The 72,089-nt window shown below is 38.9% G+C and overlaps 3 protein-coding genes across 3 annotated transcripts; all 3 read right to left on the reverse strand.

The window, feature by feature from the left end:
- Window positions 1-22,226: 22,226 nt before the first annotated feature.
- Window positions 22,227-22,958, reverse strand: LOC110888469. Its single transcript, XM_022135997.1, has one exon. It carries the CDS (start codon window positions 22,956-22,958, stop codon window positions 22,227-22,229), a length of 732 nt encoding a protein of 243 aa, XP_021991689.1.
- A 132-nt stretch (window positions 22,959-23,090) lies between these two features.
- LOC110888476 lies at window positions 23,091-34,815 on the reverse strand. The gene is made up of 4 exons (XM_022136005.1): window positions 34,263-34,815; window positions 34,145-34,217; window positions 24,423-25,012; window positions 23,091-24,241 (listed from the first exon to the last, which is right to left on the reverse strand). The coding sequence occupies exons 1-4, from the start codon at window positions 34,813-34,815 to the stop codon at window positions 23,091-23,093; spliced, it is 2,367 nt and encodes a 788-aa protein (XP_021991697.1).
- Window positions 34,816-60,195: 25,380 nt separating this feature from the next.
- LOC110888486 lies at window positions 60,196-61,548 on the reverse strand. The gene has a single exon (XM_022136013.1). The coding sequence runs from the start codon at window positions 61,546-61,548 to the stop codon at window positions 60,196-60,198; it is 1,353 nt and encodes a 450-aa protein (XP_021991705.1).
- Between the last annotated feature and the right edge of the window lie 10,541 nt (window positions 61,549-72,089).

Raw genomic sequence — 72,089 nt, forward strand, 5'->3', positions numbered from 1 at the left:
GTACTAGAACCGTGATTTTATTGATAAAGATGACGTGTATAATATAAAAATCACGTAGAGAGACTTTCTCTCTCTAGACTTTCTCTCTCTAGACTTGAATCACCAAAATCACCAAATGGAGCCAAAAGTCTTAAATGAGAACCCTAATGGTTCTATTTATAGGCCAAGGTTATAATGAGAAGTCTCATTATGTACACAATTGTCACCTTGCCTTTACTATCTAAATATAACAATAAAAGCTTGATTTCTTCGGTTTCTCGCTACGGCTCGGATTGACGAAGGCGATAGACATTAATGCACTAACAAGTTTGTTCTATGGCGACCTTTTCTTCAACAAAGTGGTCAATCTCTTCACTTGTATCGGGTGGTTCATCTTCATCTTCAATTATGGGGTCATTATTGCCAAAAGGATATTTCATTGAGCGCTAGATGCTCCTTTTGAATGCCCCTAATTGAAGAGGTAAATTGTTGTACTTCCGGTTTTTCAAAGCTTCGTGGGTTTTTACAAAAGGTCGTCCCAACACTAGAGGAGCGTCATCGAGGATGACAAAGTCAGTTGGGATTACCATTTGATTTGTTTGAACCAAAACATCCTCAACTACACCAATTGATTTTATTACTTTCCGATTGGATAGAAAAATGGGTATTTGAAGTGGAGTAAAATCACTAATACTTAATTTTTCGAAAATATAATTAGGCATTATGTTAACACAAAGATCTTTATCAATTGTAACATTACTAATAAAGGAATTTTGAAAAAAAACATGGAACCGGTGTAATGTTGATTTCAAATGGGTCTTCTTTTATTAGCGAAGTTTGATTGTTGGTTAACTTAATACTTACCGTTTCGTCAATTTTAGTGTTAGTGTTTAACTCTTTTAAAAACTTAGCATGAGTGGGTACTAAACAATGACTTTCGAAAGAAGGTGACAAGAGATTAATTTCTTCAAAATTAGATTCTTCTTGAATTTTAACGTTGTCGGACTCACCTTTTTCGTTGTTTAACTCATGTGTCGGTTTTTCACTTATTTTTTCTTCCATTTTTACCTCTTCAACTATCTCTTCTTTATTACAAGTTAATTCTTCTCTTGCGCGGGACTCCTCTTCCCTTGCACGAGATTCTTTTATGTATCGCTCGATAGTTTTAAGGTGTTCTAATATCCCGTCGGTTACGTCGGCGATAGAGTAAGGATCGGGATCCTCAAAGCTTGAATCCGGATGTTCGATCCTTGGTTCCTTATAGTACTCATATGAAGTTGATGGTTCATACCATTGTTCTTCTTTGTAAGTATATGATGGATAAGGGTCGTAATTTTGTTCTTCATAATACCCATATGAGATGGGTTGTTCACGCCTTGATTCCTCATAATAAGCATATGAAGGTGGTGGCTCATATCTTGGTTCCTCAAAGTATGAGTATGAAGGCTCATACCTTGGTTCATCAAAATATGAGTATGAGGGAGAAGGTTCATACCTTTGGTCTTCATAGGATGTGTATGAAGTTGGTGGCTCGTACCTAGGCTCCTCATAGTAGGTGTATGAAGTGGATGGTTGAAATAAGTTACAGTATTGAACTGAGTGCGGGTTACCACAATTAGTACAATAGTCTTCCCTATAATCATCCTCCTCATAGGTATAGTTGTAGCCTCCTGAGTATTGATCCATAAGAATCCCTCAGCAGACCACAACAGAGTCTCGTGACCAGAAAACAAAAATAAAAATGGAAACAGAGGCTGGACACGACCCCGTGTTCAGTGGACACGGCCCGTGTTCAGGGTCTGTATCTGGGCGTTTGAATTAAAGTTACTGGTTTTGTGCAGCACGGGGGCGTGTTCAGTGAGCACGACCCCGTGTTCAGACTATGTATGTGGGTGTTTTATGAAAAATATGCAGCACGGCCCCGTGTTCAACCTACTGTAAATGCAAAACTATCTAAAATGCAGAAAAATGTGCACGAAAAAAAAGTTTTAAAAAACTGATTAGGCCGTCGATTTTAAGCTTTCTTAAAATCCTTGTGTCCCCGGCAACGGCGCCAAAAACTTGATGTGCGTGTAGTGTAATATATTTTTTTATGTATATTTTAAGCCCTTTTACACTTTTTAGCCAAGTTTTAAATTTATAAAACACGATATTTACTAACACTAAACACACATATGGGCAAGTGCACCCATCGTGAGCGTAGTATAGTGTTGGTAAGATACCGAGGTCGTCCAAGGACACAAGAGCTTTTATTACCGGTTTATCCTCAACGTCTAATCAAATCAAAAAGTTAGAAAAATGTTTTTTTTAAACCAGAAAAATAAAACTAACTAAAATGCTGAAAAATAAAATAAAAGTAAAAACAGATAGACAAGATGAATCACTTGGATCCGACTCGCCTTTAGTGTAACCTTTGATTATTTCCGCACTTTTGCACTTTTTAAGAGATTATCTTAGTTATTGTAGTAGGCCCCTCTTTTGAAGGTGACGTTACCCTCAACCCAGTAGTTTGAGTCAGCAAGGATACAATCCTAAAGGATTGGATTATTGAAAGATAATTAATTAAGTTATTAATGCATAATGTGGTAGGCCCCTCTTTTGAAGGTGACGTTACCCTGGGCTAAGTAGTCTGAGTCAGCAGGGATACAGTCCTAAGTAGCCGGGTTAAAGTTTTAATAGTAGTTTATATATGAGGGGATCAAAGAGTTTGGACCCCCGCCATCCAATACCGGTGGGTATTGAAGGAGGTCCTACTAAATTTGACCCAGGTCCTTTGTAGGATCTATACACTGAACAATGGCAAGACTCTTACCAAACCATTCCCTTAACCCCTGACCAGGTAGCCAACATATCTCCATATAGACCGTGGAGATATGAATGGTGAAAATCATTTATTTTATATAGACAGTAAAATAATGCCAAGACACCACGGACAAATGATAAGGAAGAATCACCTTCAACATATAAAACTAGTTATTAAAGTCACTAATACATAACCAAACAAAAAGTGCAAAAAGATTAAAAATAAAAAGTATTACACTAAATGCTTGTCTTCACCAAGTGATGTAAGAGACTTAGGCAAACATGGCCTTTGATTGTCAAGAACTCTTACGATCAATCTTGGATCCCGAGACGACTCACACACTCTATGATGGATGATGGTGGTGGATGATGGTGTTGTGATGGTGGTGGGTGGTGGGTGAAGTGTGAGAGAGGTGGTGTGCCAAGGGATGGTTTGCAAATGAGCCAAGCACCCCTATTTACAGCCTGAACAGCAGCTCGGGCACGGCCCCGCGTCCATCGGGCACGGCCCCGTGTCCATCCTCCTTCTCTTTCTTCATTAATTGCAGTTTGTCTGCATTAGTTGACCACGCCCCCGTGTCCGCTGAGCACGACCCCGTGTGCAGAAACGTATCTGTACTATCAAGATTTCCCTAGATTCTGCGAATCTTAGAGTTGACCACGGCCCCGTGTCCGCTAAGCACGACCCTGTGGTGGGTGATAGAAGCTTCTACAACTTTGTCTTTTCTACTAACACTTGGGCACGCCCCCGTGCTCACTGAGCACGGGGCGTGTTCAGCCTTATGTTCTCTTTGTTTTGCTTGGGAAGATGCTATCGGGGGGGGGGGGGGGGTCGGGCATGCCACGTTTGTTCCTTTTCTTGTATTTATGTTAGATTTAGCTGCCTTTTTGCTTCTTTTGTTCATTTAAGCTCATTTAATCCTGAAAATACAAAAGGAAGACAAAAACACACTTTTTCTAACATTAGTACTAAAAAAGGGTTAGTTTTATGCCACAATTGATGTAATTTATATGTTGCATTTTGTGCACATCAATGATCATACCTAAACTATCGCACTTAAGTTGTTGCCCCGTTTGCCAATGTCTATCATCATTGACGGTTGCCGAGGACCATTAGTTCACCCCCGTCCACTCAAGGCACAGTGTGAGGTTAGTGAGACCTAAATAGCGCTATTTAATTAATATCTCGTTCGCCTGGCCCCGACGACTAATTGGTATAGTAATGTAGGGACTTTGTGATAGAATTCCGTTTAGTAGGCTAGTTCATGAAATATAAATAGTATTTAACTGAGCGTCCCGCCAAAGGGGAAAAATGTTGTCCGTATCCCACACAAGGAGATAATGTAGTCCGTATCCCACACAAGGGGAAAAATGTTGATTGTTTCATTCCCAATCACCGGGAATACATGCTTTAGTAAAGTGTGTGAACTCACCTTGGTTTGCTCGGAATATAGTTTTTCTTGTTAAAACGACTTTGGTCAATCATATCCTATTATGGTTACCGAACTAAGTGAGATTCGTATGCAAGTATTCACGTATTTATGCACGTAATTCTAGCAAGTAAGACACATCATCATGACATACATATAACAGCCCAACAAATGAATCATCATACAACCAGTCTATAGTGTACATCCTAATTTATTTTTTGGCCCAATACCAGTGTGCGGTCTGAATGTTATGCACTCAAATAAATACGAGTGTGCGGCCTAACAGAGAGTGTGCTTTCCATTGTTCAATATAGTTAATAGGTCAGTTCATTAGAGGTGTGCAACCCACTACGTTATAAGGCCCAAATATAGTGTGCGGCATCAAGGCAGTGTGCAGTCATGCTGAAATTCGTTGTATGGTGCGCATTGTGACAACCCGAGTTTTCAAGGTTCTTACTTGACACATTACTCGTTTCGTGATTTGTTTTTGTAATTCCTTGCACTATTACTTGCTCATGTCTGGCATATGTGGATGTGATTATTTTAAATATTGAATTGTGAACTATGTGTTGTGTGTTAGTTAATAAATAAAATTTGAATATGTGATAGAAATTATTAACCTTCACCACCCACACACACACATGACGAAGCTTGAAAGATTCACCACAACAACCACTCGAGGAAGGTTAACCTTCCTCGAAACTGAAGACACCCGAAGCCAAACCTTCGTCACACACATCACCGGACGAAGCTTAACCTTCGTCACACGCACCTTCGTGGGCACGGGCTTTGGCCCACGACTGTTCCGGCCCAACTCCTTTCTTTATAGTAAAACTAAAACTGATTGTTATAAGTTACGTATAATTTGCACAAACCCTAGAGTCTTACTCCTTTCTTCTGTGCGACGGCGACATCAAGTTCCTCAAACCCTCAATAGCGTTAACCCGTTATTCCGTCTATCTGGATTAGTTCACACACTGTTGCTGAATTACATGTTTGTATTTGTTAGAATCTGAGTTGGTGATATTCTATAAATTGAGATTTCATGTTCTTAGATATAGAAAAGGATCTTGTAGTGTTGCTTTGATTTCACGATGCCATGATTGAATGTTTTGATCGTTGATGTCTAATGAATTCTGTATAGGATTGGTTAGGTAGTTTTGATGATTTGTGTGTTGAGATTTAATCCTTTGATTTGTATGATATTTGTAAACGATAATCTGATAATCGGTTATGAGATGACTGAATGATAAACCTGTTAAAAGTTAGGATTGACGTTCTGTTGACAACATGTTTGTTGCGGCTAGGTTATGATGTTATTGATCATCTGTTAGCTGGTGATTAGGGTTCTGTGTTTCGTAACTGTTGAGGAAGGTTAAGGTTCCTCGTGAGGAAGGTTAAGGTTCCTTGTGAGGAAGGTTAAGGTTCCCCGTGAGGAAGGTTAAGGTTCCTCGTGAGGGTAGGAAAGTTAACTCTGTTATAACTCTGTTGGTATGATAAACTCTGTTAGTATGTTAACTCTGTTAGTATGTTAACTCTGTTAAGTCTGTTAACTAATAACCCATGTTAAGAATAGACTGAAAACTCAACTATGTGAAACACGAATTATATCAACATGAGATAACTGTTATGTGTTACTTGATAATGATTGCCTAAGCACACTTTGTGACATAGATTTGCATGTGGATAGTTACGAACTTAAACTGATTGTATCTATACGTGTACACTATAGGCTTTGACTGAATAAATTGAACGTGTAGTTAAGCATACCGAGCAAACTGAGGTGAGTTCACACTTTCACAAGGCATGGGATTCCCAAGGGTTGGGAATGGGTAAAGGATTTAAACTAACACCGCGTGACATCCTAGTTTGGAACACGTACACACCCTCTTAGTTGAAGGGTGACAACATGTGATAAGGATTTAATTGGAAACTGCGTGATCTCCTGGTTTGGAACACGTACACACCCTCTTTACTGAAGGTTGACAACCTGGATTCTAGATCAAAACTCTATCACCCAAGTCCCTCATTTTTGTATCGACTTAATCGCCAAGGCCGATGGCGAGCGGGTCATTAGTTAATAGCGCTATTAGGTTTGACAAACCTCACACTGTGTCGTTCGAACGGGCGTGTACTAATGGATCATGGCAAACTGTCAATGATGATAGACATTGACGTAGGGCACAACTATTGTTCGTCAGTTGTCGATATGGTAACGGTCTAGTGGTTAACATGGGGAAGCCCCCACCAACTATGGATATGTTTGGGAAACAAGGTAAACTGATTAACTTACAACTTACAAATGAACTCCTGGTTTTGAAATAACTTAACAATGAACACCAACTGTGAACTCGCTCAACTTTGTTGTTGATTCGTTGTTACATGCCTTGCAGGCCTCTAGGTGCATATTGTTGGAACTTGCTATCTAGGAAGCTGGAGTGGTCATGGGTCGAGATACATGGACACACAACACAAGACAAATGGCTTTTACATGTGGCTTATAAATACTTAGCGAATGAATTATGCTTCCGCTGTATACTGTGATTTATTTGTAACGTTGTAACGCTTAATATCAATAAATGGAGGTTTTACTTAATTATATTGTGCGAAGTTCAATATGATTGGTGGCTTGGATCCTGGTATGTCACACGCCCCACGGTAATTCCGCATGTGGTATTTTGGGGGTGTGACAAATTGGTATCAGAGCCATTGGTTATAGTGAACTTGGTTTTAAAAAAAAGAAGGGAAAACGCAGGTTTGTCTCTCGTATACTCGTTGTACTGCATAACTAGTGAACACTTACATATGATATTGCATGTGATTGCACGTATAGCACAACAGTATGAATTCATGTATTACTTGCACGTATTACGCGACTGATAGGGTGGTATTTCCCTAAACCTTCTTGGCTTACGCTTCGTGATGCTCTTTGTTTGCTATTCGAGTTGAGGAACCATTTGACATGAGTTAAGAGGAGCTGAGATGAGCATGCAAATCACAATATTTTGTGGGTGCACACATAATAATACTCTGGGGTGCATGTGAGTCCCAGTGAGGCTTAACAAGTGAAAAAGGGGGTCCGTTCCGTCATATGATCGATGAGAAACATAAAAAACCTATAGGGGTCATAGCAGTAATTGTCCCCTACTTAAACTCAAACGTGAACTTTTCATTTATCTTTGGATCCTTTAGAAGCTCGATGCTATCGAGTGTTACCTGGACACCCATCTGGACTTAGTGAACCGTGTAGAATGTTAGGTGCTTATACGAACATCCATGTGTTGGATGTCGCAGCATCGAATGATTGATCGATATCTTTCTCACCTTTCTTCGCTTGCTGGAACTTAATGTATTGACACCTTAGATTCCGAAGTATGGTCACTTCTGCAACACTCCAGCAGCGTACTGCGTATTAGTTGAACCGCTTGCAACATCGATGGGTAGGAGGTTGAGCGTAGTACCTTACCGAGCCCAGTACTTTGACAACCCTGATTACCAGCAATGAGCACTAGCGAATTGGCTTCAATCGAATCCTTAACCCTTGTCAGCGACCCATGGGAGTCAACTCTTACGAATTAATCGAGGCATAAGTGATGATAATTGACCTTAGTGTGGTATGCGTAACTGCGCGCGCAGTGAGTGGCGCTTTAGAATGTGGCTCAAAATGTGAAAAGTTGGACTATGATGGTGAAGAATTGTAGGTCTTCGTTTTGAGCAACGACACTGAGGGCAGCAGTCACAACGACAACAAGGTATTCATAACCCTAGCCTACAGTAAGGATATAAAGGTGCCTACAACATGGATTGACCGTGGTCAAGTTAAGAGGACAATGACCAAAGGAACAACGACAGTACTTGGGGGTTGTTTGAGCAGATTACTAGGGGGTTCCGGTTCCCACCAGAATGGGATGCTTAGTATCCCCGACAAGGGCAGACTGCTGCCGACGCACCACCGGGGTATATCACCCTTTTTGAAGATTTCTTTCTTCAGGGCAACTTCCGGTTGCCAACGACGGAGTTTATGGCCCATATACTTCATTACTATGGGTTTCATATATCCCAGATGAGTCCACCCGGCTTGGTGAGGGTGCGACACTTCGAGTTTCTGTGTCGATCACATGGGATAGAGCCCACAGTCGAGAAATTCAGGGTGTTCTATCAACTGATCAGGAACATGGGGTTCTACTCTTTTGGCAACCGGGGGTCTGCCAAGAAGATTCTTCTGAACCCTCCAAAGAGTTTCCATGACTGGAAACAAAAGTTCTTCTTCATCAGAGAAGAAGTTATTCTGATCGCGATGATTTTCCGTGAGTCGGATACTATTGAGAAGGAGGAATTGCCGATTCCTAAGGGGGCTGATTGGTACCTGAAGCTAACTGCCACACCAAATCGAATCTTTGGTGAAAATGTCCTCATTGCAGCGCAGATGAGTGACTAGTGGCCGGAGGATAGCAACGGGGTGCCTGTTTTGAAATTTCAAGATAGAGGTTTGTTTTTTCCTTGACTATTCTTCTTTTGAGATTCGTTTGCGCTTAATTGTTGAATTTGATTGTGGAGGCGCACCTGTATCAAGCTGCTTTCCCCACCTTTGGTGGATCTATAGGCGTGCGCCCGCTAGAATACGGAGAGCCGTACTGGTACGAGCGGATCAAGGGCCACTTCCTTTATCCTCCTGCTGGAGCCTTTGCCAATCCTCCTACTGCAACCGAAGGTGCGCATCTACCCAACCCCAGGCCCTTACATGCTGTGACTTCCGCTGGGAAAGATATTGTTTATCTTTCCAGCGAGGAGTCTGTAGGGTTGTCACATGGGGAGCTAAGTTCCTGGTCTAACATCTTTGCAGGTGTGTTGTGCGACCTTGGCATCGATCCGGAGGAGAAGAAAAAAAAGACAAGCAAGAAGAAGAAGAAAAAGGTGATCACCGTTGATCCTGAACCAACCAGCATGAAGGGTGGGAGTAGCCGCGCGACTACTGGTGCTTCTGAGAAAGGTACTCTTCGATTCCGGCAGAGTAACTTAGAAAATTACGTAATTACAAGTGACTCACTTGAGGGCTTGTCCCGTATAGGCAAGAAGAGAACCAGCGCTGCTGGTTCAAAGAGCTCCGGGAGCGCGGGGTCAAGGAACCCTGATGCTGGCGCTACTCCCTCCTCTATCGCGCTGGATGAAGAGGAGGAAGAGGAAGAACAAGAGGAAGAGCCCGCTCTCAAGCTAGTGAGTCGGAAGAGAAGCAGAGAGGAAGTTGCTGCTGAGATTAAGGCGGCGCAGAAAGTTGGGGGAGTCCCTGTGATAGGGAAGCAAAGCAAGCTGCGTTCTCTTTATAATTCTCTCTAGGTTAGTATTGTTAAGTTACTACTTGTCTTTACTTTAGTGACGCCTCTTTTTAACACTTAGTTTCTGTAGAGGCCTAGAAAAAGGTCCCTGAGAAGACTAAGGGTTTTGAGATTAAGGATCCAAAGGAGCTGGCGCCAAAGAAGACAAAGTTTATCATCAAGCATCCCCAGACAACCGAGGGGACAATTGAGAAGGTGGTTGAGAAGGAGATAGAAAAAGAAAAGGAGAAGGAGAAAGAGAAAAAGAAGGCGTTTGAGAAGCCTGTGGTTGATAAATCGAAAGAGACCGAGATCGCTGCCCATACCGCGCAGGAGAAAAGGCAGGGTCCGGAGGTCGTTCGCATCACGGGGCTTGACCAGCCCCTTCATGAAAAAGAGAAAGAAGCTACTCGGGAGAAGGGACCCGAGGTTGTTATGCCAACCGAGCCTGCGCAGGTTGATGCCCCCACCAACACTGTGCAAGTGACTTCTGCTGCTGGGGGGTCAGCTGCTGCTGCGCATAAAGAGACTACTACTACCGCAGGTGGCGCGGGTGCTGGTGTTAACGTTCGGTCGAGCGCTTTCGCGGCTGGACAAGCTGGTGCGGGGAGCCAAAGCTCGATGCCTCATCCTCCGATAGGTTCTAAGGATACCTTAGGGGATATCTATTACAAGACTTATACTAAGGAAGCTCACGGTGATGCTCCCCACCAACCTCCATGGGGATTAAAGCAAAAAGACACGTTCATGGAGTTTGCTCCTTGTCGTGATCGGTACTTAAATTTCTTCCCTCCTGGTGAAGTGAACAGGCAGGGAGCGCGAACCCACAATGGGTTCTACCATGCCTACGTTGCTGGAGAAGCCAATACCCGCGCCGCTAATCACCAAATTGTGCGCGAATGGCGTACAATGCTTAAAGAGCGGGGTGATTGTCACACCCTGTCTTTTGCGGAAGCGTATGATGTGTGACTGGTTTAATATCATTGCATTCAATCGTAATAAACAACTACATGATCAAAAACGACGTTCATCCATTCATAAAATTTATGTATTACAAACATTGTTTATTCAAATTTTTAAAACACAACCTTCGACTAGATTACAAACCAACAAAAATGGATGACATCTAAACATCTAGATACGACACCAACGTCGAAGATCCATCCTGTTACCTGAAATACATGTAATTTTGGAAAACATCAACAAAAAGTTGAGCGAGTTCATGCGTCTAGTTTGTGTACTGTAATCCTTGTAAATCTTTGAGAGACTCTTTTGTAAACAGGTATGAAAAACGTGTATGAAAATGAATGTTTTACAAGAACTTTAAGGCATGTGAGGACATGGGGAGTACTTGTTATGACTGCTTGTCAGAATACTCGTTCTGATTCCTTGTCGGAGTACTCGTTCTGACTGTGTCGATTTCCCTCGACTGTGTCGATTTCCCTCGACTTTGTCGATTAACCTCGATTGTGTCGATTTCCCTCGACTGTGTCAATTAACCTCGACTGTGTCGGTTAACCTCGTCTGGGACTCCAAAGCACTACTAGGTACTAGTTTTGACCATGAGTGGGGTTCGGCCGTACCCGTTAGATCTAACCCTCGTTCCTAAATTAATGAATGTTTTTAATGGCTTGGTACTAGTTTTCACCAAGACTTTATGGCATTTTTAGTATTTAGTCTATGCTCACATGATCTAGTATTTCATAAGCATTTCATACCGTTTAAGTATTTGTACATGTATTTCACCCACGAGAGTTATAAAACCAAAAACAGTTAAAGAAAAGAGGGAGCATGAACTCACTGTTTTGCGTCTTCAATTCTCGTAACTCAAATCTCGTCAGCAAATACGACTACCTACAATGTGCTAGGGTCTATAAGACGAGCGGGTCGTGCCTTGTCTTAGTATTCATGTTTTGAGTTACGTTTTCTTTATGTCTTTACATCTTCCAGAGTTATAATAATTTTCAAGTATTTGTTTTAGCGTTTCTTTGCCAAGGATGGGAGTATTTCATACATGTATTCTCGTATTCTTGTATTTGTAGTTTCCAAAATAATATATTTCCACTTAGAGATTATACATAGACTTGTTTTGTCCAAAAATAATGTATCGTCAAGAAAATATATATTTTTCTTCAAAAATCATACATTTTCTGAAATATTCTAAGAAAATATATTTTTACTTCCAAAAGTAATATATTTTCTTTTTGTCGAAAATATGATATACTTTGTAATAATAACGAAAATCATATTTTCACCTCTTTCGTTTCCAAAATAATATTTACCAAAAATATATTTGTAATGGTATTTTCTGGAATATTTTATACGTTACGTTATTGCGTTCAGTTTCACAATATCAAGTGTGTAACTTATATATTTCATTCCATGTAATTTTTGGTATTATTTTGGTGTTATAAGTTCTTGATATTTGTAAGTTATATTATTTTCCCTAAAATAATATAACTATTTCACATAAACACACACCATGTCTTTAGTGTAAATATATCCTAAATACACATTTACCCATTTTTATTTGTAAAAACCAACCTCCAATGCTTGTATTTTTGTTACAAAAATCTATGGCAAAGTTTATATGGAAAATCATAGTTAAAAATACACTTGTAAACACTTGTTTAGAAAATATTTTCTAAGTGTTGGTATTTTTAGAAAATTATGCCATAGTTTCCCCTGAAAATGGAGGTTTCCATGCTTTCAAGCATATCATTTTCTTTTGTAAAATCATCACCAATCATCAACAAATCATTCAACACTTACCATATGTCAAAAATATGAAATTTACACTATGTCATGAACTTGAAAATTTACAAAAATTTGTAGTAACTTACTAGTATGTTTAGTAAACTTAGTTACCCTTTAAAGTGTGGTTGTTTATTTGAAAACATCATTTTTGAAGAATTTAGATCTTTACAACTTGTAAAATATTTTTCTAAAAATATTTCTTCTTGCATTTTTCTTGTTAAATACATGTTTATACACTTGATTAACCACTAAAAATGTGATTGGTTTCTTTAAGAAACAAGTTTATGTAAATCTTGTAATTTAACTTAGTTTCTTTAGAAAACTAGTTTTGTAATCACCCATTTACAAGATTCATAACATGTTTCATACTTCATCATACACAAAAATAAGTTTATTTTCAAGTTCATGTTTAATATAAAGGATGATCATTACAAATTTCTCAAGATCTATCCTTTCACTTGCTAGATCATGTGTTTAATCATCATCTAGCAAGCTTCATATGGTGATTTACACCATAAACACAAGAAATCAACAAACAAGCTCAATACATATACTAGAACAACTTGATCTTCATGTTTTTAAGCTTTATGTTCAAGTTCACCTTTATGTTTTCTTGAGTTTCTTGAGTTTAACATTTTACATAACACTTTAACCACTAGAATCATGAGTAAAAATAGGATCAAAGAAGCTTACTACTAGCACTAAGGCTAGGGAAGAACAAGATGAAGATGAAGTGGTTAAAAGCACTCGGTAGAGGTCCTTCAAGATCCGTTGCTTGCAACCTTCCTAAATAGGCTCGAGACACCTTGGAACAAGCTTGGAAATGTTGTAGGATGAATGAAAGTGAGAGGGTGTATGGATGGTGGTGTGGCCGTGAGCTTTAATGGGGGAGGAAGAAAGGTTTTTGGTGTGTTGAAAGTGATGAATATGTTAAGAACTTGTGGTCTTTTATAGAATTCTTCCAACATTTTTTTATACAAAGATTATGTCTCATATCTTCACAACATATCTTATTAAATATTCAAATAAAATCCATGGAATTGGCCCCACTTGTAACTGTAAGTTGAGGGGGGGGGGTTCTAGTTGTGATGGAATGGCAAGTTAGTTATGTTGGTTAGTTTCTAAGGGAAATAATTAGTGTGTTATGTGTTGTGGTGTTTTAGAGTGTGTTATGATGTTTGGTGACCATAACTAGCTTTGTAACATTAAAACAATGCTTCTAGTAATATTTTAGTGTTCCGGGTAATGTCCGGTTGTTCGGTTCGTTACTGTTTCGTTACAGTGCTAAGTTGCGCAGTTTAGTGTGCTTTATGTAGTCTTTTATGACAGTTTCGATTCCCGACACTTAGGAAAGTATTCTGGACCATTATATCATAATTCTGCATTATATTTTGGAGTTTAAATGCTGAAAATAGCTGAATTTTGGTTATTTTCTGCAGAATTCAGCACTTTTAGTGTGTCTTAGGCACTTTCCGGCACTTTGTCTATCACTTAGGCATGCAGTTTTGTGGTCCTTACTTCCCTACTCACTATACTAGTGTAATACATCGTCTCTGGCTCATACTGGGCCTCAAAATATTGTCTGTCTATGTACTGAACGTCGTCGGTATTTTTTTTTTGTTTGTCTAATAATGGTGCCAATTATGTTCTGTGCATTATTAGCATTATATCGTGTTGCATGTAGCAACGAATATGAAATGCCATTGTATGTATATAACAGTAATCAAATTTTCATTTATCTCGTAAACTAGATTATGCACAATTATTTAAGCACAGATTACTGTTCAGTTAGTGTACAGAATGTACGGAAAAGTGACGGTTGTCACAGTCTCCCACCGTTAAAAGAATTTCGTCCCGAAATTCAAGCGATGCCATTGGTCGCAGGGGAGTTGTGAATCAAATATGATCACTTATGTTTAAAATTTGTCTTCATATGCCCATGTACTCTGGGTCATGTTATAAATTCTATTGTACTCTAGTAAATCAATCATGTCTTTTCTGTATCTTGTGGACTCTTGGTCCGTAACCTTAACAGGTTTCATAGTATTGTGGACTCTTGGTCCGAAACCTTAACAGGTTTCATAGTATTGTGGACTCTTGGTCCGAAACCTAATAGGTTTTATAGTAATTTTGTCGTTTTATTGACGTGAACCTTATTTGTGGGAACAACGACTGTTCCTTGAGTCAGACTCCTCTAAAGACTAGGCATATGAATGTGTCGCGATCACTGCTGATCTTTTTCTGGAAGTTTCATCTTGTGAGCAATGATTCTGATCCCTACACCGGGGATTCAACCTTTTCGTTTTCCAAATTCACACCATGCCTTCTCTAGGCGAGGCTCTCATTAAAGCCATACTTCTCGTTTCAAATTCCTACGATTTCCGCCGCTCATCGGCGCAATCTTTCTGTATTGTGCGGGCTGCCTTGATATGCTCACACATCTAAACGGTTTGCCTCTAGTTCTTCCTGAACCAACTCGGGCCAGTAGATTGTTTATTCCCGGTCTCTGATCAACATGACGGGGATCAATTTATTATGTTCCGTCTAAAGCTTCACGCGGAGCGGTTTAAATGGCGGTGTGATAAATACTGTTGTAGGAAAACTCTACTAAGGGCAAGTGAGTGTTCCAACTTTTCATCCAAGTTTATCACACAATTACATATCATGTCCATACAGTTTGCATCGTTCAGTAGCTTAGTCCCTCTATGTTAATATTTAAGTTCTTATGATCAACGGTGTGCTGCAACCCTTGCGATCAGTAAAGATTGTGCAGCGTTTTCTTTCAGGTGATGACGTCAAATTTGTGGCGTGCAATACTGTATCTAGCTCAAGGTTTCTTCTTATGATTCCTTAATCAATGTGCCGCGTATGCAATGTTGTGGTCTCGCTGCATCGACGTACAATCGAGGCTTTGTCGAAAAGCGTCATATAATTGCAACTCTAGCTCCTTAGCTCTTGGTTACAGGGTTGGCATGAATCTCGTTCTTTTCCACCATGTATCTTAAAGGTCTCACTTTGCGAATTCGAAATCCGCTTTTCTCATCATAGCACATAACTGTTCTTTTCTTTAAGAGTTGCAAGGTAAATTTGCAGTTGTTGCTCACGACCTTCCTTGGTTGTTGGCCATATAAGAATGTAGTCAATAAGTATAATCATGATTTATCTAGGTATGGCTCACACGTGCGATTCATCAGGTCCATGAATATTGTCGATGCATGTGTTAAGCCAAATGGTACGACAAGGAACTCGTAATGCTCGAAGCGAGTCCTAAAGGTCGTTTTAGGGATATTTCCTTCTTGTATTCACAGTTGAGGACACCTTGTCCGCAAGTCGATATTCGAGTAGTAACTAGAACCTTACGATTTGTCTGTTCCTGTCATCAATCCTTGGCAAAGGATCCTGATTCTCAATTCTCTTGGATTTTATGTAAAATGGAACTGTCAACTTTCTCTATGGGTCCTTAACTAAGGATGTCATGTCTCTAATTTCCTTTGTCTAGCAGCTCTTGTCGTCATGCCGGAGGCTCATGCTTCGCGGACGAAGCTAGTTGGTAAGGTGTCATCTTGTCACTGGTGCCGCTTTTGGCACGGGGCTCATCTTAATCCTCTCTTGTCACTGCGGATGGGCGTTCCTGGCAAGTCTTCAGAAAAGGCTTCTGGAACTACTTCCATCCCGGGGATGTTCTCAGGCTCTATACTTGGACATCTAATCCATGCTAACTATCATATTTTGACTTCTCAAGTCAACGGTAACAGAAGGTTCCGACCTTCTGAGTCCCTAAATTTAATCCTTAATTGCTTCGTCTGCCTAAACCAGCCTTCTCTATGCCCATTTCTAAAGAGTACGGGACGTATATTTTACTTGAAACTTAGCCAAACAATTTCTTCAGTTTTAAGTATGCAAGGTTAAAGTTGATGCCAGTATTAATTAAAAGTAGATGCATAGGGTTGGTTAATAGGGAACGTACCCGTAACCGCATCTGAATCCTGGCGTGCTTCACGAGCTCGATCGTGAAAGCGCTTCCTTGCTTGTTTCTTCCTAGGGCAATCTTTCCTGTAGTGCCCTGCTTCACCACACCTGTAGCAACCTGGTACTTTCTTATCTTTTCCTTCTGGGTCCTTCGCCCAACAGGCGTCCTTGCTGTGTCCTTCTTTTCCACACTTCCCGTACTTAGGCCTCAGACACCGACCTTCATGGTGAAAATTGCATTCCCCGCACCTCGGTTTAGTCCCCGAGTAAATTTTACCACCGGCCTTATTAGTGGCTCCATCAGTTTTCCTGCCATGTGGCGGTTTCACTTTCTTTCTTTTGTCTGTTTTCGAGCTTCCATAGCCGGCTTGTGTGCCCACCTTTAGGTTCAAAGACTTCCTTTTCTTATTGCTTGATGACTCCACACGAGTCTCTTTCTTGTTATCCTCAGATTCCGAAAATTTTCCCGCACGTAGAGCTTCTTCAGTAAGCGTAACGCTTAAATCGATAGCCTCTGCGATGGTTGGAGGCCTTGAGGTAGTAACCAAGCTCCTAATTTGAGGTGCAAGTCCCCAAATGAATCGTTCAATCCTCTTGAATTCCGGTTTGACTAAGTAGGGGACGACCCTAGACAAGTCGTGAAATCGCTGGACATATTCAGGAATCTTCGGTCCATCCATTTTCAAATTCCAGAACTACACCTCAACCTTCTGGATTTCAGCCCTAGAACAGTATTTCTTTTCCATCATTTCCTTGAGATCGTCCCAGCTCAGTGCATAAGCAGCATCTGCACCAAGGGTTTGAACCTGAAGGTTCCACCAGGAGAGTGCGCCATCCAAAAACAACCCTGAGATATAGGTAACACTTTGTCGGGGCGAACAATTACTCATTGTTAGAATGGAGTCAGTCTTTTCTGACCAACGAACAAATGCTATGGTACCTCATGTGCCATCAAAATTCAGTGGCTTGAGGTCTAGGAATTGTTTATAGGTGCAGCCAGTTGAAGGATTATTTCCGGAAATGCCACCGCTGTGTTCGGAGCGGAGGGCTTCATGTCATGCAATTGCCTGTGAGATTCGTTCTTGAAGTTCGGCTTCCATTCTTGGTAACGTACTGGTGTTCGTGTCTCGTCTGGGCGGCACTCTCTTCTGTCAAAAGGTATGAAGTAGGTTAGACAATATTCTATAATTGTCTATGAGGTACATAGCACCATAAGCCCTCATGTAATCACCCAATTTCACATGTATATATAATCAATGTATGAGCGAGGAAAAAATTACTAAGCCTTCACATAGGCCTGTCAACTTGGCTTATTGTTTGTAATATAATGAACTCGAGGTTACATCGCCTCGGTCATTTAGGTTTCAGTTATTTCCTGCTATATTAGCTGTATTGATGTGTATATTTTCCCAGTGATGGGGTCATTCGTGTAGGGGTGATAGAGAGTGTAACATCACTGAATCTTTTCGAATGCTATCCATCTTCACTTGCTTAAATGTCTTTTCTCAAACGTCTCGTACATGAAGTAGGCAAGACAGGTTTCCTACTTTATAAAGTGCTAAGGCACTTGTCTAGGTATTGTTCTACCATATGAAGTTGTGAACACCTATAGATTATTTTTGGAGGGATGGTGATCTTCAACTTGACCCGCAGAGTCCACCAGGATTTCCATGCACTACAAGTCGTTATTACGTGGGCCCCCGTAATTATAAATTGTCTTGCACAGTTACCCCAGTTTTCTCTCGTCCAAACAGATGATCAATCAAGGAGGGGACACTACTGTCCTTATACCTCTTGTCATGGGAAGGACCATTGCGGTGGTCCACGCGCCAACACTCGTTGTCGTTACGCGCGAATAGGCACGATGATTAGATGAAGTAGGAATAAAGAAGATTCCCAGTAGTTGGAGGGGCACCTTCGAGATGAATGCTTCATCTTCCTTTCCTGGTCAAGTGTGTCATCAATCTTGTTTCACATAAGCCGCAGGGATCTCATCCAGTTGATTAAGAATTCGTTCAAGGTTGCCGCCTCTGCCTCGTCATCATCGTCGTAGTCAGGCACCTTCATGATCGAGAGAGAAGACCAGCCATTTCCTACGGAAGCAAGCTCAGAATCTTGTTTGGTAATCACTTCCAGCCATGAGCTTTGCAAAGGACACGAGGTCGATAGCTTCATCGTGCGAGTCACGTACAGTAATAGGAGTCGGAGTCGAAAGTATCTTATTCACGTCAATAATTATTCCGTACACTTATTCGTATGTATGTATTGATAAACAAATATATTACTTAGCATAAACAGGCATTTTGATGATATCACGTATAACTCTCGTTTGGGGGGGGGTTATTTTTCTAGTTGTCGATTTACGACAGAAACACTACTTGGTACTCGTTCTCACCAAGAGTGTATTTTTGTAGGATCGTGAATCGACCTGACGAGTCTATCAGAAGAGTGCTCAGACAGAATCAGAGGCGGAATTCATTGATTCTATCTTTGTTCAGCTTGATTTCACTAATTTGTCTCTGTTTATTGCACTTGATAACAGTTTACAAGCTCTGGAGACAATTTGGCAGGGCTTCGCCGTACCAAACAAGACCACAACACTAACTGCTTGGTTTCGCTTATGTGTACCCTTTATATAGGGTGAAGGTTTTGCTTCAATGTACATGTCATACAAGCGAAACCTCCAAGTGACATTCAAGCAACCTCTACCTATGTCACTATAAACGAAACCTCTATACTAAACACCTACAATCTCCTGTTTTCCCGTACAATGAGCCCTAATCTAACACTCTAAGACTAAGACTTGATTCAAGACAAAATCAACAGATGTAGTGCACCAACAGACTCCCCCTCAGATGTTGATGGAGTCGTTCATCAAGTCTTTGGCAACTTCATATCTGTACTTCTTCAGTCTTGATCAGTCTCTGGGCTTTTCTCTCTCTGTCTAAAACTCAAACAAAGATGTAGTCGACAGACAACTGCACCAACAGACTCCCCCTTGAATGTTGACGGAATCTTTAGTGAGAGTCTTCAACATGTCAGCTCTTCAATCTTGATTGGTCTTCTTCAGGAACTCTTCCTGGAATCATGTCTTCTTCAGGAACTTCTTCATGGAATCATGTACCTGGATCTTTCTCTGGCTCTAACTCTTGTCAGACTCCCCCTAACATCGAGCTGGGATCGCTGTCTGGAATTTGTTATCACCATTGAAATCAACTCCTGGCTTTATCAGTATAAACTTCTTCTCAGGTTCTGATGTATCTCCTGGCTTTCCGTAGCAACAGGATCAGAAACCTGCACAACTCAAACACTCTATCTCAAACAAACACAATTGTGATTCAACCTAATGAATCAACTAATCATTCGAGAATTTTTCATATTTAAACTTTATCAACTTTTAAACTTTCCAAAATCTGATCAAACCAATTTAACCAAACCTTTGTTCATCCTGTTTAGCTTTTGAGATCTTGTATATCAGCTCTTCAACATCAGTTGTCGAAAATCTTTTTGGACTTTTCAAAAATGAAACATAAATGCAATGACAACAATTAAATGCAGAAATGAAAAATATAGAAACATATTTTTGTGAGTTCGTGCAAGAGGATCATATCAGCTGCTGACTAAACACTAGCACCGTTAAGCTGTTAATTCATTTTAAGCTTTTTAAACAATTCGCATAGATTGCTGATATTCTGATCCACTTAAATTCTCACAAAACTTTCAACCTGTTCGGGATACTGAATTAGTGTTTTAAAACTTAAACATCTACATGTGTCCCACCTCAGTATATACTCCCGTATCCAGACCCCAGTATTCAGTCTTACAGGTGAGTATACCACAGCTGATATCTATTAAGGGGTTATGTGCGAGGGCCGTGAGAGCTCAGGTCGATACTTCCGTATATGCAGAGAGATGACGGCTTCGACTTTTGGTGGGTCCCCTTTAGAGGATCTTTTGTTACAACAGCAAAGATTATCAATTTTATTGTTTAATCAAATTGCTGAGGGCGAGCTTGTATTTCAAAGCTTTTTGCAGAAAGTATTATCTGGGGACTAGGTCAGTACTTCCATACAGCAAAAGTCCCGGGATAATACCCCAGATATCATTGAGCATAAAGACTTAGTATTTCAGAATACGAGTCCCTTCAAACAGGATTTCAGGGGTTACCTATATATCCTGGAGATGTTCCCCACCTAGACGCAAGTTAAATTTATGTTTATATCCCAAACTGATCTACTAATTCTGTGAAAACCTATCGACACATCTTTAGCGAGACTGCCTAATTGCATTTATACATTACAAATCTTTAGCGTACTGTGCCAGTCTAGCTGATGTACTATCATTTCCCCTTATTCGCACTAAAACTCATTTTTTTAATTTTTTCAATGTTTTTGACATTTTCAAATTTTCTAATTTTTTTTTAAATTTTACTCCCCCTAAAATCAAAATATATTTCAATTTTGATTTTCTGGGAAAATTTAAAACAAACTGTACAAAGTTTGACAACATGATATCGAATCGCATCAATTCTCCATCCACCTGGCGTAAACAATCAAAACTCCCCCTCACAACAAACTATTTTCCCATTGTGATTTCAAAACACTCAAGTTTGTTTTAATCAGAATGGTTTTTCCGGAAAATAAGTTTTGTTGATTTTATCACTTGTAAAATTTGGGGATCAAATCATGTAGTTAACTCAAGTTCAATTTAATGACCTTGATTAACCACTTGTAGGATTGATCTGATTCAAAATCTGAACCACTTGTATCAATCACAAACATACAACTCAAACCTGTTTTTCAACCAATTACCATCTGTTGGTTGAATCTCAAGGTGCCGATTCCTACTCCACGCTTACAAACCTGGGAGTTCCGGCAAGTCAGGTTTTTCATTTAAACAGATTCACCCAAGCCTGACGATCCTTGGGTGATTTTGAATTCTTGTTCAACAATGGTGGAAAATTTGCATCATCCATTGTTAAACCTGAATTCTCCTTTTTTACCTCAACACCAGGTTCCTCTGATTTTTACAAACCAGAATCATTGCCTGCACAAGGCTTGTCTGACTTAGATCTGTCAGATTCATCGTCTAAAGGTGGCTTGTCTGACTTTGACACGTCAGATTCATCGTCGACCTTTTTCTTCTTCTTTTCTTCTTTCTTTTCTTCTTTCGTCCTCAGATTTGTATCTGATGAATTCGTCTTGTTTGACTTTGCAATCAAAGAAGTCGATTCATCAGAACTCTTATTCTTACCAACGGATGAACCCGAGGACAAAATCTTCCCGAGATACTCTCTCGCCTTATTTCTCTTTTTCCTCAGTCTGTCTTTCTGCCCCTGTGAAAGTTTAACTTTCTTTTCTTGAATTGTCTGTTCTTGAACTTTAGGTTTTAGAACCTTCTGTTCATGGGGCTAGACTTTGACTGGAATCTTTGCCAATTTCTGAGACTTAGCCCTCAATCTATCATTCGATCTCCTTGGGCAATCTCTGGCAATGTGACCTTTAGTTTGACAGTTAAAGCATCTCCTCGTCCCATAACTCCAACCTTGGCAGTTAACAGCAATGTGTCCTTGATAATCGCATCGGTAACACACTCTGTTATCGTACCATGTACCATCTTCACACCAAATGCTCAGATCATAGAATTGTTTGGCTTGGTGATATTCCTTCCTTATGTTTGCTGGATTTGGCTTTTGAGTACTGTGGTCCAACCTGCACCACTTATTACCAACAATTTTTGAGTTTTCATTTTTTACTTTTTGTAATTTTTCATTGCGATTTTTTTTTGGGTAAAGGGTTACCCCGGTGATTTTATATATTCACAACCAAATGAAACAAGTAGTAAGGTAACATCCTTACTAGTTCAGACATGAGACATACCCTCATGAAAGTAAACAAACATAAACAACCAACAAGGAAAACGAAACAAACGACCACTAGACAACTATCTAGACCATCACGACACTAGACCACATGAATTAACCATCCTCCATAAGTAAATCGGCATTGTGAATCTCCCATTTCTCCAGCAACTCCCGAACTCTGATTGTATTCTTGAATCTGAGCCCCATCAACTTGTATCTCACACTTTCTAAAACAGCTTTAGAAATGGTATCCGGAGGCCTCGCATGGTTTCTGAACAAACGATTGTTCCTTTCCTGCCAAATAACGTACGCTGAGGTTGCAACTAGCAATCTACAAACCAGGTTTTTCGCCGATTTCGATCGAGATCGATGGTTTAACCACTCCACAATCTCGGTCCATCTTGGTTCAACTCTATCCATACCAACTTTAGACCGGAGCGTACACCATATTTCCGAGGACACCTTGCATTCGAAAAACAAGTGATCATGCGAATCCACATTTTCATAGCACAAGAGGCAACACATCATGTTCATATTGTTTCTCCGGGAATAGCTCCATTGCAAGATTTTGTCTTGCGTTAAAAGCTTGCGTCGAACAATGAGCCACATCAAAAAGGCGTGCCGAGGAACACATTGAGAGAACCAAACAATACTTGCCCAATTCACCTCCTGCGTCCTAGCCCGAACCGAATTCCAAACCCCTGAAGAGGAGTACTCATTAAGCTTATCACCATCCATCCATAAGAGCCGATCCTGAATATTCAAGTTTCGTTGCATAAGATCTAATTGTATAAGCACGGGATAAGTATCTCTCCAAGCATCCGGCCATAACCAAGAGCCATCCATATAAACATCCGCCACTTTAGCATTCAAAGAGAAACACTCTCTGGTTATAACTCTAGGAGTTAGAAAGTTACATAACGGACCAATAGTACTCCACAAGTCAAACCAAGCATACGTATTATTACCGTTCCCAATCTAAGACCAAACATGCTGACGGATTAAAGGCCTAAGTTGAGTCATCTTCCTCCAACTCCAACAACAAGAAGCCGGAACCCTGTGATCCCAAAAACTCCGACCTCTTAAACGATAAGAATGAATCCAAGCCACCCAAAGCGAGTTACGGTTACTTAGAATGCTCCAAATATGCGACACCATGAGAGCTTTATTGACATCCGCGATCCGACGAATACCCAATCCTCCCTCATGTTTCGGCACACACACTGAATTCCAAGACACTTTCGCCCTACCCCGCTGAGAAAGAGATTGAGCCCAAAGAAAATTACGCATTTTAGATTCCAACTCCTTAATGACTCTAGCTGGTAAAATAAAAACCGAAGACCAGTACACATGAAGAGCTGAAAGGACCGAAATGATTAATTGCAACCTGCCTGCAAAAGATAACATTCTGTTCTTCCAATTATCTATCCGATTTTCAAGACGCTCCACAAGAACACTACAATCCTTGTACAACAGTCTAGAAGAAATAAGCGGAACCCCCAAATATTTCACCGGAAGCGTATCCTCCACGAACGACATGATAGACAAGATTTCCATTTTAACATTATTCGGAACATTACACAAAAATCCTGTACTTTTCTGCGCACTCGGAGTCAGCCCCGACATTCGAGTGAATTTCGTGATAGAAGACATAATACATCGAGCCGACCCCGCATCTCCTCTAGCAAAAAGGAATAAATCGTCCGCAAAACAAAGATTAACAATTCGTTGCTTTTCACATTTATTATGAAACCTGAAAGACGAATCAATCCTTGTGGCATGGTTAAGAATACACGTCAAAACTTCCATCACGAGAGTGAAAAGATAAGGGGATAATGGATCACCTTGCCTTAACCCTCTTTTCCCCTTAAAGTACCCATGAATATTCCCGTTGACACATATCGAATAGGAGGCCGTAGACACACATAACATGATCCAATCGACCATAATGCCATTAAAACCGAAGCCAATTAACACATTCTTAAGAAAACCCCAATCTACCGTATCATATGCCTTCTGAATATCTACTTTAAAAGCACATCGAGGAGGGCCAAAATGACGATGGTAATTGTGCATCAACTCTTGCGTAAGAAGAATATTATCCGAAATTTTCCGACCAGGAACAAAAGCTGATTGGTTTATGCTCACAATTTTACTTAAGAACCTTCAGCCTATCCGCCAGCACTTTACTAATACATTTAAAAATGACATTACAGTAGGAAATAGGACGATAGTCAGTAATCCTAGTCGGGGACGATACCTTGGGAATCAGAACAACTAACGTATGATTGAGTTGCTTCAGCAGATTACCAGTGTTAAAAAAATCGAGAACATCATTTGAAACATCGCTCCCCACAATCTGCCAAGAACTTTTAAAAAACGCAGCCGTGTAACCATCAGGACCAGGGGCCTTATCATTCCCAATCGAAAACATAGCTGATTTAATTTCCTCCAAAGTAACCGGCCGAACCATATGGTTTGCAGTATCAGAATCCAGCTTATAAGTAAAAATATCCGGACATGGCTGTAAAGAAATCTGACCTGCGCAACCCAAAAAATGCTCATAATGGCTGACAAAAGCCGCAGCCACATTGTCACCTTCAAAAACATTTCCATTTGAATCCGAAATCACATCTATACGATTAAAATGATTTTTACACTTTAAGGAAGAATGGAAATAAGCCGTATTAGCATCACCTGCACGGAGCCACTCCACTTTAGATTTCTGCTTGAGGAACCTTTCCTCATCTAGCAGTGCCTCCTGAAAATCACTTAGCGTAGCAGCTTCTTGAGATCGTAAAACATCATTCAGGGGGTCCATATCAATGTCATGCTGAAGAGCCTCAAGTTTGGCATGAAGATTAGCAACCTTCTCGTGAAGATTACTGTAACAACTGCCACTAAAATCAATAATTAGGACGATAATTAGTCAATAAGAAAACCCTAATTGAGACACCCAATTAATTCTGCACTAGCCCTAAAATTTTCAGAATGATCGGAATCAGGATCAGGGCCCCTAAAACTCGAGGGGGGTAAACCCTAGTTGATAATTATCTTAAATAAAACGATGGAAACGTCTGATTGGCCAATTCCATTGATTCATGCAAGCTACTCCCGTGCATGGCAAGTCTATGACCTATAGGTATCCCTTACGGACCGTAAGGGATCAGGCTTACGGTCCGTAAGCGAAGCAAAATTCTGGCTATAAATAGCCGACATTGGCACTTAGTTTCTGGTATTAAAACGACGTAAAACTTCTGTATGTACGTCGAGTTATAAGCAATTCAGTTCACCACACACACACGATCACGAGGTGCTGCCGCAATCAGGGTAATAACTCGATCGCTATTACGATTCAACGTCCGATCGATTATAACTATCCAACGATTGTCCGAGTGCTGCTCAAATTGAGCTTGTACTTTGTTATTCATTGTGATTTCGACTTGAATGTTTGAGTGCTGTTCGAATTCGGACTATGCTTTGTCATTCGTTGTGAATCCATTGAATTGTTAAGTATTGCACTTGATAATAGTTGTGAGTGTTTAATCTCGTGAATTGACGTAACTGCTGAATTAGTTACTAATCCCGTTTGTGTGTGCATTGTTATTTAAATTAGGTTAAAAGGCTAATCAGTAAAGCTTATACTCTGCTCGTAAATCTGCAATGTGAGTCATTCTCTTTTTATCAACTGTTTTACAAAACTCCAAATTATTTTCAAAGTTATAGTTACAGTGATTAAGTCTATGTAATCACCAAAGTACAGCCGGTATGTGGGGTTTTGTATACATTACTTAGTTCCCGTTACACTTGGACAACGAGTTAGCCAAGGGGTGATCTGACCACAGTCACAGACACCATTTGGACAACGAGATAGCCAATGGGTAGTCGAGTGACAAGTACTGTGGGTAGTTGGTTTGATATCAGAAACATTGTAATTCCCCTTAATACTGTAGATTATAACAAATGTGTCGTTTTCAGTAAACTGAATGATTCACTCAGTATTTCCCTGCTGACAAAACCTTTTTCAAACATGTTTCAGGTGATCTGGTATGAGCAAAGAAAAGTGCCGTGGAGCACTCCCAGCTTAGAAAAGTGGCTCAATGTGAATAAATAAATGAACATGTTTTGAAAATAAAGATTTCCCTGAGAAATCACATTATTGTAAATTTTGGAAATTTATTCCTAAATTATGAAACGAGCAGTTTAAGTTATTAAAGAGATCCTGTTTTAAAAAGACTTCCGCTGTCGCCTAAATTAAATACCACGGGATTCCTGTCCCGCGGCTCCTGAAACGGGTCAAACCGGGTCGGGGGCCGTGACAGGAAAAGGTGGTATCAGAGCCACTGTTTTAAGCTTACTGATTAAGCTCATTGTTCTAATTAATCTAAGTTTATTGAAAGTTTTAGTTGTTATTCTGTGAATATATGCTTATTAACTGATTAATTGTTAAAATTACAGTATGGGTAAACAAAAGATTTCTGCTATCTATCGCAAATTAGATAGTACACCTAAAGAACAGGGAACCTCTTTCTCCAAAACTCCCACCAATTTAGAAGAGGGAATCTTTGTCCGTAAGGCCAATTATGAAAACCCACTTACACCGGAGAAAAGGAATTCAATCCTTAGAAAAGGTCAAGAGAAAAAGAAACCCCGAACCAAGAGAGTGAGGTTTAACCCAGAAATTCAGGAAATTAATAATAATCCACCAGGGGAAAATAACTTAGATGAAAAATGGGCAAATCTGTATCTGCTCGCTACTGTAGCAGAAAATGCAAATCTTTAAACTTTAAACCTAGAAATATTTACTTCCCAGTAAATAAATAAATAAAATCTGAATGTGTTCTGTTTACCGTATGTTGTACAAACTGGTATGCAATAAAAATGTTTATTTGTTAAGCTTTGTTCCAAAGTTTTAACTTAGCATTTTGTGCATTTTGCATATATGCCGTACAACATGAATGAGATGTCGGAAGCATTTCAGAATCTTAACCTCTATCCTGTGCCGATTGAAGTCTCCCACAACTTCACTGGTTACATTGCTGACATAGAGGAACCTCTGGAATTCCAAGCTCCACCGCTGGAAAAAGCCAAACCTAAAAAGAAGAGAAGATATGTAGGGTGGCGAAAAGTGCGTAGAAGGAAACCTAGGAGACTCCCTAAAATAAAAAAATCCTGTGAGTGTAAGCAAGGGAAAAGAAATAGAAACCGGAGAAAATTCCAAGCCAGCAGAAATAGGGATAGACCTAAAGCAAAAGGGAATAGAGATCGGAGAAAGCTCTAAACAGTCTGAGGAAATCACATTCCAGGACGAAATAGACCGCCTACTGGATAATTGTGATGTTCTAGAGCCTATCAACAATAATCTCTTCTCTTATCCTGTTACAGCCCAATTCCCAATAAACTTAGGACCAGCTATTCCAGACCCACTAGTTCACACCCGACCATTAGGCCAAATGGAGGAATGGTGGACCAATGACTGGCAATTCCAAAATATAGTTAATAGTCCCTATAGTTTTCTCCCACAATTTGATCCAGAACCTGTCCCTAATCCGCCAATGAGCTATGAAAATTTAGCTGAGCTACGTCAGTTTGGTGAAGAACTGATAGGAACCGGGAATAGGATCCGGGAAATGGGGGAGCAGATTTCTTGGAAGTACGACGAGAGGGAGTGTCGTTACTAAAACTACCAGTGGACCAAAAGATAGGAAGGGTTGGAAAGAGTTTGTTTATATTATAACTGATATAGTAAAACTGATTCTGTAAAATGGGCAATAAAACACTGTAAGATAAAAAGTGTGTATTGAAGCAGGTATAATATATAAAACAAAACAAAAGTCGAAGTATCGACAATTTTGGCTATACTTGCATGTTATGCTAATCTATGTGTTTATATGTGTTTATCTGTGATTTTGGTATTAATAATTAGACACTAATAATTTCTATTAATACTAATTAGCAGATGGAAAACGCTAATAATGAACCAGTTAATGAAGTAAATCAGTCTGAGCAAAATCAGGAAGATCAATATATAACTAGACAAGATATTGAATACTTTATTGCTCAAGGGATAGCCAATGCTATTCCAGAAATTGTGGCTGCTGTTCAGAAACCTGCCGAACCACAATTAATTCCTAGTAAACGTATTCCGGAAGATAACGGCAGTAACAGCATAAATGGAGGCGGCAATCATGACGATCATGATCCGCAACAGGCCCCACTCCCTAAAAGAATGAAAGCTGCAACGCCTGGTTGCACTTACAAAGAATTTCTTGCCTGTAAACCCACAGAATTTGCAGGTAATGAAGGGGCAACTGCAACACTGCGTTGGTTAGAGAAAACCGAGGCAGTAATTGCAATAAGTAAATGTGCTGAAGAAGATCAAGTGATGTATGCATCAAACTTGTTCAAAGAAGGGGCGTTAGAATGGTGGAACACGGTGCTTCAAGCAAAAGGAAGAAGGGTGGCCTATGCAATAAATTGGGAAGAATTTAAGCGTCTTGTCGAAAGAAAATTCTGTCCCGAATACGAGAAGGAACAAATGGCAAATAAGTTCCTGAGTCATCGTATGCTAGGTGTAGACTGTCGAGGATATACTTCGACATTCTTCGAATATGCGAGAGTGGTACCTTCCCTGGCTTCGCCAGAACCGGTACTTATTTCCCGTTATATTTGGGGATTAATCGGAGAAATCCGTAACATCGTTAAAGCTGCGAGACCACGCACGATTGATGATGCTGTAGAATTAGCTAATACTTTAACCGATGAACTAGTCCGCACCAGAGAAGAAGATCGCAAGAAGGAATTGGCTCAGAAGATTACTCAAGGATTTCGTGTGGGTAATAATAGCAATAAATTTAAGAAAAGAGGAACCGGGCAATACTCGTCACCTCCTTTCTGTAGAAATTGCAAAAAGAAACACTATGGACAGTGCAATATATTTTGCAACTTCTGCAAGGCAAAAGGACATCGGGAAGAAGACGCAGAAGGAAAACAAGAATCTGTTATAACTGCGAAGAAACAGGGCATATCAAACCTGAATGTCCTAAGTTAGCCCAACCAGCAGACAATAAAACTAAAACGGCCGATGGAATAACTAAGAAAAATGCGCGACCATTCCAGCTGACCACTCAAGAAGTCGAACTCATTCCAGACGTGATAGCGGGTACGTTCTTAGTGCATAACGTCTAAGCAAAAGTATTATTTGATTCTGGTGCAAACCAAAGTTTCATTAATACTGCATTCTGCCAAGCTCTTAACTTACCTCTAAATACCCTTAGGCAGATCTTTTCTGTTGAAACGGCAGATGGAAATTCTGTCAACATAGACAAGGTTTTGCAAGAAGTAAAAATAGAATTGTTAGGTTATAAGTTTTCTGCAAACCTGTTACCTATGAATTTAGCCGGATTCGATGTAGTACTAGGAATAGATTGGTTAATAGCCAACCATGCTCGAATCCTGTGTGATAAGAATTCAGTAGAAATCCGTACTCCCACAGGAGAAGTAATTCTAATTATAGGAGACAGACCTCGGAAGCCACTGAAATTCATTTCAGTATTGAAATTGGCTAGTTATTCAAGGAAACAAGAAATGGTGTATATGATTTCTGTAATCATTAACACTAAAAGTATGGAACTCCAGAACATCCCTATAGTTTCAGAATACCCAGATGTTTTTCCTGAAGAATTACCTGGTTTACCACCTGATAGGGAAGTAGAGTTTAGAATTCATTTAATTCCAGGTACTGCACCAATAGCTAAGACACCTTATCGATTAGCACCTACTGAAATGCTAGAATTGAAAAAGCAATTAGATGAATTACTAAGCAAAGGATTCATATAACCTAGTTCATCCCCTTGGGGTGCACCAGTGTTGTTTGTGAAAAAGAAAGATGGATCAATGAGAATGTGTATCGATTATAGGGAATTGAATAAGGTTACAATTAAGAACCGATACCCATTACCTAGGATTGATGATCTTTTTGATCAATTGCAAGGAGCTAGGTATTTCTCTAAGATAGATTTAAGATCTGGATATCATCAGTTGAAAGTGCAAGAGGATGACATACCTAAAACTGCTTTCAGAACTAGGTATGGTCATTATGAGTTTACAGTCATGCCCTTTGGATTAACAAATGCTCCAGCTGCATTTATGGACATGATGAATAGGATCTGTAAACCATACTTGGATAAATTTGTGATCGTTTTCATTGACGATATACTCATTTATTCCAAAAGTCAAGAGGAACATTGTGAGCACTTGCATACTCTCTTAACTTTGTTAAGAAAGGAAAAGCTTTATGCCAAATTCTCGAAGTGCGAATTCTGGCTACAAGAAGTGCAATTTTTAGGTTATATGGTAAATCACGAAGGAATTCACGTAGATCCTGCTAAGATAGAAGCAATCACAAATTGGAAAGCTCCACGAACGGCTATAGAAGTTAGAAGTTTTCTAGGCCTAGCTGGATATTATAGACGATTTATTAAAGATTTCTCTAGGATAGCTGTACCTTTAACTAAGCTAACCTGTAAAGCCGTTAAGTTTGAATGGGGATCTAGACAAGAGGAAGCTTTTAGGATTCTAAAGCACAAATTGACAAATGCTCCAATTTTAGCTTTACCCAAAGGAACCGAGGATTTTGAAGTATACTGTGATGCTTCAAAATTAGGATATGGATGTGTGTTGATGCAACGCAAAAAGGTAATTGCGTATGCCTCTAGGCAATTGAAAAAGCACGAAGAAAATTATACAACTCATGATCTAGAGTTGGGAGCCATAATTTTTGCCCTTAAAATTTGGAGACATTATCTGTATGGAAGTAAATTTACTATCTATACGGACATAAGAGTTTAAGGTATATATTTGGGCAAAAAGAATTAAACATGAGGCAAAGAAGGTGGATGGAAATCTTAAGTGATTACGACTGTGATATTCAATATCACGAAGGAAAGGCAAACGTAGTCGCAGATGCCTTAAGTCGTAAATATCATGAAAAGCAAAAGCGAGTCCGTGCTCTTAGATTAAATCTACAATTAGATTTAATGGAACAAATAAAGGAGATTCAGGAAACGGCAATCAAGGACGATGCCGAAGGAATGAAAGGTTATCTAAAGGAATTAGAACAAGGAAAAGATGGAATTTGGAGATTCCACAAGAAACGAGTTTGGATACCTAAGCAAGGAGAATTAAGAAATAAGATTTTAGAAGAATCTCATAAATCTAGGTATACTGTACATCCCAGAAATAATAAGATGTACCAAGATTTAAGAAATAATTTTTGGTGGATAGGAATGAAAAAGGATATAGCCAAATACGTATCTAAGTGTTTAACCTGTTCACAAGTTAAAGCCGAACATCAGAAACCTTCAGGACTACTACAACAGTTAGAAATGCCTGTATGGAAATGGGAACTCATAACAATGGATTTTGTTACTAAGTTACCCAGAACCAGAAAAGGTAATGATGCTATTTGGGTAATTGTGGATCGATTAACCAAATCAGCTCATTTTCTACCAATAAAGGAAACCTTTAGCATGGAAAGGTTAGCCAAGTTGTATGTAGATGAAGTAGTATCCTTACATGGAGTCCCACTCTCCATTGTATCAGATAGAGATAGTCGTTTTACTTCCCGTTTCTGGACAAGTTTCCAAGAAGCAATGGGAACTCGACTTAATTTAAGTACCGCATATCATCCTCAAACGGACGGACAAAGTGAAAGGACGATACAAACCCTGGAAGACATGCTCCGAGCATGTGTAATTGACTTTGGTGGTAATTGGGATAGCCATTTACCATTAATTGAATTCTCCTATAACAATAGTTACCATTCGAGCATCGAAGCTGCTCCATTCGAAGCACTGTATGGACGCAAGTGCAGAACTCCAGTATGTTGGGCAGAGATAGGAGAAAGTCAGTTATCAGGACCAGAGATTGTGCAAGAAACTACTGACAAGATATCACAAATCAAGGAAAGACTGAAGACTGCTAGAGATCGTCAAAAGAGCTATGCAGACAATCGCCGCAAGCCATTAGAATTCCAAGTCGGAGACAAAGTACTATTAAAAGTATCTCCTTGGAAAGGAGTAGTACGATTTGGTAAGAAAGGAAAACTGAGTCCAAGATATGTTGGACCATTCCCAGTGATCCAACGAATAGGACCAGTAGCTTATCGTTTACAACTACCAGAAGAGTTAGCTGGAGTACATGATGTGTTTCATGTATCCAATCTCAAGAAATGTCTATCAGACGAATCCCTGGTAGTACCTCTTCAAGATGTAGAGGTAAATGAAAAGCTGAAATTCGTAGAGAAACCCCTACAAATAGAAGATCGGAAGATTAAGTTTCTCAAACATAAACGACTGGTGTTGGTCAAAGTCAAATGGGAATCCAAGAGAGGACCAGAATATACTTGGGAACTGGAATCAGAGATGAAGAGAAAGTATCCTCATCTATTTCAGTAAATCTCGAGGACGAGATTTTTCTCAAGGTAGGGAGGATGTAACAACTGCCACTAAAATCAATAATTAGGACGATAATTAGTCAATAAGAAAACCCTAATTGAGACACCCAATTAATTCTGCACTAGCCCTAAAATTTTCAGAATGATCGGAATCAGGATCAGGGCCCCTAAAACTCGAGGGGGGTAAACCCTAGTTGATAATTATCTTAAATAAAACGATGGAAACGTCTGATTGGCCAATTCCATTGATTCATGCAAGCTACTCCCGTGCATGGCAAGTCTATGACCTATAGGTATCCCTTACGGACCGTAAGGGATCAGGCTTACGGTCCGTAAGCGAAGCAAAATTCTGGCTATAAATAGCCGACATTGGCACTTAGTTTCTGGTATTAAAACGACGTAAAACTTCTGTATGTACGTCGAGTTATAAGCAATTCAGTCACCACACACACACGATCACGAGGTGCTGCCGCAATCAGGGTAATAACTCGACGCTATTACGATTCAACGTCCGATCGATTATAACTATCCAACGATTTTCCGAGTGCTGCTCAAATTGAGCTTGTACTTTGTTATTCATTGTGATTTCGACTTGAATGTTTGAGTGCTGTTCGAATTCGGACTATGCTCTGTCATTCGTTGTGAATCCATTGAATTGTTAAGTATTGCACTTGATAATAGTTGTGAGTGTTTAATCTCGTGAATTGACGTAACTGCTGAATTAGTTACTAATCCCGTTTGTGTGTGCATTGTTATTTAAATTAGGTTAAAAGGCTAATCAGTAAAGCTTATACTCTGCTCGTAAATCTGCAATGTGAGTCATTCTCTTTTTATCAACTGTTTTACAAAACTCCAAATTATTTTCAAAGTTATAGTTACAGTGATTAAGTCTATGTAATCACCAAAGTACAGCCGGTATGTGGAGTTTTGTATACATTACTTAGTTCCCGTCACACTTGGACAACGAGTTAGCCAAGGGGTGATCTGACCACAGTCACAGACACCATTTGGACAACGAGATAGCCAATGGGTAGTCGAGTGACAAGTACTGTGGGTAGTTGGTTTGATATCAGAAACATTGTAATTCCCCTTAATACTGTAGATTATAACAAATGTGTCGTTTTCAGTAAACTGAATGATTCACTCAGCATTTCCCTGCTGACAAAACCTTTTTCAAACATGTTTCAGGTGATCTGGTATGAGCAAAGAAAAGTGTCGTGGAGCACTCCCAGCTTAGAAAAGTGGCTCAATGTGAATAAATAAATGAACATGTTTTGAAAATAAAGATTTCCCTAAGAAATCACATTATTGTAAATTTTGGAAATTTATTCCTAAATTATGAAACGAGCAGTTTAAGTTATTAAAGAGATCCTGTTTTAAAAAGACTTCCGCTGTCGCCTAAATTAAATACCACGGGATTCCTGTCCCGCGGCTCCTGAAACGGGTCAAACCGGGTCGGGGGCCGTGACAATTACCTTGTTGAAACAAGAGAGCTCGAAACAAAGATTTCATAAGAGTGAGTTTTTTGATAACTCGAAACTGATGAACTCCATTAATGTGCACATCCCATTTAGACTTGACAATATCCAAGAAACCCGGCTTGTGAACCAAGAACTTAGCAAACTTGAACGGTTTCGGTTTAGATTTACCTGCCGAGAATAATTTTAAGACACAAGGACAGTGATCCGAGATACCATAGGGCTTGAAAATGGCAACCGATTCCGGGTAGGAACTAACAAACGAAGCATTACCCAACACTCTGTCAATCTTTTTCAGCAAACCAATACCTTCTTTGGGCTTTTGACTCCATGTGAAATGTAATCCTGTATGATTTATATCAAAGACTTCAATCTCTTCAAGACAGTCTTTAAAATCACGCATACTAGATGTTATGGATGAAGAGCCACAAGACTTATCTTCAATATTCAAAGCAGAATTGAAATCACCCATTATCACCCAAGGCTTATCATGAACCATGCCATTATGCACACGTAAACTATGCCAGAGATCCCTACGAGAAATATAATAATTCGCAGCATATATAAGGGAGCAAAAGAACATACTCTTATTAGCCTTACAAAAAACCTGAATATGTAAGACTTGAGCTGACTGCGTAAGAACCATAACATCTACCTCCGTAGGATCCCAACCCAGAATAATCCGAGCTCCTTTATTACAACAACCCCCATTAGAAGTCCAATCCCATCTCCGAAAGACAGCCTTGCAAACCTTCTGAAGATTATCCATACCCACATGAGATTCAAGAATCGCACATAAACTTAACTTATTATCTTTAACAACCTGACGAACCTCGTTTTTGTAGGTCCCCTTGATGTTGTGGATCTTCACAGAATTGTCTTTCCAATCAAGAGTGCGGAATCCTCTTGATCAGAATATAGCAGAAAACGTGTAGGAACAGAAATCAGCAATCACTTTCAAACCGGATCTTTATTGATTAACTATCTAACTGATTACAATCAATCAAGATCCTCACACACTCAAATTCGTCCAAACCCTAGCTCTCACGAATTTCAATGTCTCTCAAACTCTGTTTTGGCTGATTAACTGATTAACCTAAACCCTAAAGCCTAACCTTGTTTATATAACACAAGGTTTACTAATTGGACTAGGGTTTCCTACATGGGCAAGCCCAATTCGTTTCCCCTTGACCCAAATGGGTTTAGTTTAGCCCAAACTCTATAATCTCACTATTACAAAGCTAAACCCGCTAACTGTTTATCGTTTAACTAATTACAAGATATCCAAAGACCAAATCTAAGCTGTTGTCACAAACATGCACCAACAAACTCCCCCTTGACAATAGCTTCATAAAAACTTTGTCTTCAGTCTTCTTGCAATCTTCAAGTAATCTTGCACTGTCTTTGGTCTTTGGATAGCTTCAGCTTCAATAGCTTCTGTCAGCAACAGACTGTCAGCAACAGACTCCCCCTAAGCTGATGCATCCAATCACCAAATCTTCAACACGTTAGCACTTGAGTAAACTCCAGTTTAGCATTTGCACAGCAAACTTCAAACTCTTCAACTTTGTCTGCAATATAGAAAGGAGGTTCTACCATGCATCCAATCAAACTCTTATCTTCACACTTCACAGCAACTTCTCAGCAACTTCTCAGCAACAAACTGCTTCAATCTGTATACTATAAAACAAACATCTCGAGAAACCATAAGAATTTTTTCAACATAAGTTAAATAAATTATTATTTTTCAAGAGATTAGTTAAACTGTATAACATATTAAGCATTTTCAACTTATCACCAACACGCAAAACTTTTGTCCAACACAGAAGATCCTGCCTGATTGAAAATTTTGAACCCACTTTCTAACACCGTCTCCCCCTATCAGTAACAATTCCTCCACGAATAACAGTTTTCCGTACATTAAGAATATTAAACAGAAAATGACACTATTTTTGGATTTTTATATTTTCTGAAAGCAAGTAAATAACAAAAGCAATAACACTCTATTTTTGTGAGAATCACTGGTAAGAAGATCATATCAGCACAATCAAACTGTTTTACACAATTAGATAATTCTTTATGTAATTTTTCGTGAAAAGCAGTCCAAGACGATTACCAGTATGTTTGTCCACTTAAACAAAATGCATGAACATTTCAAGTACCATTACCGTATGATACGTTAAGGTAATATTAGTTACTGAAATACTAGTGTGTCCCACAACAGGATATACCCCCACGATCAAGGTATGCACAAAGATTCATCGTAGTAGGTGAGTATACTGATGTCATACTTTAAGATATCCTGACTGTATCTAGTTCTGCATATAATCTGTTTTATCATGTTGTAATTGCTTAACTATGAACACCCAAATAAATACTAATCAAATCCTGGAAATATAAACAACACACTCTATCATGCAAGTATCTTCCCTACCACATATTTCACAAGTCCAATCCAGAGTTCTGAAATCTTAACTGGGAATAGGTTGAGAAGAGAACAGAATAGATCTTTAGTAGAGATGGTATAATATACAGATGAAATGAGATTTTCTCAGTTTGATATAGGTTTGTTGGGTTTCTTTTGGGCACTTGAGGGCCTCTTTCGGGTTTATTAGATCTATAGTGCGACAACGTACAGCTAGGTCAGCATGTATCTGGATGCAGCAGAAGCTGTCGTTGCCTAGCACCTCCAGGTCAGCATATATCTGGATGCAGCAGAGGAGGTACACGACTTTTTTCAGAGAAGATTTCAGAATCAGATCAAAATTGTGTGTATCGGGACACATACAAACATTCAAATAGAAATGAGTTAATTCCAAGTGACTTTCTTTCCTGGGGTCATGTACAATTTTAGTTCTGACAGACAGACAACCAAGATATCCCTAGATGAAATAACAGTATAAAGACCCAAAACTTCAGATTTTGGCAATCTATCAACGCAAGAATTAAGGTCATTAAACCATACACCACTGATGTGTTCCCCACTCATATTCAGTTCATTTATGTTTATATCACATTGGTAAGTTGATTATTTCATGCTTTTTGCCTACTGGTACATCATATAATGAAGCTGCTATCACACTTAAGCAATTAAGGTTCAATTTCAGTGTGACAGTCTAACTTGCCGATGTACTATCACTTCTTCTTTTTCACACAGTAAAATCTCATTTTTTGATTTTCTATTTTTTTATGTTTTTGATTTTTTAATGTTTTTGTATTTTTGATTTTTAAGAAAAACAGTAAACTATTTACAAAAATTCTTATGGAAAACCAGTTATTCAGGATTCCTCATCCCGTTGAGTTCGACAAAGTGTTCAAAGCGAGCCCTGTCAAATGCTTTAGTATAAAGATCTGCCAGGTTATCTTCTGTGTCGACTAAGCACTTTGAACTTCAATTTAAATCATTTAATATACATATATATCAACAATCTCACATCCCCCGTCATGTGCCTGAAGCAGCCATTATCAACATAAGTTGATAATCCTCCTTAGCAGCTCCTACACACACTAACTTAAGAAATTAGTTAGATTGGGGTACCCAAGCCTTAATGGTCTTGGGTCGTCCAAATTCACCAACTACTGGAACATCCATCCAATATCCATTACTCCTAACTGGAGTCTTGAATCTCAGACCTGTTGATGGAATTTGATTTTGATTTCCACTAGGTCTTTGGTCCTGAGGGTTCCTATATACATTTGGACAATTTGACCTTTGGAAATTTTGATTTTGATTCCAAGAAGCATAATTGTTGTAATTTCTAAAGCCATTGTTATAAAAATTTCGACCACCATTATTTTGGTATCGATTTTGATATTGACCTTGACTTCTGAAATTACTCGTATTTCCATTAAAATTGTTCATTCTAGGTGAACTGCTTCTAGGCCTCTGATATCTGCCTGGTGGAGATCTAGGCTGAAATCTTGGTTGATTTCTTTGAAAACGAGGAACTTGTGGAGTTCCTTTGTCAGCCTTATCTACACCAACAGCAACATTTTGTGGTTGCTTAGGAGCAGATTTCTTTGGAGAATTTGAACCTTTCTCCTCACTATCACCACTCTTCTCTGGTAATTTCCCTCTCTGTTTGTCACTCATTTGTGCTTCACTATTTTTTTAGGACAGCAGCTAGCTACATGTCCCTTTATGTGACACCTGAAACACGGTCTCCTTTTCAAAGACTTCTTAGCTGGAGTCTCTGAGGTAGATCCCTTATCAGATGGTGATGATGCCTTGGAAGAATTTTGTTCAGTTTGCTTAAGTTCAGATTTTTCTTTGTTCTTATTTTTTGCAAACTCTACATTTGATTCTTTTTCAATAACAGCGGTTTCATTTTTCATATCACTACCTTGAACAAAATTAATCTTTTTAACAGAAGTTTGATTTTTGCTCTTAGGAGGTGAATATTTCTTTTTCAAAGATTCCCTGTTATTGTTCTTCCTGGCATCACCACTCTCAGACCCTTCACATTGACTTGATGTCGATCCGAAACTACTTGGTGCAGTTGACATATAGGCTGCTAGCTCATTTTCATCAGGGAGGAAAGAATAGTCATGACTAAGAGGAGGTGGGACTTCATTAAAGCCCTGGAAGCCCACAGTGGTCTTGTCATTACTTTTCTTTAATCCACCCATCATGTGTTTCATAACAAAAGACGAAACTCTGAATTGACTTAATTTCTGTTCAAGTTCAATAATTTTGAGTTATGCATCTGACAACTCTTTGCATTTTTCAGAATTCTCTTTTGTTTACTCAGCCATCATTTCGTGAGCTAAGTCTATTACTTGAAGTTTTTCGTTTAATTTGCATGTTAAAGCTTCGATTTCACTTTTGTAACCTTTTATCTTCTTCAAGTATAGAGATTCATTTCTTTTAGCAAAAAAATTTGACTCTTTTATGCTAGACATCTCGCTCACCAGACTTTGATTTGGAGTTGACAACCTGTTAACCTCACCCTGTAGTTCACGACATCTTAAACATACAGAATTAGATTTTACCTCTTCCTCATGAACTTCTGTAGTTTCATCAGCAACAACCTGTTCAGCTTCACTCTCTTTCTCGACTTCAGCATCCACTTTTGCTTCAGTATTCTCCACTTGAGATTCAACATCACTCACAGTAGTTTCAGCCTCATCAACTGGCACTATCTCTGCCATGAATGCCTGAGTGACACTCTCATTTCCCTGATATCTCTTTTGTAATGCATCCCACATATCCTTTGAATTTGTGTACTTTGTAAAGGTATGTTTGATGCTATCAGGTAAGGATGTCTTTATTGCAGCTAAAGCTCTCTTTTCAGCATTAACCATAAGTTTCTCAGATTCATCCATCTTATCATAAGAGATCACTTTCACTCTTCCTTCAACATGACGTGTAGGAGCAACATATCCATCTATTATACAAGTCCACATCCTTGCATCCTGAGATTTAATGAAGGATTTGAAGCTGTTTTTCCAAGTAAGATAGTTCTCCACCTTCATCATCTTAGGAGCATTCAAGTTGGCCATGTTCGACATTTTAAACGTAACAGACTGGTAAAACCGTACAAAATATCTCCGAAAACAGTGGTTACCAAATTACACCTTTAGAATCATCTCGAAAAGACGAGTCCAATGATATATAATGTCAAAAACCGATTTCGGGATTTTCCAGAGTCTTGCCAGAAAAAATTCCACCTCTTAATTCCTCTCCTAAATTCGCTGGTTTTGAGTTAATTTCGTTGGGTCAGTGTTTAATTTCGCTGGTCAGTTAGTTGTTCAAATTCGCTGGTCTAGTTCGCGTACAGGTCAATTTCGCTGACAAGTCTGTTAATTTCGCTGAACATGTAATTTCGCCGGTTAACTAGTTCATTATAACGACGACTGATAAAGTCGCCAAAACCGAGATAATTTTGCTGTGAAAATTATTCGGTTACCAAAGTCGCCTTTGGATTTAACTTCGCCGGTCACCGAGGTATCAAGTGTCAAATTCGCTGATCAGTCTGCGAATTAGTTAAAATCGCTTGTTAACTTTGGAAATTCAATCTTTTCGAAACTTTGAAGATTTTCTGGATTCCTTAAACAGTTCCTGCAAAATCAAGCCACCAAATCAGCAAACTTTTGACCCAAATTTGATGAACAAACCAAGAACAATCTTCGAATTTCAGCCAAAATTCTTCAAACAATCAACCAACAAATGTCCTGCAAACCTGCAAATCAGCAAACAAAACAAAGCAGAATATCAAAACTGTCAATATATTTCGAAAATTTTTATCAAAACAGCCAAGAATTTTCGAAAATTTTATCAAACCAAACAGAAAAATTCGAAAATTTTAAAACCCTAATCTTCAAAAAAATCGAAAAACAACTCCCTGTTTCTGCAGCAGTCAATTCTGAACCGAGCCTTCAAGAGCCTAATGCTCTGATACCAATTGTAGGTCCCCTTGATGTTGTGGATCTTCACAGAATTGTCTTTCCAATCAAGAGTGCGGAATCCTCTTGATCAGAATATAGCAGAAAATGTGTAGGAATAGAAATCAGCAATCACTTTCAAACCGGATCTTTATTGATTAACTATCTAACTGATTACAATCAATCAAGATCCTCACACACTCAAATTCGTCCAAACCCTAGCTCTCACGAATTTCAATGTCTCTCAAACTCTGTTTTGGCTGATTAACCTAAACCCTAAAGCCTAACCTTGTTTATATAACATAAGGTTTACTAATTGGACTAGGGTTTCCTACATGGGCAAGCCCAATTCGTTTCCCCTTGACCCAAATGGGTTTAGTTTAGCCCAAACTCTATAATCTCACTATTACAAAGCTAAACCCGCTAACTGTTTATCATTTAACTAATTACAAGATATCCAAAGACCAAATCTAAGCTGTTGTCACAAACATGCACCAACAGTTTTGTTTTAGCGGGCGGTTCAACCCCCTAATATTCCAAACAGCCAAACTAATCATTGAGACACCCCTAGAGAAGGAGTGCTTGCCCCTTTTATATGAATATCATTGTTTGGATCGACTTTAAGGAAGTCATTCGTCTCATTGTACACCTCTATCACCTCTTCATCATCCGATGATTCTGCTCCATCATCTACTGTCCGAGCCGAACTGCTAGATTCCCCAATTTCACCTCTTAGAACATCAAAGGGATTACTAGACACAAGGCCCCCCGAATCGTCAGGTTTCTTGTTACTCCCAACGGACATGTTAACCGACTTAGTGTTCAAACCCTGATTCTGCTTATTACTAATCGGCCTATATTCAAACTTTAGCCTGGGTTTAGAAACTGGGATACCCGACTTCCTAGCCATCTTTTTATGTTGTACCTCCGTATACCCATCTTCATCAACTCTAGGAGCCGACTTCACTTGTGATTTACCATGATTACCAGGTTGCCTACCCCCCTTCTGACTAGCCGCTGGAACACGAACCCTTGGCTTCTTTGGGCAAGATTCATCGGAATGACCGAAAACACAACAAGCCGAGCACCGGAGAGGACTCCATTCATATTCAATGTACATTGTCTCTTTTATAAAACCCTCCCCATTCAGCTTGGGAATAGCCATAGTGATTTCCTCCTTAAGATCTTTATCAGCCGATACCTCCACAAGAGCTCTAGCATAACTACTGCAACCCCAGTTGTCCACACACATCGAGGTCGTATAAGAATCAAGGAGCTTAGGCTCCCCAATAGCAGTCGCAATCATACTAAATCCATCTTCCGTATAGGCAGCTATCGGAACTTCATGGACTTTAACCCACACCTGAACTTTATTGACTTCCTTTTTCTCAAGCTTTGTAGATGGAGTCCATTCCTGAAGAAAGAAAGGTTGTGACCGTATTATCCATGGACCCGATGCCAGCACATCCACCATCCCTTTTTGATCAGCGAACTTAAAAAAGAAGAAGCCGTTTGCATTCATCATTGACTTTTGCAAACCATACTTTTTCCAGTTATTTTTTGCAAAAAATTCGACAACAGGATAAGCAATACGGTCTCCCAAGAAATAGCCATACAAAGTATTCGCTAGCTTATCCTGCACAACCCTAACCGATTCTACCAGTAAAATAACATCACAATCATCATGCTGCATGGAACTAGCTAAGGACCTGAAGTTAACCCTAGGGGGGTTCTGAATCTTCAACGAATCAGCATAAGATATCGGCTTAATCTGGTTAACATCTCCAGATTCGCTGACATCAGCCCTAATCGGCTCAACATGGGTTAAATCAGGGATTACAAACTCGTTAACCATCGGCTGAGTAACCTTCAACAATTCATCAATAACATTTATTCTTTTCGGTTCAGGTTGAGGATTCGAAACAATACCCCTATGAGGAAGAATAGTGTTGCCGTCAATGGTTATCCGTTTGTTAGCGATTCCCTTATTGACATTAGGAGGCTTCCCACGATCATGCAATACCCTACCATCAGGTTTCGGACGATCAGACAAACTAGCATCACCTCTTCTCTCCATTAAACACAACGGCAGCCAAGCATGCACAAGAAATCACGAACACCAAAGATCAAGAAACGAAACCCTAAACCTTCAAACCCTAGTGTCAATCTTCAACCCTTAATCGATTATACCAGAGTATCAATCTAGCTAAATTAAACTCAGTTAACCACAATCAATAAAAACCAGTATAATAAATCAGGGTTTCGAATTAAGTGACTAAGGTAGCGATTGAAAAACGAAACAGAAAAACCCTAGTTTTAGATTGATCCCAAATGCTAACGAGTTCGTTATAAAGATTTGATGAAACAAACCTCTAATCACAGACTGTTATACATCAGATCACAAAGAAAAACAAGGGTTTCAAGAAGGAACCAGAAATCGCCAGAAGGAGAGAAAGCATTAGGGTTTCCCTTCTTACTATTTTTTTTTCATTTCTATTGGATGATCGATCTGATGAACTTTTATTATCTTTTTGAACATTTTTCTCATTTTTATTTTTTTGTTTTTGTTCCACTTTCTTCTTCAAAGGTTTTTGCTTAGAGCATTCACCTTTTTCAGTTGATTGCAGAACAGTTTTCTGAAATTTTTCTTTTAATAAAAACAATTTTTGTTTTTCTATTTTTTCATTTTCATCATCAGATTCCTTATGACAATCTTCAACTTTGACATTGTCAAAGTTTGTGACATCGTCACTTATTGGAACAAAATTGATTGGTTTTGGACAGGGAAAATTCAAACTGTCTGATGCAGTCACAAAACCTATCAATTTCTTCTCAAGTTCATCGATCTTGTTTCTTGAATTTTCAGCTTCATTTTTAAGCTGAGATATTCTTTCAAGATGAGACTTGATAGATTTTTCATTCTCATTTCTCATGTTTTCAAGAACAGTCTTTTCATTTTTCAAAACTTTTATCTGTTCTTGAAATTTCGTTTCATCAGCTTTCAAATTCTTGTTCTCAAGCTTTATCCAGAAATCTTCTTTTTCTGAGTATTTCTTGTTTCTTTCAAGATCTTTTTCTAACTCTTTGATTTTCTTTTGAGCACTTTCACCTTCTTTTTCAAGTTTAATAATTTTCTAAAGATGGGAATTTATCATTTTTTGCTTTTCAATGTTGTTTTGACTAAAAACATTTCTCCCATCTTCAAGAATTTTCATTTGATTTTGAAATTCTTTTTCAATTCTTGATTTTTCAATTTCAAAACTTTTAATTTTTTCTTCCAAAACTTTTGCCTTTTCTATCTCACTTTTGTTTTCAGATTTCAAACTGTTCAAACCATCCAACAGTTTGTCATTTTCAGCTTTCAGTTTCTCACAAATTTCCTGAACCATAAGAATCTGTTTTTCATCAGTTTGCTTCTCATCGTTCAACTTCTTGATCTCCAACGTCAAACTTTCCGCATCTTTCACAAGTTTGTCATTGTCAGTCTTAAGGTTATCACATTTGGAGCATACCGATGCAGAATTTGAAGACCCAAACTCTACAGATTCCTCAACATTTGAAGCTTTTTCTTCCTTGGCCCTGAATGTACCTGCACAAAATATTTTAACGAAATCAAGAGGATTTTCATTCTCATCTATATAACAACCTCTCTTGATATCGTATTTCATTACATATTTTGCTCTAACACATTCAACAATCCTTCTGTTTATCTCACCAATCACATCTAATTCCGTATCCATCAAATGATTTTCCAACACTTTAATCATATTTTTCCTTTTCTTTCTATTTTCAGATTCATAAGTTTTAAGTATGCTGATGAATCTGTTTTGAGGTAATTTTGAAAAATTTGAATCCTCCCTTAAATTTTTCAAACATTCACTCCATTCAACAGGTAATGCATCGGCAAACTTTTCTAACTTTTCAGCATTTGACACACATATCTCATGATTTTTCAAGTAACTAAGTAAGACTCCATATCGGTTTTCTAGATCTTCCAAAGTTTCATCTTTTAAACATACAAAATATTTAAACCTTTTTGCCCATCCATCCTTCCTCACTCTTTTATAACTCTCATCTATAAACCCTTGATTCCAATTATTAAATCTCTCAAAATAATAGTTTTCTTGTTCATCAAAGCCCATTGCCATTTTTCAAACAATCCCGACAAATCTTTATTGTTCACAAAAGCGAAATAGGTACTGTCCAAATAAGCGAAATCTTGTAATGGACAATTAAGCGAAATCACTTATGTTCAAACAAGCGGAACAACTTGACGGTCAACCAAGCGGAACTATCACAAATATCTTTTGAAGAGGAACCTTTCAAGTGGAACTCTACAAGCGGAACTCCAACCTGTCACTTGAAGCTAACCTTTCAAGCGGAACCACTTGACATTTGAAGCGAAAACACCTGATTTTGATGTCACAGAAGCGGAACTAGGTGGTCATAAAAGCGAAATTACCTACTGTCTGAAAAAGCGGAACCTAATCCGAAGGTAATTTGACCCATTTTTAGTCCGTAATTTGGTCCGAAATTTTCAAGGGTTTGTCTTTGTCCAATAACACACAATCTGTGAAATTTTGATCCAATTTTGACCGTTAAAACTTCCTGAACTGATAAAAGAAGGTGTAGAAATCAGAATTTTGAGCGAAAACGAGCTAAACGGTAAGAACTCTTCCTCCTGAGCTCTGATACCACATGTAGGATCGTGAATCGACCTGACGAGTCTATCAGAAGAGTGGTCAGACAGAATCAGAGGCGGAATTCATTGATTCTTCTTTGTTCAGCTTGATTTCACTAATTTGTCTCTGTTTATTGCACTTGATAACAGTTTACAAGCTCTAGAGACAATTTGACAGGGCTTCGCCATACCAAACAAGACCACAACACTAACTGCTTGGTTTCGCTTATGTGTACCCTTTATATAGGGTGAAGGTTTCGCTTCAATGTACATGTCATACAAGCGAAACCTCCAAGTGACATTCAAGCGGAACCTCTACCTATGTCACTATAAACGAAACCTCTATACTATACACCTACAATCTCCTGTTTTCCCGTACAATGAGCCCTAATCTAAAACTCTAAGACTAAGACTTGATTCAAGACGAAATCAACAGATGTAGTGCACCAACAGACTCCCCCTCAGATGTTGATGGAGTCGTTCATCAAGTCTTTGACAACTTCATATCTGTACTTCTTCAGTCTTGATCAGTCTCTGGGCTTTTCTCTCTCTGTCTAAAACTCGAACAAAGATGTAGTCGACAGACAACTGCACCAACAATTTTATCTTTGGCAAGTCTAACTCGTGTAGACTATGCCTTAATTGGCACCTTATCTTGAGGGTATTCCCTACTAATGTCCTTGCCTTGTCCCATTTTGAAAAGTGTTTGACTCGTGGATCTTGACGCTTACGTGAATGCAATGAAAACCTTTTTGTAAAATGTTTTCGTGAGAGAACTCTAGTGATTGTAGTCTAGACTCGAGAAGGAATCCTAGTTCACTACAATCGAAGCTCTGATACCAAATTGTCACACCCTGTCTTTTGCGGAAGTGTATGATGTGTGACTGGTTTAATATCATTGCATTCAATCGTAATAAACAACTATATGATCAAAAACGATGTTCATCCATTCATAAAATTTATGTATTACAAACATTGTTTATTCAAAATTTTAAAACGCAACCTTCAACTAGATTACAAACCAACAAAAATGGATGACATCTAAACTTCTAGATACGACACCAGCGTCCAAGATCCATCCTGTTACCTGAAATACATGTAATTTTGGAAAACATCAACAAAAAGTTGAGCGAGTTCATGCGTCTAGTTTGTGTACTATAATTCTTGTAAATCTTTGAGAGACTCTTTTGTAAACAGGTATGAAAAACGTGTATGAACATGAATGTTTTACAAGAACTTTAAGGCATGTGAGGACATGGGGAGTACTTGTTATGACTCCTTGTCGGAATACTCGTTATGATTCCTTCGGAGTACTCGTTCTGACTCCTCGACTGTGTCGATTTCCCTTGACTGTGTCGATTAACCTCGACTGTGTCGATTAACCTCGACTGGGACTCCGAAGCACTACTAGGTACTAGTTTTGGCCATGAGTGGGGTTCGGCCGTACCCGTTAGATCTAACCATCGTCCCTAAATTAATGAATGTTTTTAATGGCTTGGTACTAGTTTTTACCAAGACTTTATGGCATTTTTAGTATTTAGTCTATGCTCACATGATCTAGTATTTCATAAGCATTTCATACCGTTTAAGTATTTGTACATGTATTTCACCCCCGAGAGTTATAAAACCAAAAACAGTTAAAGAAAAGGGGGAGCATGAACTCACTGTTTTGCGTCTTCAATACTCGTAACTCAAATCTCGTCAGCAAATACGACTACCTACAATGTGCTAGGGTCTATTAGACGAGCGGGTCGTGCCTTGTCTTAGTATTCATGTTTTGAGTTGCGTTTTCTTTATGTCTTTACATCATCCAGAGTTATAATAATTTTCAAGTATTTGTTTTCGCGTTTCTTTCCCAAGGATGGGAGTATTTCATACATGTATTCTCGTATTCTTGTATTTGTAGTTTCCAAAATAATATATTTCCACTTAGAGATTATACATAGACTTGTTTTGTCCAAAAATAATGTATCGTCAAGAAAATATATATTTTTCTTCAAAAATCATATATCTTCTGAAATATTCTAAGAAAATATATTTTTACTTCCAAAAGTAATATATTTTCTTTTTGTCGAAAATATGATATACTTTGTAATAATAACGAAAATCATATTTTTACCTCTTTCGTTTCCAAAATAATATTTACCAAAAATATATTTGTAATGGTATTTTCTGGAATATTTTATACGTTACATTATTGCGTTCAGTTTCATAATATCAAGTGTGTAACTTATATATTTCATTCCATGTAATTTTGGTATTATTTTGGTGTTATAAGTTCTTGATATTTGTAAGTTATATTATTTTCCCTAAAATAATATAACTATTTCACATAAACACACACCATGTCTTTAGTGTAAATATATCCTAAATACACATTTACCCATTTTTATTTGTAAAAACCAACCTCCAAAGCTTGTATTTTTGTTACAAAAATCTATGGCAAAATTTTTATGGAAAATCATAGTTAAAAATACACTTGTAAACACTTATTTAGAAAATATTTTCTAAGTGTTGGTATTTTTAGAAAATTTTGCCATAGTTTCCCCTGAAAATGGAGGTTTCCATGCTTTCAAGCATATCATTTTCTTTTGTAAAATCATCACCAATCATCAACAAATCATTCAACACTTACCATATGTCAAAAATATGAAATTTACACTATGTCATGAACTTGAAAATTTACAAAAATTTGTAGTAACTTACTAGTGTGTTTAGTAAACTTAGTTACCCTTTAAAGTGTGATTGTTTATTTGAAAACATCATTTTTGAAGAATTTAGACCTTTACAACTTGTAAAATATTTTTCTAAAAATATTTCTTCTTGCATTTTTCTTGTTAAATACATGTTTATACACTTGATTAACCACTAAAATTGTGATTGGTTTCTTTAAGAACCAAGTTTATGTAAATCTTGTAATTTAATTTAGTTTCTTGAGAAAACTAGTTTTGTAATCACCCATTTACAAGATTCATAACATGTTTCATACTTCATCATACACAAAAATAAGTTTATTTTCAAGTTCATGTTTAACATAAAGGATGATCATTACAAATTTCTCAAGATCTATCCTTTCACTTGCTAGATCATGTGTTTAATCATCATCTAGCAAGCTTCATATGGTGATTTACACCATAAACACAAGAAATCAACAAACAAGCTCAATACATATACTAGAACAACTTGATCTTCATGTTTTTAAGCTTTATGTTCAAGTTCACCTTTATGTTTTCTTGAGTTTCTTGAGTTTAACATTTTACATAACACTTTAACCACTAGAATCATGAGTAAAAATAGGATCAAAGAAGCTTACTACTAGCACTAAGGCTAGGGAAGAACAAGATGAAGATGAAGTGGTTAAAAGCACTCGGTAGAGGTCCTTCAAGATCCGTTGCTTGCAACCTTCCTAAATAGGCTCGAGACACCTTGGAACAAGCTTGGAAATGTTGTAGGATGAATGAAAGTGAGAGGGTGTATGGATGGTGGTGTAGCCGTAAGCTTTAATGGGGGAGGAAGAAAGGTTGTTGGTGTGTTGAAAGTGATGAATATGTTAAGAACTTGTGGTCTTTTATAGAATTCTTCCAACATTTTTTTATACAAAGATTAATATGTCTCATATCTTCACAACATATCTTATTAAATATTCAAATAAAATCCATGGAATGGCCCCACTTGTAACTGTAAGTTGAGGGGGGGGGGGGTGTGACATCTGTGCCTCCAAGACCATCGAACAAATACCAAATCAATGAAATATTGTATTTCATACTTGGAATTTGTATAAATATGTGTATCGTTTACACATATCAATTCTCGTTCGATTTCAAGCTCTAAATCGCTTTCTGGAAGGTTATACGCGATCTGATGCGTAAATATAACCAGTTTAATGCAACAAACACTCTGGAATAGTGACATAGGCTTAACATACCTTAAATGACCTTTACATAACTTAGAAATAAGTTTTGGATGGTTTGGTATGCCGAAATCAAGTTTATTCGATCGCAGGGACTATTTGTGTCAAACTGCGAAACTATACCGATTCGTATGGTGTCGAACAGTCCGGAACTTGATCATAAGTTAAACATACCATATATAACCTAAAAATGGCTTAGAAATAAGCTTTGATAGGTTCGGTGTGCGAAAACATGCTTATATGATCTTACAGGGACTAAAAGTGTCAAAAACGGCGTAAGTTTGCATTTCCGCGCGTATCTTACGTTCTGGACACATCTGGACATCCAAAATTTTTGTACACACTAAAATATTTTTATTTTAGTGATCGCCATGCAAAAATTCCATTCGTCGCTTAATTTGGATCGATTTTGCGTTCGTTACGACTTCCGTCGTAATTAACCGAACAACGCGATTGTACGATCAAACGAACCGACATCCGAGATGTTTTTGAGCATGTTTTGAGTCCCCTATACTTTAACTTCATTTTAGAGCCTTGAAATGAGGTTAACGGGGTTTAAACGCATCGAAAAAGGCTTTAAACACGTGCAGGGACCATTTCTGCCATTTTTGAAACTTTGCTGAACCTGATACATGGTAGCGTAGCGCGAGCACCTACTGCCTATGCCGTCGCGCTACGCGAGCGTCACATCTGGGCAGAAAGTCTGTTTTCAGCAACAGTTTGTAAATTCAGGGGCCAATCTTGCAATTTCTTTGTGTGGTAACCAAGTTACCACCTCTCCAAGGCTTTGCACCTGCTCCTAACAAATGTATGGTTGTGATTTCATGCTTAATGGCTAAGAAAAACACTTGGAGTGATCTTGTTCTTCATGTCCAACTATAAATACCATGCTCCATTAACTCATTTCTTTGCTCATTCACTCATTCCTCTTTTCACATCTGCTTTGGAGCTCTCTCTCTCAAGCATTTGGGACTTTGTCTTCTTGTAGAAAAGATAGCAAGGACCTTAAGTGAGCTTCTTTCATTCTTTTTCTTGCTTTTTCCTTATGTAGTGCAGAAAGTCAAACAGTTTGGCCAACAGTTTGACTTTCGGTTTTGACCATCGGTCAAGTCAAAGTTCAATTGAACTTTGAAACGTGATTGTAATCACGATAGTTATAATCCTTCGTGATTATAGCCGCTGATTACCACGTTAGCTAGTTCTAGTGTCGAGTCAAAGTTTCGGTCAAAATGCGTTTTAGCACGCATTTTGCAACGGAACTACTTTAGAGTATCAAAACACTTTGTTTTGATACCAAATCAGTAGGTTAGACATGTTTTGACATGTCTAACTCGACACTATTAGATTGTGCTTGTTTAGGGTCGTAAGATAAGCGGTCTAAACAACCGCTTATACTTCCGAACCCGACCCGTTTGGTCGATCTTTGGATCCGACCAAGCTTAGTTAGTGATCATAATTGCATAGGGAATAACCACTGAGGTTATACCTTATGATCACGTAGGATCGGTTAATCATTTGCTAGTTAGCTTGTATGCCCATAGGAAAGACCAAAATGCCCTTTTGAAGCTAAAATCCGTAATTTGACTATGTGAACATATTTTTGACTTGTAATCTGATTTAGTAACATGTTTAGGGATAATTGGGCATGTAAGACTTGGCATAGCACATAGATTACCGTCCGAACATAGTTATACGCTAACGACGCATTATAGTGGATTATGTTACCATAATGGGTCGAAACGGGTCAAAAGCACTTAGGTAGGCCTTTCAATCAGAATGATGGGACTATTAAATCATACCACATGAGTTTAATTACTCATTTGATTTATAGAACCTCATTCTATCCTATCTCCCGATTTAGGTGTCGATTTATTTATCTAGCAATCCGATACTAGGTACCACTTGATTCCTTGATTGCCCGTGCATCGATAGTTCACAAAATCAAGGATACCCTACAATCTCAAGTGAGTACATAGTTCCCCTATTTTATTGTTTTCAATTGTTTTGGGGTGAAACATATGTACAAAACGATTTTCAAGGTTTAAACGATGATTTCAAAAACGATTAAGATGGTTTATACAAAACTAATAACGATTTCAATAAGGTGAACAAGACTTGTTGGTTGTATTTACATAACAAATGACATTCATTAGCTCTGATCAAGCCGACCAATATTAGGTTATGGTACCATAGGATCTGACAAATCCCGTTATCAGACTACACCCATGGTTATGTGTGGGGGTTATGTAGGTAATGACCGAACCTGATGATTGTTAACTTACCCTTTGGTGGTTTGTTAATACGAAACGAGAAACGAGTTAAACGAGTCACGAAGGTTTGAATGTTGTTAACGAGACGACCAAAAGTATTTTTCACTATTAAAACGAATACGATTTTGGGTCGAGTTAAACGATTTGAAACGAGATACACGATTTGAAACGAGATAAACGAATTAAACGATTGGCTTTGGGTAGTGATTAAATAATGGGATGGGTGTAGTATGATAGAATCATGGTAGATACGCCGCTGGTACTTCTTATATATAAGTGATTCTATCATATTACATTGCGTGTCATTATTTAGTGCACTTGGGAAAACGATTTGAAACGATATCACACAACGAGGTTTTCGAAACGATATAAACCATACGAGTTTTATTAACGAGCTTTTACGAGATGTTTCCAAATTATTTTACTAAAACAAATGTTTTTGGGTTAAGACTCATGGCTACGAGATTTTATAAACTATAACCAATTTGATTTGAGTTGGTTAATTATGTTGCAATACACTTTTCAAAACGAGGTTTGTATTTTTGACTCTTGTAGTCTAACGAGGTACTGCAACATATAAACAAGCCATGAATCCAATACTCCCACAAAACCTATGTACTCGCCAGCATTTCTTTGCTGACTTTATTTTTTTACATATGTTTCAGGAGATATTGCTTGATGTTGCTTGCTAGGAAGTTTGCGTCACATAGGACCTGGACGAGGCCTTAGTGATTTAAAAACAGTCATAACAATATGTAGTTTGTTTGTTTTGATTTAAAGACAATGTACATTACATAATAATTCAATAAAACAAAACATTTGGTTACCATGGTTGCGAAACAATAATTCTGTTGCAACACTCCCCGACGTTTCCGCCACGGTTTGTTGTTTTAACGTGGTCGGGGTGTGACAGAAAAGTTGGTATCAGAGCCAATGGTTATAGAGAATTAGGTTATTAGCATTGCTTTGACCTAGACTATAACTTTAGGACCCTAACACAAGTTTACTTGTGTTTAGATTTTAAAACAATACCGTCACCTATCCTTAGGTGATAACCACAACGAGAACACAATAACGAATCCGCTTCGAAAATTAATCATCTATCCTTAGATGATTGATTACTAGGTTTTGAACCTTCTATTATAAGGTTTTTAACCCTTCCAGTCTGATTCATCTTTGGCTTTGTGCCTTTCGAGTTTTCAAAATCTCGTCAAAGTTTGAGTCTAAATAATGTGAACACGTGCAAACTGGAAGAGTGAATGCCTGTACCCTGAGTTTTCTGTCTAAGGCTAGAGTGTTCGTACAAATCCGCATTATCGGACCAGTCACTCTTACTTGGGAACTCTTGGGGTGAGTGTTCACTTATAGGCGAGCATGTCTTCGCGATACATTATTTTGACCTATTTACTTTGATTTGTCACTGCGTGTCGTTTGTTTGTTCAAGGTAACGAACAAATGATCGCCTTCCTTGTGTGGTGTCGATATTTTCAATACCTCTTTTGTTCCTCCAATTGTCAACTTCACGCGTTTCCCATGTTTCCTTTTTAGACAATGCCTCCACGACGCAATACTCAAACCGATGCTCGAACTTATACTGCTGAGGAACTCGCAGCCCTTGTCTCTCAACAAATGGCTGCTGTGCTTCCAGGCATTGTGACCCAAATCCACGAGCTATACAATAACAATAATAACAACAACAATGCACCGTGTAATTTCAAGAATTTCAATTCTGCGAAGCCGCTTAAGTTTTCTGGGTCACAAGGAGCAACCGCACTCCTGCAATGGTTTGAGAGTACCGAGAGCACATTCAGACATGTGCAGTGTCCGAATGCGCGCAAAGTTGAGTTTGCTTCAAGCGTATTTGAGAAGCGAGCTCTTACATGGGGAACGGAGTAATGCGTGATAGGGGTGCTGAAGTGGCACTAGCACAAACTTGGGAAGAGCTCCGAGCTCTCATAATGAGAGAGTTCTGTCCTCGACACGAGATTCGAGTGTTGGAACGAGAATTTGACGATTTGAAACAAGTCGAGGGAGAACACCGTGCTTATACGGATCGATTTGAGGAGCTTAGTTTGTTGTGTCCCACGATGGTTACCCCGCTGGATAAGGCAATCGAGAGGTATATCGATGGGAATGGTATTTCTGAGGAAGTTGCTAAAAATCAAATGTCTTTGTTGGGAATGGTATTGGAATCCTATAGTAGTTTTGTGGCCGGAAAGATCGGAAATCCAATGCTTACGAAAGAGGATTACGATCAAATTGATGCTGAAGAAATGGAACTTATGGATATTAAATGGTGCATGGCCAGTGTGTTGAGACGGGCTGAAAAGTTTAAACAAATTACAGGCCGAGATGATTTTCGTGAAGCTCATGTTTCAACTTTAGGTTTTGATAAATATAAAGTTACTTGTTTTCGATGCAGGGAAAAGGGGCATTTTAAGAGAGAGTGTACAAATCGAGAAGCGAGTGGAGCCCAAAACCCTTTCGGAAACAACGACTATCACAAAAAGGCGATCTATCATCAAATCACACCACAGCAAGCACAGCATCAGGCACAAACTGCACATGGGAGAGGAGTGATTGAAGACTCAAAAAGAGCGTGTCTGGTTAATCAGGGCAAATATGATAGTTTGAGCTGGGATAAATATCTTCCAACAAACAGCAAAGTGTGTTTGGCAGACCAAGAAGATGAAAAGTTGGCTGAAGGCTTTAGCTGGGACATTTTTTGCCCAGATCAAGAGTTTTTGGCCAAAGAGATGTCCAAAGACACTTCAAATGTTAAAGCTTTCATTGTAAATGCCTACGATCTGAAATGGGCTGAAAAGTGCAGAAAAGTCATGGAAGATGCAGAAGAAAGACAGAGACAGATTGAAGAAGAGGAAGAAGAAGAGGAAAGGTTAAAAGCTGAAGCTGAAGCTGAGAAAAAGAGAAGAGCTGAATTTTTACGATCAAACAGAACAGTCAAAGTTGTTCCTGAATTTGAAGTCAAAGTTGATGTAGAACCAGTCAAAGTTCCTGAAAAGTGTTTGAACTGTGATTCTTTGATCAAGCAAAACAATGAACTGTTACATAACATTAACAGATTGAAAGAATCATATGATACAATGAACAGAGAAATCAACAAGTACACTGATTCAAATTGTGAACAAGCCGTAGCAATGAATACACTCAAAGGAGCGTACCTGAGACAGCTTGATGATGTCAATTTTCACATAAAGAAGTGTGCTGAGCTGGAATTAAAGCTGGAAACACAAAGAATCGAAACTGAAAGAGTCAACAAGTTATTAGAAAGTTACTCATGTTCTACTTTTGTTGTTGACAGGATTTATCCGATTGTGGAGAATTTGAAGACTTTTGAAGAAGTAAAGACTTCAGAAGAAAAGAATTCCGTGATAAAAGACGAAGATGAAGTGAAAATTTCTGGTAAGAAACCAAGTGTGGTCTACAATAAATGTCCGCCCCCGGTTGAAAATGGATATTCACCTCGAAATCCAAATTCCGAAAGAGTCAAAAAGGCAATAAACTTACAATGGGAGTCTGGGCCATCAGATAACTTGCCAGAAAATATTGATGTCACGTACACGTCATCCGACACTGATCATGAGTCAAAGTTGATAAAAAGTGTGGTCGATCAGGTGTTAGATAAAGATGACTGTGAGGAGTCAAACATGAAGTCCAAACCCGAGTCAAAGTCTGAGTCCGATACATCAAAGCCAACGATCAAAAAGGACAAGCGGGTTTATGATACGAAATTTTTGCTATCAAAATCTAATTTGAATGACGAACCGGTCAAAGTAGCATATACTTTGAAAGATTCTGAAAAATTATATTCTGATGAAACTTTTCCAATAAGAAGTGTTAAACTTGAAATGACTAACAAGGTTTTCAAAATCACAGAAATTAATATTTCTGAAATAAAAGATTTAAATCTTACAGGAAAACCTAAACCTTACACCTGAAGAGTGCAACAAAGATTAAACAAGAAAATGGGTTACAATTGTGGTTATAATTTCCAAAAGAAATTAAACCATAATCGTAATTTCAAAAAGAAAGGATTAGGATATATTCAACCGAAAAATTACAAAAATGAGAAAATTTATAAACCAAAAACTGTGTTTGTTTCAGGGAAAACATCAGAGGCTGTGAAAGAACAAGCATTCAGAAAGCAGACAAATCAAGAATTCCTTACAAAGAAGCAAGAGGACATGAAGAAGAATGCTGTTCCAAAGAAGATAGAAACCAGAACCTGTTTTCAGTGTAAAACTGCTGGTCATGTTGCTAGGAACTGTCCGAAAACTTTCAAACCAAAACAGGAAATTTCTGTTAAACTGAAAGAGAAAGTGGTTGAGAAAACTGAACTGAAAACCCGAAAGTTTACAGGCTTTGAAAATTCAACTTTTGAAAAGGGAGAATGTTCAAAGAATGTTTTAAAAAGAAAAGAAGATTTGAAAAATCAAAAATGGGTTGTGAAAGGTTCAGGTAACAGATCTGGTGATGAATTTGATTCCACAAAATCAGAGGAGCCACGTGTTGAAAGAAAGGTTGAAGGATCAGTTCCAACTATGAATGATGAAAATTTTCCACCTTTGCGTGCTGAAAATTTTATGAAGAAAGTTGGAAAAGTTGAAATTTCAAATCAATTTTATTCTGACAAGAAGAAATTTGATGTTGAAAAGACTTTCAACGGAAATGTGAAACACATTTTTGGCAAAATGGTCAATGGTCAGTCCAAAAGTGTCAAATAATTTTATGCTTCTAAAAGAAAAGTTCACAAGTCCGTTGAAAGTAAAGATGAAGAAGAAGAGATTGTTACACCCAAGGCTGGTCAGCCAAACCTCCATTTCTCCTACCCGCTGCCCCCCTTGGATAGCCGGCAGATAATTTAACTAAATCCACTATCTGTTTTACGTCAAGCAGCTTGGGTGGATATATTTTTCAAAGAATAGAAACCTGACTTGCCGGAGCTCCCAAGTTGGTAATCGTGGAGCATGAATCGGCATCATTCTAAATGTTTTTGAAAGTTGAAAGTTTTGAAAAGTGTGAATTGCCGGAACTCCCAGGTTGGTAAGTGCGGAGTAGGAATCGACACTCTGAGAATTCAGCCAACAGATGGTAATTGGTTGAAAAACAGGTTTAATATGTTTGTTTGTTGTTCTTACAAGTGGTTAATCAAGGTCATTAATTTGAACTTGAGTTAACTATCATTCATAATATTGGCAAACAATGTGATGATTTGATCCCCAAACCTAAAAGTGGTAAAACCAACAAAACTAATTTTTCGGAAAAACCATTTTGATTAAAACAAACTTAAGTGTTTTGAAATCATAATGGGAAAATAGTTTGTTGTGAGGGGGAGTTCTGATTGTTTATGCCAAGCGAATGGAGATTTGAGGTAATTCGATATCAGTTGTCATGTTCCTGTACAGTTTGTTTTCAATTTTCTTTAGATGTATTTGTATTTTAGGGGGAGTATATTTTCAGAAAATCCAAAAACATTTGAAAATTTGAAAAAGCCAAAAACATGATAAAACTGAAAAATGAGTTTTTGTTGCATAAAAGAGGAAATGATAGTACATCTGTGGACTGTCACAACATGCTAAAGAAATGTAAAGATAAAATGTGATAAACAATCTCACTGTGAATGTGTCGGTAGGTTTTTACACATTTAGTAGATTGTGACGAGATATAAACCTAAGCAAGTTTGAATGAAGCTTATTCTGTGGGTAACAACTTCTCGGATATATAGGTAACCTCTGAAATCTTGTTTGAAAGGTCCCTTATTCTGAGATACTAGGTCTTTATGCTCAGTGATATCTGGGGTATTATCCCGGGACTTCTGTTGTATGGAAGTACTGACCTAGTCCCCGGATAATACTTTCTACAATGCTTGAAACACAGCACCGCCCTCAGCAAGTTGATGAAACAATAAAATTGATAGTCACTGCTGTTGTAACAAAAGATCCTCTAAAGGGGACACACCGAAAAGTCGAAGCCGTCATCTCTCTGCGTATACGGAAGTATCGACCTGAGCTCTCACGGCCCTCGCAATTTAACCCCTTTACAGATATCATCTGTGGTATACTCACCTGTAAGATTGAATATTGGGATCTGGATACGGGAGTATATTCAAGTGGTGGGACACACGGATAAGTTTAAGTAATTAAGATACTAATTGCGTATCTCGGAACAGTTGAACTTTGTGTGAAAATTTAAGTGGACCAGTATACTGACAATCTAGGTGAATTGTTTAGAACTTAAAATGTAATCAAGCTTAACGGTGTTGGTGATATGTCTCAAAAACTGATATGATCCTCTTGCACGAACTCACAAAAATATTGTCTGTAAATATTTCGTTTCTGCATTTACTTTTATTCAAAAATTCAAAAAGATTTTTTGGTGTGTTTTAGCATAAATTTTGAAAAATCCAAAAAGATTTTCGACAACTGGTATTGAAGAGCTAAATTTCAAAATTCCGAGTGCTAAACATGATGAACAACAGGATTGGGAGAAATAATCTTTGAAATGAAGAATATTATTTTTACAAAGTAAGTCATCAGAGTTTAAAAATGGTGTTGTTGAAAGAAATCTGCCAGTAATTTCTAAATTTGTCAGGATAAAAATTTTGGAAATTTACTTTTGGGTGGAGTTTATGCAGGTTGGCCAAATTTAAATCCAGAGCAGGATGCGAGCCAGGTCATGATTATGATTCTAAGAATTCCAGACTACGATCCCGGTTTAGCGAAAGGGGGAGTCTGAAGACATCGAGAGGGAGTCTGAAGATAGTAGAGCCAGATTCAGATCCTGAAGATTTCGAGAAAGAGTAAGAGATTGGTTGAGGATGCTTTCAATGGAGAATCTTTGGAGAGTTAGAAAAGACTGATAAAGACTGAAGATGCAAAGACTCGATACATAAGACTCGTCAACATCTTAGGGGGAGTCTGTTAGTGTATACATCTGTCGTCTTCATCTTATATCGAGTCTTGGATTCGTTGCGGATTTAAACAAGCGTGACATCATCAATATGACATCATCGTGTGACATCATAATGATGACATCACAATATGGAATGCATGAAAAGTTTGAACCCTTTCGTTTGAAGAGGTTTCGTTTGAAGCTCCTGTCCATTTGAAGCATGTCCGTTTGAAGAGTGGCATGTCACCTTCAAACGGAAGGGTCTCTCCTATATATACCCTTCAAACTTTCATCATTTGTAACTTTCCGGTCAGTATAACGAAGTGCTGCCGAAGTGTTGACAGGTTGTAAAACGTTAAGAAATCAATCATACAACAGTTTAAAGTGTGAATCTAGCTGAATTGAACTCTACACGTCTGTTTCCGCCTTTCGTGTTGAGATAAACTCTTCTGATCGACTCGTTCGGGTCTGAAAATGATCCTACACCTTTGATTTAACGAGCTACAATTATTGCATTGTTGTTAAAAACTTTGGTTAAATTAGCTCGAATAAATGTAAGTGTGGCTCGTGTGTGAGTGTTGCTGCCCGGTCTCGCGCTACGATCGCGGAGGACCTTGGAGGCATAACTCAGGAGCTCGTAATTTACTAAAGTGTTTTCATGCTAATCAAAAGTTTAACATGCATTTGTAACGTAGAAGTCGTGATGATAAAAACAAAAGGCATAGTCACTGCTTTCATTAGTAGCTTAGAAACAGGCGCAAGGCCAACGTACATTACAAAAAAAGAAGCAAGGGGCGTATAGCCAACATAGATAATGTAAACGGCGCGTGGCCAACATAAGTAGATAAAAGGCGCATGGCCAACATAACTATGTGGAAAGGCGCATGGCCAAGGGTGTTCACATGTAGCATATGCGCAGTTGTTGTGCATTCCATGTGCACGGGATGATGTGTCCATCCAGGGTGCGCAATTTGTATGCCCCGTTTCCTAGCACCTCATGTATTAAGTATGGGCCTTCCCACTTAGGCGCTAGTTTTCCGGGTCGTTCAGCATTGGAAGCTTCATTATCTCTAAAAACGTATTCCCCTGGAGTGTAGGTACAAATGCACACTCTTGCATTGTAGTACCTCTCCAACTGTGTTTTGTACTTGGCCTCTTTGATTCGCGCTATCTCGCGCCTTTCTTTGAGCAGGTCCAAGTCTAAGCGGCGCTCTGCCTCGTTATCAACTTTGTTGATTGCTGCCAGCGAGGGGAGGCCTATCTCAGCTGGGATAACCGCCTCTGAGCCGTAGACCAGGCTGAAAGGGGTTTCGCCAATGCTTGTTTTCGGCATGGTTCGATGAGCCCACAAGATGCTCGGGAGCTCATCTACCTAGCCTCTTCTCTTAGTGCCCAGGCGAGCCTTTATCCCTTCGACGATACTTTTGTTGACACTTTCTACTTGGTCGTTGCCCTGAGGGTGCGCAACGGAAGAGAAAATGTGCTCGATGTTCATCTCTTTCATCCATTCTTGAAGGTCTTCAAAAGCAAAATTGGTGCCATTATCGGTTACAATCTTGAGTGGGAGGCCAAATCTGCAAATGATGTGTTCCCATATGAACTTGCGCACCATCATTGCAGTAGTTGAAGCGAGTGTTTTAGCCTACACCTATTTGGTGAAGTAATCAACGACAACAATTATGAACTTCACAGCTCCAGGAGCTTCAGGGAAAGGTCCCACCATGTCGATCCCCTTCTGCTGGAAGGGCCAGGTAGTGGACACAGGGATGAGATAATTCTTCGGGCGCAGGGTTGTTGGGGCGTGCCTTTGACAGGAATCGCATTTGCGCAATTCCTTCAGAGCGTCAACATGCATCCCTGGCCAAAAATAACCAACATTCATTATCTTCGCTACGACCATGCGCGGGCCCGCATGAATGCCGCAGATGCCTTCATGAATCTCCCTGAACAGATAACTTTCGTCTTGAGGGTCCACACAACGCAGCAGTGGCCCTAAGAAGGATCTTCTGTACAAAATCCTCCGTTCGTCTCATAGAACAACGCTTTGTTTTGTATCTTTCTGGCCACCGCTTTGTTCTCAGGGAGAATTCCTTCTTGAAGATATTGAATGATAGGAGTCATCCATGATGGTGGACCTATCTCGATTACATTCACTTGTCGCAACAACATAGATGGGTTTTTTAAGACTTCGATTCCTACATCTTTGGCGAGATGTTGGAAAGCTGTTGAAGCGAGCTTGCTTAGTGCGCCCGCTGGCTTGTTCTCAGATCGATTGATATGGACAACCTTGTATGATTTGAACTGCTGAAGCAACTCCTTCGCTTGCTCTAAGTACAAAGCCATAACTTCGCCCTTCGCATCATATAACCCATTAATTTGACTCGCAATCAGGAGAGAGTCGACATGCGCTTGTAAGTTTTGAGCTCCCATCTTGATGGCCAGGCGTAAGCCTGCCAAGAACGCTTCATACTCTGCCTCGTTGTTGGTATTTTTGAAATCCAACTTGATAGCGTAAGTAAACTCATGCTTTTCTGGGCTAACAAGGCGTAAACCAGCCCCTGTGCCGTCTTCATTCGAGGCTCCATCAGTATATAACAACCATAATTCATCTGTCGTGACATTGATGGGAGTATCAACAACTTCACATTCTTTGATCTTGTCTTCTGGGACTTCGCTGATGAAGTCTGCTAGGACTTGGCCTTTAATGGCTGGGCGCGGCCTGTACAGAATGTTGTGGCCCCCCAATTCAATCGCCCATTTTGCAAAACGACCTGACGTTTTTGGTTTTTGCAAAATTGTGCCAATATAGAAGTTAGTGAGTACAGTGATCACATGTCCGGTGAAATACCTGCGCAGCCTCCTAGAGGCGTGTAGTAGCGCAAGCACTAATTTTTCCATGGTTAAGTAACTTGTTTCTGGATCTGTAAGCACCCTACTAACGTAGTAAATTGGAGTCTGTACTCCGTCTCTTTCCACCAACAGTACCGACCCCACTGCCATATCCGAAGAAGATAAGTACAGGATGAGTGGCTCTTTCTCGAATGATGCAGTTAGGGTAGGGAGCTTGATCAAACACTCCTTCATTTGTTGGAAGGCTGCTTCCGCTTCTGCTGTCCATTTGAACTCTTGTTTTTTCACGTAGTTGCGCAGGGTACTAATAAAAGGATAGGGTTTTGCAGCGTGATTTGATAAAAATCGATTAAGCGCGGCTAGGCGGTCGGCCAATCGTTGCATTTCTTTGATCGTGCATGATGATGGCATTCGCTCAATGGCTTGGACCTTTTCGGGGTTAACTTTGAAACCGTCATTTGTAACCATGAAGCCTAAGAACTTGCCCTCCTCCATACCAAAAGAACATTTTGCTGGATTCTACTTCATGTTCACACTTCTCAGAGAGTTGAACGTCTTTTCTATGTCTTTTAACATCTGGTCCTCCTCGGGACTTTTGATCACAAGATCGTCAATGTATACTTCGATATGTTTCCCGATATCTTCAGCAAATATCGTATCCATCAATCGCTGGTAGGTTGCGCCAGCATTCTTAAGCCCGAATGGCATCTTTGTGTAACAGAAGATTCCGATGTCGGTACGGAAAGCTGTCTTGTCTTCATCTTCCAGCGCCATTTGGACTTGATGATACCCCTTGTAACAATCCAAAAAACATTTCCACCTGTATGGCGCGAGCGAGTCTATTTTCTTGTCGATCTCAGGCAATGAATAACAATCTTTGGGGCATGCCTTATTGAGATCTGTTTAATCAACACGCATTCGCCATCCTCCATTGGACTTCTCGACCATAACAGGGTTTGCAACCCAACTTTGATAGCGCACCTCCCTCAGTATTCCTACCTTAAGCAGTTCACAAACTTCCTCATTCATGGCTTTAGTCTTATCCGCTCCTAGGTTGCGCCTTCTTTGTACCTTTGGCTCGACGGAAGGATAAGTGTTTAAGAAGTGTTCACTGACATCGCGCGGGACACCGGTCATGTCAGCCGGAGTCCAGGCGAAGAGGTCCATTGTAGGATCGGGGAATCGATCTAAACGAGTCGATCAGAAGAGTTCTAGACCAAATTAGAGGCGGAATTCATTGATTTGATGTTCATTCAGCTTGATATGCACTTAGAAGTAGATTAACTGTCGATTGTATTGATATAACAAGGTTACACGAGCTAGAGACACTTCGGTAGAGCTTCGCTACCGGAATCAGAAAGTTACAAATGACAACCCAAGACCCTCTATTTATAGGAGACAACCACTTTGCACGAACCATGACAGTCCAGGTCGCACGGACTGGCCAGTTCGCACGAACTGGTCAGTTCTGACCTGTTTCCCGATTCTCTCGAACTACGTGTCTTGGATTATCGATTCTATTACAAGACTCGATACAAGACGAAGTCAGCAGACATATGCACCAACAAACTCCCCCTTGGATGATGACGAGTTTTCAGTGTGTCGAGTCTTCAGTCTTGATCAGTGTTCTCGCTCTCTCCAAAGTATCTGTCTCTGTAAGCATCCTCATCAATCTCTATCTTCTCTCTAGCAGAATCTCAACCTGGCTCCATCCTCTCTCTTGATCAGATCTCTTGATTCCTTAAGTTCATCAGCATTAGCAGCTTCAATCTCGAGCTTTGTTCCAGAATCTGAGTCTGGCTCTTATGTCTTCAGACTTCCCCCTTTGCTAACAAACTCCCCCTTAAGTGCAACTGGGATCACAGTCTGGAATCTTCTATCTACAAGCTCTGGATCGAAAACCTGGCTTTACAGTTTTCACAGATTCAGGAACGTTTCTTGGCTCTCCGTAGCAACAGCATCAGAAATCTGGCTTTAACCTGCATATGCTCAGGATTCGAAACTTAGCTCTTTCAAAGCTTTTACCTGCACATATTCTACCTAAAAGTAAATTTCACAATTTTTAAAATTTAACAATTTTAATCTCTGCTTAACCACTTGTATTCGTAACATTTAAATTTGGTTTCAAATTAATGAACCATTTAATCTTTTCAAAATCATTTATCATTTCAAACAAACTTTCCCAACCCTCTTTTGTCCATTATGTTTAGCACTTGGAATTTTGAAAATCAGCTTTCCAAACATCAGTTGTCGAAAATAAGATGAAATAAAATCTTTTGAATTTTCAAAATTTTATGCTAAAACATACTGAAAGTCTTTTTGGATTTTTTCTTTAATGAAAAACAGTAAATAAATATTTACAGACATATTTTTGTGAGTTTGTATAAGAGGATCATATCAGTTTATGAGACAAATCACTAACACCGTTGACCTTTTTAGACTAAGTTTTAAACAAATTCACTTCTGATTGTCAGTATTGTTGTCCACTTAAACCTCTACACAAGTTTCAATTGATTCGAGATACGCATTAGTGTTTTAAACACTTCACTTATTCGCGTGTCCCACCTCAGAATATACTCCCGTATCAAGATTTCTATATTCAGTCTTACATACAGGTGAATGTACACTAATGATATATGTAAACGGGTAATGCGAGACCATGAGAGCTCAGGTTAGAACTTCCGTTCAGACAAAGAGATGATGGCTCGTCTTTAGGTGTGTCCCGTTTGGGGATCTTTTCTTCAACAGCATATGATTAGCATTTTTCAATGTTTCATCATTTTTTATGCTGAGGGTGGGCTTTATGATTAAAGCAGTGCAGAGTATTATACGAGGACTAGGCTATTGCTTCCGCAAAATCAGAAGTCCAGGTATAATACCCTAGATATCATCACGCACAAAGACCTAGTATGTCAGAAATAGGCAATCTACCAAACAAGATTTCGGGGGTTACCCATATATCCGAGAGATGTTCCCCACGAGATAAGTAAGTATTGATATTTAGGTTTATATCTCAAATTCAATCTACTATTCGTGCAAAGTCTACTGGCACATCATCAGTGAGACTTGTTTAAAAACATTTTGACTTTCAATTCCTTTAGCATGTTGTGATAGTCCACTGATGTACTATCATTTCCTCTTTTTCACAACAAAGCTCGTTTTTGATTTTTCAATGTTTTTGGCATTTTTAGATTTTATCATGTTTCTGGATTTTTTAGATTTTATCATGTTTTGGATTTTTCAAATTTTCAAATTTTCAAAATTTCTAAATTTTTTACTCCCCCTAAAATCAAAAATATGTTTCAATTTTTGATTTTCAAGGAAAATTTGAAAAGAAAACAATAAACTCTACAAATAAACTGACAAACTGATGTGAATTGCTTCAATTCGCCATCCACTTGGCTTAAACAATCAGAACTCCCCCTGGCAACAAACTTTTTTCCCATTATGATTTCAAAACACTTAAGTTTGTTTTAGTCAAAATGGTTTTTCCAGAAAATTAGTTTTGTTGATTTCACACATCATGGGGTTTATCACATTGTTTTTTCCTTTTAACCACTTGTAAAAATTTAACATTTTTAGGTTTTTCACAAAAACATTTTTCAAGAATGTCTTATCAACAATACCACTTATAAGACGAAATTTCATATTTGTGAATTTCTCAAGAAAGATGCCGATTCCTACTTCCCAATTACCAACCTGGGAGTTCCAGCAAGGCAGGATTTTTTTAGTTAAAGAGATTCACCCAAGCCTGACGGTCCTTGGGTGATTCCGAGTCATCATCACTCGGTTTCTTTCCTTTCTTATTCTTTTTTTCATAAAATTCCTTTACCCCTTTGACCTTCCCGTCAACCATTTTTCCAAAAATATTTAGAACTTTAGGGTTAAAGGCTTTTTCAACATCAAATTCTTTCTTTCCAGAAAAGAATTGATTTTAAATCTCAACTTTGCCAATGTTTTGTTTTAAGTTGCCGTTTGATAATGGTGGAAAATTTGCATCATCCATTGTCGGAACGGAATTATCACTTTTTAGATCAATTGGTGGCTCCTCTGACTTTGACGAATCAGATTCATCACCAGAAAGTGGCTCCTTTGCTTCCGAAGAAACAAATTCATCGCCAGATTTAGCATCTGATTTCTTAACAACCCACGTTTGGTTGTTAAGATTCACTCTTCTTTTGTAAAACCGTGTTGAACTCTCACCAATCTCAAATTTTGAATTTTGAACACTTTAAATTGTTCAGTTGGAGGTTCATTATCAATCAACTTTTCTTGCAAGTTTTCAGAGAGTCTCTGTTTTGTTTGGGTTGCCTTTGGACAATTCCATGCAATGTGCCCAACTTTTTGACATTGATAACAGGTTCTTGTCTCCTTCTTCAGAGCAACATCATTCTTCATTTTCTCTTGCTTCTTAGCAAGGAATTCTTTGTTTGTTTGCTTCCAGAATGAGCTCTTTTCCTCTTCTTCCGAACTTGCTCCTGAAACAAAAACAACTTTCGATTTAAAATCTTTAACATATTTTTCATTTTCTTTTGGAATAAAACCTAATCCTTTCTTTTTGAAATTACTGTTATGGTTTGGTTTCTTTCGATAACCAGAACCAGAACTGTAACCTTTTTCTTGTTTAATCTTTGTTGAACTCTTGAAGTGTATTTTTTAGGTTTTTCAGTAAGATTTACATCTTTTATTTCAGAAATATTAATTTATGTTAATTTGAAAACCTAGTTAATCATTTCAGTTTTAACACCTCTTATTGGAAATTCTTCATTAGAATATAATTTGTCAGAATCATTCAAAGTATATGCTACTTTGAATGTTTCATCATTCAAATTATTTTGTGACATCAGAAAATCTTTATTGTAACCCGTTTGCCCTTTTCGACTGTTGGACTTGAAGTGTCAGTCTTTGACTTTGACTCCTCGGTTTCATCTTTATCCAACACTTGATCAACCACTTTCTTTATTAACTCAGACTCATGATCAGTGTCAGATGTTGTGAAAGTGACATCGATGTTGTCTGGCAATCCATCTGAAGGTTCAGATTCCCACTTTAAATTGGTTGCCTTTTTGACTCTTTCTAAATTAGGATTTCGTGGAGAATATCCTTCTTCAAGCGGAGGTGGACATTTGTATAATTGGTACTATGTTTCTTACCAGTATCCTTTACTTCAGGTTTCTCTTCTTCAAACGCTTTCATGCCTTCTACTGTAGGGTAAATCCTGTCAATCACGTAAGAAGCACATGAATAACTTTTCAATAACCTGTTTACCCGCTCAGTTTCTATCCTCTGAGTTTCCAATTTTTGTTCAAGTTCAGCACATTTCTCAATGTACTGATTGATGATTTTCTGCTTCGTCATGAATGCTCCATTGAGTGTCTTCATAGCTATCTGTTGTTCATTGCTTGACTTGTTATATTGATTCATAGCTTTGTTTAAAACATCATAAGATTCTTTCAGTCTGTTCATGTTATGAATCAATTTGTTGTTGTGCCTTTTCACTGTATCATAATTTTCACACTTCTCAGGCATCTTTTCAGTATCAGCTTCCTTCTCAACCTTGATAGCTTGACGTTCTTTAACCTGCTTCTTTACTTCTCGAACATTTTCCTCAGGTTTAGCCTTTTCTTTAACAGTTGCTACTTTCTGATTCTTCTTTTTCACAGCTTGTCTTTCTTTGATCTCTTCCATTTTACCTGCAAAATACAAATTATACATGTCAGGTGAAAATTCTCTTTTATAAAATTCAAGTTTTCGAATTTCTTCATTGTCATCATCACTCTCTTCATCTGATGAGTGATCAAAGACTGGAGCTTTTTCTGAAGCCTCTTTTGTTGAAACAGGTTCTTCTTCTTTCTTTTTCAGACTGAATTGCTGAGATTCATAATAAGCATACGCCATTTCTTCTTCAGCAGTTGAATCTTCAAAGATTTGAGCAACAAATGCTTTGGAATTTGAAGGTCTAGAAGGATCATAATCATCCCAATTAAAATCTTCTGGAATTTTTTCATCGTCTTGATGAACTAGATAAGCTTTCTTTGATGGCTCTTCGATCAGTTCCTTCCTAGCATGTGAAGTTTGTGGCGATTGTTGTTGATGTGGCTGTTGATCAATTTGATGATAAATCGCTTTTCGATGATAATCATTATTGCCGAATGGATTTTGAGCTACACTTGCTTCGTGATTTGTGCATTCTCGCTTAAAGTGCCCTTTTTCCCTGCAACGAAAACAAGAAACTTTAGATTTATCAAAACCTAAAGGTGAAGTACCAGCATCACGGAAATCATCTCTTCCAGTGATCTGTTTAAACTTCTCAGCTCTTCTCAACACACTAGCCACACACCACTTTATATACATTAGTTCCATTTCCTCAGCATCAATCTGATCGTAATCCTCTTTTGTCAACATAGGATTTCCGATCTTTCCCGCAACCAAACTCTCATATGATTCTAATACGGTTACCAATAAAGACATATGACCTTTAGCAACCTCTTCCGAGAAATTCTGACCATTCTGAAGATGTAATGCAATATTGCATTGTATAACTTGGCCATTATTGTTGTATGAGCTTTGCGGTTTAGAACTGGTGGATGAACAATTTGGATCAAATGATGGATATGAAGAGAATCCAGTATTGTTGTTTGATCCTCGAGATGACCCTCCAGAAGAATTGTTTGCGTTAAATGCAGTTTCGATCTTTGGTGCAATGTTGGTCTTATCAACCGTACTTCCTTTGTAATATAGACCAATGTCCTGTTCACCATTAGGATCCTTCATTTTCGCCATCTTCCGTTGTTCCATCTCTTGAACCTAGAGTTTTTCAATAAATTTTCCCAGCGATAGATTCGCAAATTCATCATTATTCTTCAGAATCATAAGATACGTGCCCCAAATATCTTGTGGCAACGCATCGCCAACTTTTCAACCCATTCTTCTCTATCTTTCTTGATATCCAAATGCTTCATGTTAACCACCAAATTGCAATATCTTTCTATAATCATTTTGGTGTTTTCAGTTTTCAATCCACGAAATAGATCAAATTCTTTCTTCAAAAGCGATTTTTTGTTCTTGATCATGTTTAAGCTTCCAACAAACTTCGTTTTTAGTGCTTTCCACATAGAGTGTGCACTTCCGTTGTGTTGCAGTAAAATCAAGATGTCTTCTTTAATAGCTTGTTGCAAAATACTGATCATCATCTTTTCACTTTTGTATTTCTTTTTCTCATCAGCATCTAAATCTTTAATAGCAACAATCTCTCCGTATTCATCAATCGGTCTAACATATCATTCTTCAACACATTCCCACGCTTCTAAGTGATTCGCTTGAACCAAATTTTCGAAACATTCCACCCATCAACTATACTCCTCGATATTCATGAGCTTAGGCGGTTTTTGCATGGTGCCCATTTCATTTTCTAAGTTCACGTTCTGAGCCATAGTGATCGAGGTAGTAAATGTGTTGTAGAATTTGTTTTCCATGTTTTGATTTCAAAAATTCACAAAAACTGACTGTTCAAATGAGCTGGTCAAACGATCTGGTATTCACATGACTTGGACTAACTTCGTGCGGTCTGGACAACTTCGTGCGATCTGGTCCAAAATCAAACGATCTGGAAATTGGTACGACCTAAATTGGTACGAACTGGTTATATCTCACACGAACTGGACTTGGTGCGACCTGAATTTGGTTCACACCGTGCGAACTGAATTTGGTTCACACCGTGCGAACTGATGTAATTTCAAGCGAACTGACAACCTCGTGCGAGCTGGTTCACTAACTGATCAAACCGTGCGACTTGGCTTGATCAACTCGTACGATCTGGACACTTTTTCACACGAACTGAATGAATCTCGAACGATCTGACATGATTTTCATGTGGATTGGTCAATTTTATCAAGTTTTAGGTTGATTTTAGGTCTGATTTTTTCAAGGATTGATTAAAACTTAGTTTTACGTGTTATATGTGAAAATCAGATCATTTTATCCGTCAAATCGTTAAAATTTTGAAGAAAAAGTGTAGAAAATGAGTAGAAGTGAGTAGAAATCAGATTTTATCCTTGAAAACAAGCTGAAATGGTAAGAACTCTTCCTCCTGAGCTCTGATACCACTTGTAGGATCGGGGAATCGATCTAAACGAGTCAATCAGAAGAGTTCTAGACCAAATCAGAGGCGGAATTCATTGATTTAATCTTCATTCATCTTGATATGCACTAAGAAGTAGATTAATTGTCGATTGTATTGATATAACAAGGTTACACGAGCTGGAGACACTTCGGCAGAGCTTCGCTACCGGAATCAGAAAGTTACATATGACAACCCAAGACCCTCTATTTATAGGAGACGGCCACTTCGCACGAAACATGACAGTCCAGGTCGCACGAACTGGTCAGTTCTGACCTGTTTCCCGATTCTCTCGAACTACGTGTCTTGGATTATCTATTCTATTATAAGACTCGATACAAGACGAAGTCAACAGACATATGCACCAACATCCATGTTCCTGAACACTAATTGCTTAAGGTGCATCCTGATGTTTGGTGAGATTGAGTGGCCTATCGTCACCGTCTATTCTGGGTACTTGCGGTTCAAGACCCATTTTTCTGGCTCGGTTGTTGAAATATTTGGCGCTTTGACTGGGCGCGCATCCTCAGCTGCCATCACCTCTTTCTTTGCATAGATAATTGCCACCCCCGTCTCAGTTGGGAAACCAATGGCTGAGTGGGGGGTGGAAGTTACCATGTTCATTTTTCCTTGGGTTTCTCTCCCAATTAAAACATCATGCCTTGATTTGACTGGCATCACCATGAAGTTGACGTTTGTAGTTCTTGAATGTTTCCCGTCAGATAGCGTGACGGGGAAACTGATCTGGCCTAGTGGGAAGACCATCTCATTGCAGAATCCTGATAGAGGATAATCAACAGGCTCGAGGCGCGCTTTATCTTCATCATCGAACTGATTGAAGCATTGTTTGTAAATGATGTCATCTGTACTTCCCGGATCGATGAAGACGTATTCTGTTTTATAGTGGCCTATGATGCCGGTAATGACGACGGGGCGCGTGGTCCCGCACGCACTACAGGAAAGATGACTTGCTGCTCTTGCCATGCTGGTTCAAATGGGCGTTTGCCTTTGTCTTTAGCGTTGTACCTTGGTCCATTGACCATGTGTGTCTCTAAACGCCTGACCTTCTTTTGGTTCCCATCATCATTCCGTTGAATCTGTCGTGTCTCCTTGCGCACGTTCTTAACCAGATGGCTTAGCTTTCCGCTTTTTAGCGCTTTCTCAATTTCTTTCCTTAGACTGATACAGTCATCTGTAAGATGACCTGTATCCTTGTGAAAATCGCAGTACAAGTTCAGGTCATGAGCACCTCCTACGGTGTCTTAATGAGCAGAGTCCAGTGCTTTTCTCGATTCTTGTTCCTGACTGCCTTTCGATAATCGATGCGATCGATTGTGTCCCGCGCATCTTCTCTAAAGCGAGGCCTTTCTTCGTAACCACTGGATTGGTTTCCTTTCCATCCAGCGTTTCTGTTTCTGTTTCGCCTGCTATTGTCGCGCGAGCTTCCCTTGGAAAAATGATCTTCAGTGTAAGAACTTTTGACTCCAGCCAATGACTCTTCAGTTTGCGCAACTATCTTTGCGGTTGCCATGAGTTTGTCCCACTCTTTTGGCATACCGTCTTTTCCTGTGATAGTTCTATTTAGACTATCACATCGAATGGCTTTCTTGAAATGAGTGCGCATCAGTTGCTCGTTTACGTCACCAATCTCTAAACACTCCTTGTTGAAGCGAGTGATAAAATCCTCTAGCCCCTCGTTGTCTCTGCGCCAGATGTCTGCCACTTCAGACGTATCGCACTGATAACATCTTTGATGGCTAAAATGATTTACAAACTGAGTTCTGAAGTCGACACATGACGTGATTTTCCAGGCGAAAGGCTGTCGAACCAGGCGCGAGCAGCCCCTGTGAAAGTCTGGATAAACAGATGGCACCACATTGGCTTGTTCCATCCTCCCATAACACCAACACTTGTAAATACTCGAACATGATCGTCTGGGTCAGTTAGACCATTGAACTTTCCCACTGTTGGGGGCAATTTTTCTCTTGACAGCGGGGCTAGAGCAAAATTGCCATCTGGTCTATAAGAGAGGCTAAAGTCTCGTTCTGCTTCTTCACTGTATGCGATGCGCTGCCTTGGCTTGTAAGACTCATGATTTTTCTGCAGACGGTTGAAGACTGAGGAACCTTCATCCTCTTGCCAAGTATAGTCATCCAGATCCGTATTGTCCCATTCGTTATTCATGTTGTGCGGCCTGAGCCGGCTGTGAATTGGACCTCTTTGCACATTTGATGGATGGTCATAATAACTACTTGTCTCCCCATATGTGTCGCGCGTGTCGTGCACGCTTGGTCTTCTTTGGGGAGGAGGTCTGTTGATTCTTCCTTGCATGTTTTGTTGTGGGGGTGTCTGGCGCGCCCCCTGCATTGGACCCGGAGGAGTAACCAGGGTTGGTTCTGCTTGCAGAATTGCTTGTTGTGCGCTTAAAGACTGATACGTGGCATTTGTAGTAGCAATCTGCTTGGCGTACCAGGAAGCTGGAGTTTCGCCCTCTGGTAGCCCTAATAGCGATGAAATGTTCTGGCTTGGAGCTGGGTTTGAAGGACCAGCGACATGACTTGCTGGGGTTCCCGTTGGAGTGATGCAAGTTATGCTCGCGCGGGGTCCCCTGGTGATTGTTGCTTCGATTTCACCTATCTTTTCAGCAAGTTGGGCTTGGACATTGGGATTATCTTCCCCCAATCCAACGTTAGATTTTGTGCCAAAACCGAAATCAGGAATGATCCCTTGACCAACCATGATCAAGAGGACCGAGAAAACTCAGAAAAAAGAAGATGAAAGTGATTGTAAAAATCGATGGGCGCCAATGAAGAAACACGGAACTAATTTTAGGGTTAATTAGTTTGGTTTATGTTTCAAACATGAGGGTTAATCTTCTTTAACTTTCCTGAGCTCCGATTCGATCAGTTCTTCCTGC

This window comes from Helianthus annuus, chromosome 2, assembly GCF_002127325.2.
Source record: "Helianthus annuus cultivar XRQ/B chromosome 2, HanXRQr2.0-SUNRISE, whole genome shotgun sequence".
Lineage (NCBI taxonomy): Eukaryota > Viridiplantae > Streptophyta > Magnoliopsida > Asterales > Asteraceae > Helianthus > Helianthus annuus.

What these genes read in the sequence shown, in the direction of transcription:
- LOC110888469 (XM_022135997.1), bottom strand. Translation starts at nt 22,958, where the DNA reads ATGGATGGCTCTTGGTTATGGCCGGATGCTTGGAGAGATACTTATCCC.
- LOC110888486 (XM_022136013.1), bottom strand. Translation starts at nt 61,548, where the DNA reads ATGGAGGAGGGCAAGTTCTTAGGCTTCATGGTTACAAATGACGGTTTC.
- LOC110888476 (XM_022136005.1), bottom strand. Translation starts at nt 34,815, where the DNA reads ATGGATAATCTTCAGAAGGTTTGCAAGGCTGTCTTTCGGAGATGGGAT. An exon ending in TGCCATTTTCAAGCCCTATG is followed by an intron (nt 34,218 to 34,262) that starts GTATCTCGGATC and finishes TATTCTCGGCAG; the next exon opens with GTAAATCTAAACCGAAACCG. An exon ending in TCTCGATTTTTTTAACACTG is followed by an intron (nt 24,242 to 24,422) that starts GTAATCTGCTGA and finishes TAAACCAATCAG; the next exon opens with CTTTTGTTCCTGGTCGGAAA.